We start from the raw sequence: 72089 nt of genomic DNA, 5'->3' as shown, positions 1-72089 counted from the left end.
TGTGCTGATATTTGGGATCACATTTGTTTTTATGTTGCAGAGGGATTTCATGATGAAGGTGGCTCGCCAGCGTTCTCTTGCTTTTCTCCATTTGATTGCTCTGCGGCCAAACGTCGTTCTTAGTTCTTGGGCTGTACTGTTGGGTTTTCGATGGTGGACCCCAGGGTTATGATGTTGCTAAATGTGCGTGAGGTAGATGCATGGTACGTGACTCTATTAAAGGCAACTATGCTGTGGTTCGTGGTGCTTGTGCGTGCAAGATAAGATATATTTGTAAGGCTCATATGTGTTCACGTGGCCCTTGTTCTCCGCCTTTGTTGGCTCTTTGGCAATTTCCTTGGACAGCTGGTTTACAATTTGGGTTAGACTTTTTATCTTCTGTGGTGGGATATGCTTAGTTGTCATTTTGTTATTGTTGTACGTGGTCTTGTGGCTCTTTTGTTTTGTTGGGCTATTCAGTTGTTTGCTTTAGTTATGGTTTCTGTGTTGTTGTTCTGTTTCTTGTAGATGCCGTAGGGTGTTTCTATTGCCAGGGCAAAATAAAAAAAAATAAAATCTTTAGTAACTAAAACTGATCATCATTCATATATAATATAATTAAATAATAAAGTTGTTCCCAGCAGCTTCCACACAATTCTATAGTCAAAACACAGACCAGTTGGTATCACAGTCACTAACACCCACATACCATATGAAGTACCAATATAAATTATTATTATTATTCTTTTCTTTCTTTCTTTATTTCTTTCTCCAACCACTTGGCTGCTACAAGCTTAATTTGTAAGCTTTAACACAAAACAAAACTTCACAACCACAGCCCACCCCATAAAATCCTCACAAAATATTCATATATAAATCATGTCTAATTAAAATAAAATTTTGTTAATGAAATAAATTTTATATCGGGGCCTCACACCATGGTTCTTAACCTCAACCAATAAAATCTCCATTAGTTTCATGCAAGTAGTTATACACTCAACTGTCTCACTCTCTGCACACACCCTTGTACAAGATGAAACACTAGCTTTCATAACCTCTACACACACACTAGTACCAGTAAGTGCACTCTACACTCCCCCTATCCTAAGCAACCCTGCTTGGACCCTGCAAGCTCTCACAGCTCACCAAATACATTTAAAAAGATGTATTACAATGATACTCAAGCTATTACATAAGATAAGAATGAATAACTAGCTCAAAGTATCACTCAAAGTATCAATACAAACACCCTGCCTTCATTCTGCAACAATTAGGGTTTGAGGGGTAAAATAGGAAATTCATGTCCCACAAACTCAGAGATGAAATTGATAAGCTTATATCTTCAATAGAAACATTCTCAGATGATAATCAAGATGAATATAGAATAAATACACAATTACAACTCTGATATAGGCTCAGTTCTGTAGAACCTTCAAGAACTAGGGTTTCATAAGGTCAAAATTTGTATTGACCTTATTTATGTGAAACCTCAACTTTAACAGCCTTGATTCAACTATGGAAACTTTCTCAGATAATAATAATATAACTCATAAAAAGATATAGTGATATTAAGTTTAGATCAACAAGCTAAACTAGTAAAAAAAACTAAAACTCAGGCCTAAGACATCAAAAGCAAATGTAGCTAAAAAATGGTCACAAACATACTTTCTGCAGATGTAAAATAATAAATTACACTTACCTCAACCCTGTCTCAGCACCAGAGCAAGCTCAAACCAAACTCAGACCTCCAAACCAGCTTTTTCACCAACAAAAATCACAACAACAGACCTCCATTTGATCTTCTACTCTCGCGTTTTCTCTGAGTGTATTTCTGATCTCAAATCAAACTTTGATCATTATAAACAATCTTAGAAGTGTGTGTTCATATTCAGCTTTCTTTTCTCACACAATGCAGCTTGCCTTAGGGTCTTTCTAGAAGGCTTTTTAAACCCTAGAAAATGCTAAAACAACATATATATAGTAACCCTTTAATACAAATCCTATCTCATAGATGAAATATATCTGTCACCATTATTCAATCATTGGCCACTAAATAATATGTAATTCCCTCTGTGAATGTACCATAATACCCCTCCCACCTTTACATAATTTGTCTTTTAGCATGCAAGCTAATTAACAGCTTGTGTATGTATATGTATATGTATATGAATATATAACAAGCTTAATCACTAAGGAATGAATAACAACCTGCATATTCTCAAACTAGAACCACAAGACACGTGTCACAAGAATGCTTAGTAATTTGCTTTTACCAAAATGCCCTTGTAGTGATACTTATCAATATACACCGTCTTCTATAGCTGTAACTGTGAACACTTGATCAACCTGAGAATAAAAGTAATTCAATACAATGTACTATCATACACAAGTGTATTATGGTATAATACATGTGTGAAAAGACTTAATTGCCCTTGGAGTACTATGTAGCCAAATATCAACTTTTGTGCTAGGGCTTGTAAACCTAAATGGCCTGTACAATGAGACTTCAACACAATGTACCTTCTTTAGACCATTGAATAGTCTTCTTAACAATGTGGAATGACCAAGTTTCCCCTGAAGATCAATAATATGCATTGCGCATGCCAGAATCACTTAGAACTCAATTTAATGAACATGTGACAAACTTTTTAACATTTAAAAGGGCAAACCTTAATTCAAAGGTGAGACCAACACTTTCATAAAAGACCACCATTTAATATTACACATAGCACAACTATGAAGTTTAGGATAGTAGAGGGCTTTAGAAGGTACATGCATATGGGAGTGGATTTTTTTACTTCAAGTTTTTGGCTGATCTTTCTTTGGAGTCTGTGCTAGCTTCTGGCCCTTACTGTATTGCTCGGAAGCCCCTTTACCTACAAAAATGGCATGCTAATTTGTCACATGACAAGCAGAAGGGTCATTTGGTCCTTCTATGGGTCAATTCCTTTAGCATACCTTTGCAATTTTGGACTGCAAAAGAACTTACTCACATTGCTACTGCTCTTGGAAGACCATTACACATTAACCAGGCAACTGAGGATAGACATAAACTCAAGTTTACTAGGATCTGTATTGAAATTTCTCTTAATTCTCCCATCATCAAGTCTTTTCCTCTTAGAATAGGAGATGGAAGTTTTGTTGAGATTCAGGTGGAGTACCAAGGAGTCCTTAGGTTCTACATCACATGCAATAAAGTTGGATACACAACTTCCATTTGTTATTCTTTCAATAGAAAGGTTAATAGGCAATATATTCAGCCCAAGCTATCTGATGAATGGAGAATGGTCTCTCTAAGGAGGAAAAGAAAGGAAGCTTCTGTTCCACCACTTTCCCACACTACCCCATCTCTGCATCCACGGGACTTACCTCTCTTGCTTTCCACTCCCCCTACTCTACCCTCTCCCTCACCAAGTGTAGACACCCCATTTTCCCCCCATCTTCACTTTAACAATCTTATGAGCCTCAAGAAGGAACAATGTTTCCACCTACCACTAATGGTTATTAGTAGGGCCCACATACGACCTAAAACTGAAAACTATAATATCAAACCATCTGATCAGATACTGAACTTTACCCTTACACTCAAAACATCACAAAACCTCAGGAAACACTTAGATCGACCATATTACACACTTCTTGGCATTCGATCACTAATTCCCTAAAAATGTCAAAATTAGGATTTTACGCTACAATCCCTCAATCCTATTGTTAGAAAGATGAAAGGATTCCACCAAAGCATTTGAAACACCCAAAAACCCTAAGGTGCATCCCTCTTTGGGGCCCCTACCCATCTCTATCACCTAGTTTGACTAAACCCTTAAGAGAGGCCCGATGGTCAAAGTTATAATGATGGTCAAACTCACCCATGGACATCACAATTGTGCTTAGAAGGTCCAAAAACCTTTAAAAAAAAACACTGTAATATTGCCTACCTTTTGGCCCGGGCCCACCTTTGACCAAGTCTCTATGGAAGGAGTAAAATGACCAACTAAAGGGTTTGACTTTTTAAAAGAAGAGCCAAATGGATAAAAGAACATCACCATTGTGTTTAGAAGGTCCCTAAACCTTAGAAACCATTATAGTATTAGCTATGTTTCGGTCCGGAACCCCTTTGACCAAAATTCCACTCCCAGGGGCAAATAAGTCATTTCACCACTGTGAAGAAAATTTCCAAACATCACAAAAGGACAAATTACATGACATCACATGTGTGACATCATCCTCAAGACAAAAATCCCAAAAAATGGCTGAAAATTCAAGAAATGGCAATTCTGCAAATTTTGGAAGTCCGAGGGCAAAAGAAAGAATTCACCCTTGAAAAAGTGAAAAAGGAGGTACATGGGATGTCTGAATTCACACGACCACCAATCATTTTCATAAAATTTAAGGTGAGCCCTCCACCTCCCTCTTCCCTTTTCAAAAATTGATTGCCACCCTTAGATCAATTTTTGTAGTTTCAAAATTTACACTTTGACCCCTCTAAAATTATACTTTAGCCCCTCCCTTTTTATAAAAAGGCCCCTTTTCCACCATTTTACATACACACTAATAATCCATTATGAGAAACTCTCTCTCACTAGAATATATCTCTCTCTACACATATTTTTATACACACACATCCTTTCACACACACAAATCTCTACACTTTCACATACTACTACACACACTTTCTTCTATTCTTCTTCCTTTCTCTACACTTGTAGAGAGGATCCACTCGTCTACCAAAGATTGTAATTCTACCCATGGCTTAAAGAAGGAAGAGAGAATCATCACAAAGGAGGCATACAAAGTAAAAAGAGGTAAAAAAATCATTTCTCAACTTATCTCCTTTCATTTCTTTGTTTATTTGATTTCCTTTCATTATCTTGCTCTACTTTGTTCATGGTTATGTGATTGAAGCTCTCATCCCTATAGGAGTGGTTTCTAAGATGATGGTAAACGGTTTCTGAATATGGCTCTACTGGAAACCAAAATCATAGAGATGTGTATACTTTGTCTCTATGATGGAGGCAAGCAGAAATGTGGCGGTACAGTTTCCGAATGCCACACTTCTACCTACAAAATCTTAGAGATGGGTATTTTTGGAAAATTTTAATTTCTAACCATTTTTATGCATTTTTGTGTCTGTTACATCATATTTGCATTAAACTAGTCGCACACACGAGCACACGCATGTTTTTTTCGACGAAATGACATTCTTGTCAAACCGTCATTAAAATTGACATTTCACACGCAAAGGGTGGTTTACATGAGGTATCTATGACCTTTAAAAATCTAACCAAAGTAATTTCCCTCATATGAAACACCGGTGACGTTTTTGATTTTAGAACCACCACCGTTTCACTTTTAACATTAACCCCATCCTTAAATCATCATCCTGGCCATTTCCGACCATTTCCTTTCAAAAACTGACATTCCAATCACTTTCGACTGTTTCGACCTTCAAAATTGGCTTAGTCTTTATTGGTCCTACCTTTAAATTAGGGTTTTCCCTTTTAAATGTCAAAAAATTTGTCACAAGTTCTCTACATTGAGTTCTAAGTGATTCTAGCTTGAATAGTGTATATAATTGATCTAAAGGGGTAGCTTGGTCATTTCACAGTGTTTTGAAGACTATTTAAATGATCTAAGGAAGGTACATTGTCTTGAAGACTGTCTCTGCAGGCCTCACGGGGTTAAAAACCCTAGTACAGATATTGATATTTTGCTATAGAGTATTTCAGGGGAAATTAGGTCTTTTCACACATGTATTATATCATAATACACTTGTGTATGATGGTACATTGTATTGTATTGGTTATAGTCTCAGTTTGATCAAGTGATCTTAGTCTCAGCTGTAGAAGACAATATATATTGACAAGTGACACTACAAGGGCATTTTGGTTAATACAATGAGAATTCTTGTGACACGTGTCATATGGTCCTAGTATGAGAATATGTAGGTTGTCATTCCTTGCTTAGTGATTAAGGTTGTTATACATTCATATACATATACATATACAAGGCTGTTAATGAGCTTGCATATTATAAGATATTTTCTGTAAAGGTGGCAGGGGTATTATGGTCCATTCACAAGGGAATTACATATTATTCCCTTGCCAATGATTGGATATTAGTGACACATATATTTCCTCTTTGAGAAAGGATTTGTATTCAAGGTGTATTATATATATGCTGTTATAGCATTTTCTAGGGTTTAAGCCTTGAGAGAATCCTAAAGCAAGTTGCATTAAGAGTGAAAAGAGAGCTGAATATGAACACACATTTTTTAGATTAATTGTAATGATTAAAGCTTGATTTAAGCTTAGAAATACACTCAGAGAATTCACAAGAGTAGATGATCAAATGGAAGCCTGTTATTGTGATTCTTACTGGTGCAGAAGCTGGTTGGAAGGTCTAAGTTTGGTTTGACCTTGTTGTGGTGTAGAGACAAGGTTAAGGTAAGTGTAACTTATCATTTTACATCTGCAAAAAGTATGTTTGTGACCATCTTTTAGTTGCATTTGATTTTGATGTCTCAGATATGTGTAATAGCTTATTTTTCTGGTTTAGTTTGTTGATCTGAACTTAATATCACTATATCTTGTTATGAGTTGTATTATTATCATCTGAGGTTGTTGAAGTTGAGGTTTGCACAAAATTAAAGTCAATACATAATTTGAGCTTGTGAAACCCTAGTTTTTGAAGGTTCTGCAGAACTGAGCCTGTACATGAGTTGTGATTGTGTATACATTCCATATTCATCTTGATTATCATCTGAGCATGTTTGTAATGAAGATACAAGGCTGCGAATTTTATCTCTGAGTTTGTGGGACACGAAATTCCTATTTTACCTCTCAAACCCTAGTTTCAGTAGAATGAAGGCATGGTGTTTATATTGATACTTTAAGCTGATTATTCACTCTTATCTTGTGCAATAGCTTGAATATTGTTGTAATATATCTTTTTATATTTATTCGGTGAGCTATAAGTGCTTGCAGGGTCCAAATAGGGTTGCTTAGGATAGGGGGAGTGCAGAGTGCACTTAGTGGTGCTAGTGTTTGTGTAGAGGCTATGAACGCTAGTGTTTTATCTTGTACAACGGACAAAAGGCTTCCCCTTGCCATCTGGTTTTCAAAACAATACTTTCAAAATCATTTAGTATCAGTTCAAAATTTCCTCCTTTTTATCCCAATTTCTAGCCCAATGCCATGCATGATCACCAATGCATTACTTGAATTGTATAATAACTTGATAACAGAATACTGCAATAATGAAAATTTAGTTTTAACACCATACTGAGATATCATGTCATGGCAACTTTTAGAATGTTATAACATGTTTACGAAGAAAATTCTACATAGTATCATATCATACCATCCTTAGCATTTGCATTTATTACATGTTCAATTCTATCAGATAATCTCATTCAACACGTATAGTACACAATCATCATGGGTATGCTCATTAAGTATTAATTCACAAGTATCCACATCTTCACATAAAAAATACAAAACAAATATATACATAGATATCTATACGTCGACCGGTACACCATTCCAGTCGACCGAAATGGTTTTGCAGAAAAAGCTGAGCACTGGGTGATGAGTGCTCAAATGTGATGCATTTTAACACCTAAGTTAGGGTATTTTAGTCAATTCATCTATCTTTATTTTTCCGTTTTAGTACTAATTTATGTTTTTGTCTATTTTTAGGTTAAAAAGGTTTAAACGGGCTAAAAATGGTCCATTACAGCCTTTTTGGAGTCGAACAAAAGTTCCGAGAAGATTCCAGAAAAATCCAGAAAAAGGTAAAAAAATGCAGAATTTCGCCACCAGTGGGTGTGGATCCATCGATAGAAGACATTCTTGGATCGATTGAAGATACGCTAGTAGCGAGTTGTTTTATTCCTGCGCGCCCGAACTCCACCTACCACATAGCTGCGGGATTAGATATTTTAAAGGCTTATTTTCTGACTTGTTCAATACTTTAAGAAGCTTGTATAAAGGGGGAATTGAACCATTTGTAAAGGTCTTCAATTATTATTTTATTTTTACATTGCAATAGTTAGTTTCTCTTTCTGAAAAAGTTAGAGATTAGGATTAGAAGAAAAAAGCAGAGTGGAGACACCAATAATACATTTCAAGATCTACACACACTTTCTCTCTAGAATTCAATAAAGAAAAAAATGAAGAAGATGGAGCCATGTTTGGGAATTGCCTTTGAGGGTTCCAAGATCATACCCACCTCCTCCATGATTGGCTAGACTTCTCATTGGGGCTTGGATGAGCTTCAAATTTGTAATCTAAACCTTTATCTCTTTCATACTTTTTGGGGAATAATATCTTGTGATTAGCGTTTTAACCTTGTGAATTTAATGAATCTTGGATTCTCCTTTGATTTCTGTAGATTAATTCTTTCTATTGATTCTCTATGTGATTACATGTTGTTTTATGTGTGATTATTTGGGAATTGATCTCTACACTAATTTTTCTATATTAATTGCATATCTATGTGTGGTTAATTGAGAATCTAGTGATGGCTATGCATGGTTTTCATTGAATGGATTTATTAATTAATTTGATGGGTTATACTTATATTTAATTGGTTGTTCTACAATTTAATTCATGTTTGTAGTTAGGTAGACAATCTATACCTGATTTGATATTCCATGGCTTATTGTTGCAAACTCCATGATTTTCTAGTTTGATGTGTGCTATAAATTATAGTTGTTACTAATTTGATGAGTCATGCTTAGGATTGATGGGTTGTTTTACACTTAATTTAATTGTTAGTTAGGTAGGTAATTCATACTTGAATTTAATGGTCCATGCTTAATATTGCAATTGGTAGTCACATTTAAATTACAAGAATATTTTCCCCAATTAATTGAAAGTGTGTGGTTTGGTGAACGAACTTGGTGGCGATTCCTATGTCCCAAGACCTCACTCCTCATCTCTTAAATCCTTATCTCAACTTAGTTTTATTTTACTTGCATTTTAATTAATTGAATCTTAGTTTAATCAACAATCAAACCTTCCTTTGCAATCTTTTGATACATTAAAGTCAAAGTTAAATTTCAACACATATAATCTCTTGGAACGATCCCTTCTCACTCATACTACATAGTATAGGTGTTAAGCGGTTTATAAATTTAAAGTATAATGCCCACTTGACACTAATTTCTAAACTCAAAAGTGTTGTACATCATTTTGTGTACATGCTCGGGGTCGCATCACTGGGTGCTGTGCTCGAGAAATGATTCTTAGTTTTAGTTTTTTGGGTCATTTGCAGTCCAAATCAAGAAGCATAATTCAGTAACAATAAAGGGTTTGAGGTTTAGGGCAATCCTACCTCAAGGATGACAAAAACCTTGCTATAACCAAGCCCAAATCACCCATGAAATGATCAAAATCACTAACATCAAAGGAAGATGAGGAACAAGCTTCCTTGTGCAACACCAACTAACTCCTTTCTGTAAAGGCAATAACAGAAAATCTGTGATGAAAAAGTGGCTTCCAAAATCACATCAATGAAAATATCTCTTTCTCTAAATGGCAACCTTAAATTCTTATCACAAGAGCCTCAAAATTGAACCAAAAGAAGATGACTATTGAGGAAGAGAGAAAGGAACGAAATCTGCAGAATTCTGTGTTTAGAGCATCCGCAGCAGGCTCATGGAAGCCCAATTTCCGCAAGCCAAAGGCCAAATGGGCGCACAGGGCCCTAACTAAAACGTGTGGGCCCAATTTTGCTCGCGGGCCGACTCGCGGTATTCAGCGAGCCGGCCCGCGATTGTGGTAATTTTTTTTTTGTTTTTTATGGTCAGAAAACGGCACCGTTTCGCTGCCTCTTTGGGGTCTTCTTGCAACGGCTATATACAGTAGCCAAACAGTGCCTCTGTTTTTTGTCTTTTCTTGCAACGGTAGAGTACAACCTAAAAATAGGTTTTTTAGAGCTATTTTTTTTGGGAAAAAAATAAAATAAAATTCATTAAATAAAAAATATATTGTTTAGGCATTGTTTGTCCAAAAAAAAAAAAAAATTTTGGGCCAAAAATAAATTAAAAAACCTTTTTTTTTTTTTTTTTTTTGTTTTTTCCCTTAAAATTTGGTTTTTTTTTTTAAATGTTTTGTTTTAAATTTTAAATGTGTAGGCCAAATAGTGTATTTAGCTGTTAAGGCACTGTTTCTACAGTACCAAACAGTGCTTGAACAGCTATAATTTTAAAAAAAAGTTTAAAAATTCAAAATTTTTTAACTTTATTCAAAAAAAAAAAAAATTAAATTAAAATTTTTAAAATCTCTATAAATACCCTAACTCCTACCATCACTCATCACATCTCTATTATCTACCATTCAACTTATTTCTTCTTCTATTTTCTCAATCTTAGCTATTATTTTCAAAGTCATTTCGATTCCATGGATCCTCGACATCCATATTATTACAACACCCAATTCAACCCATCAAACGATGAGTTTTTGCCATTTCCTGAAGAGAATATCAATTATTATAGAGGAGATTCTCAATTTTCTTCTCATCAACCATCCCAACCTTCTTATCAACCATCCCAAACTTCTCATCAATATTGTGGTACTAGTGTTCCACAATCAAGTAACTCAAAACTCCCGTCAAAACAACCGGCTATCCGACATAATAATTGGACCAAGGCTGAAGATGAAGCTCTATGTTGGGCGTGGTTGTCTATTACCTTTGATGCGATTACGGGGGCAGACCAAAGTAAGAAGAAGCTATGGGAGCGAATTCTGGAACAATTTAAACAACATATTGGTGTTCCAACTGAGCAAAATGATGAAGGTTTGATGAATTGTTGGTCGGTGATCCAACAAAAAATCAATAAATTTTCCGGCTGCATAACTACCATAGAAATGAATCGTCCTAGCGGCTTCAGCACTGATAATATGGTGAGTTATTTTATTATTTAAATATAACTCGTAAATATTTTAAATAGTCAGTTTTTAATTTTTTGTTAATTTTTCGTGTAGAAGATAGCAACTAAAGACCTGTTTTGTAGTCAAACAGGTGGTGAATTTAAGTTAGAAAGTTGCTAGGAGATTTTGAAGCATAACAATAAATAGAATTCACATTGTGCCGAATAAGTAGGAAAAGGAAAAAAGAAAAAAGAGCCGAAGAAGTGGCGTGAATTTGAGTTTGACAGTAATGAGTCTGTTGGGCACTCATTACCATCTACTCCGTCAAGTCATGCAGCCACGACAGATGGAGCTTCAACTGAAGAATCACCACACATAGGGGAAAATGATTCACCCAGTGTGGAAGAATATCAACTACAAAGACCAGCAGGAAGAAAAGCGGCGAAGCAACATCGAGCAAAAATTAATTCAACGAATGAATTGCAAACTTCATTCGTTTCGAAATTTAATAATATCACCACCTGTTTTGAGAGTCATCAGGAGAAAATGCAGGATGCCCAAGTGGCACGAGAGGTAAGAAAAATGGAGAAAGAGAAAACAAGGCAGTTAGAGATTCTACAGAAACAGAGACTTGAAGGGAAGGAACTCATGTTAACAAATCCAAATTCGGCACCAACAGAAGCGGGAAAAACTTGGATTATTGCATGACAAAATGAGATATTGGCATCTTTGAATTCACGGTCCGCCCCAAAGTTCCCATAGGATTTTGTAATCTTTGGTCTATTAATTTTCTTATTCCAATTTAGGATATTGTACTGTTTAAGTTATTTTTAATTGTGTTGTTTAATTTTTTTTTTTTAATCCATAATGGATAATGTATTGTTTCAAGTTCTAATATCAATCGTAGTTTTTTTTAATAATTTCTAAAAATATTGTTTAATTAAAAAATATTGCCGTTGAGAAAATATAACCGTTACAAATATAGCCATTAAAAATTCAATTTTTAAAAATATAGCCGTTTAGGAGAAGTTAAAAAAAAAAAAATTTTAATTTTTTTTTATTATTATTTTTGGAGAGTGAAAATTCGGAGAGCCTGATGGAGTGTATGTTTTTGGAGAGCGAAAACTGTTGACGTGACTTTTTGAATTGTTGATGTGTCTCTTAAAAAAATTAATATAGCGTTTTTAAAGAGTTAAAATTTGAAGAGTTGGTGCAGATGCTCTTAGTACTCCAAATGTCATGCAAAAGTATGCCACACACATTCCTAACGTGTAGCCAAGTGTGCCCTTAGGTGGCAAGCTCTCAAATGGTCAAAGTGTGACCAAGCAAAATGACTAATACAACCTCCCATCATCTCTAAATTTCTTATATGCCATTACCACGACAAAGACTATACTACTATCTCCCATGAAATGTACAGATGATATATAATATAAATAATCACAGTAGAGAAAATAAACACATAAATGCAAAAAAAGCCCCGAAAATCGAAAAAGTGAGGAACATCACAATTCGGCCGGCACAGAAGCTTTCTATCTGCACTTCCCTGAGCTTTCACTGATTGATCCTCCTAGCGCTTTTACAGATGCGACAGCCTGGATTCCCTCCCCCAATGGTATCTTCTCGCTGAGCCATACCATTTTTTTTAGCTTTCACCACATTTACAACTGAAAGTTTGGCACCACCTCATTTGGAACTCCGTCTCAATCCCACGGTGTAAGTTCACCCTCTAGTTAGTAATGCAGAGTAGACTGCCAACCAGTGATTGCAGAAGTGCGTAGATTGTTGTTGATTCATTGCCGTGTCACTTATGCCAGAGTTGGATGAATCTCATAATTATATGTTTTTTGAATGCTCGTTCACTCGCCCAATATGGACTTCTCTACAGGATCGGTGCTAATTTAACATTCATCCATCATCGTGGAATGATTTGGTGGGCTAGGCTTCACAACACTGGTTGAACCGGAGTTTGATTAATTTAGTCCATAAGCTCATGATTTCCACAGTGGTCAACCGGATTTGGACAGAGCCTTCAAAGGTCAGCGAGGTTCTGAAATAAGGATTATGATGTAAACTACTAAAATGGTGAGACAAAGGTTACTTACTTGATCGGTACGAGACTCCTCTTCAGCATGTAGGATCAAGCTCGACTGGGATCTCCCCGAATCCTTCATTGGACCACCGGCTGAGCCTCTGGACTGAATAATCGAGGGATGATTGCCTGTGTCTATCGCATCCGATCTGATTGAGGGCGAAGACACAATTAGTCTTGGGCTTTCTAGACTACGAGTGTCTTTAATCCTCTATTTGGGCTGGGCTTTGTGGCTTGTAATTGTTTTGTCGGATATGCCCTCTTTTGTGTTGGGCTTATTTGGCCCAACTTTGTATATTCTTATTTTTCTATTCAATCATTTACCTTTCGAGAAAAAAAATAAATTTAAAATCTGAAACTATTTTTCTAAAGGTTTGGCTTCGGGCAACAGTAATTCAGTTCTTTTTTTTTATTTTTTTATTTTTATTTTTTTATGTCCATTTAAGTTCATAAACTTTCCCTTTTCTTCAGCCATACACTCTCTCCCATCATAAATAAGTCATTCAAGTTCCCATGCTACATGGAACACGAGCCATAGTTTTAGAGAGACAGAGAGAGAGAGAGGAGGGAGATAGAGAGAGGGAAAGAGGAAAAAAGGGGGATGGAGAAAAAGTTTTTAGTAGTTTGCACAGTTGTGGGGTTTCTAGGGCTGCTATCTGCTGCTTTGGGTTTTGCTGCAGAAGCCAAAAGGATAAAGGTACTAGTGTTAGTGTATGCATATACATATATCTATACTTGTATATATGCTCAAATACAGAAGCATATCATTAGAGTGGAGTTGGTCTTCTTTTGAAATGGAATGATCTTTTATCTGCATTCCACTAACATCTTGCTCTTTCAGATTCTGCTTTTCATTCCTTTTTGTTGTTGATTAATTTATTTCTAAATTGCTTTTTTTTATTATTGTCATTATTTTTTTCTGAAGTGGAAATATCTGGATATGCTTACAAGTAAAAAAAATAGCTGTCTACTGATCCACTTAGTTTGTGTTTGTTTCCTGAAAAATGTCCAATGAACATTTTCTTTGAAAATAACAGAGAACCATTGGACGCAAGGAGATTTATTTCCACAAATCAACTGAAGATAAAAGATAAAATTTTCCTTGTGTTGGCAGTTTAATGACAATCAAGACAGAAGGGGCATCTGAACGTTAAAACAATGGGTTACAGGGATTTTCACTTGGGTTATAGCATTTTCAGAATATTCAAATACCTTCTTTTGTGATGCAAACAATTAAAATTTTTACATAGCATCCCATTAGGATTAATTTTGAATTTGTAGTGTATACCATTTTAAGAGTTTGTACCACTCAATTGCAGTTACAATCAGGTGTGCTAAAACCATCCCAACTCTTTCCTTTCAGGTTTTTTTTTTCCCTAAATGAAGAAAAAATTTCATAAAAATATGAACAATATAGTACAAGGCAATAAGTAAGGGCATACCCTTACTGCACAAGCAAGAACCCTGAAAGAAGGGCCTTGCCAAAAAGAAAATAGAAACCTATCATACCATGATATCTTGGTGGCATACCCCCAAGATATCCATGACTTCCCACAGTACAGTCTTGGCCACCATACTAGGTTCCCAAAGCCCACTACCATGTAAACTACTATTTCTTTCAGACCATACATAGTACAATGTAGCTGTAAATAGAATTCTGAACATCTTCCCCTTTCCTGTAAACTGAGTGAATATCTGTACCAAGCTATGAATTGTGTCCTTTCTTTGCAGGTTCCATTTGCATATATCATCCAAGCCTCTCCACACTGCCGAAGTGAAATCATAGCGGCAAAAAACATGATCCACACTCTCAACCTGTCTGAAACACAATTGACACCTAGATGCCAAAGGAATACCTCTTCTCTGGAGATTAGAATGAGTAAGAATCCCATTCTGCAGAACTAACACAGCAAGTGTAGACCATCTCCCTCCCTCCATTCCAACACAAGGCTGCCCCTTCCACCACTGGACCTGCTACTCTCGAAGCCTCCCAAGCTGATTTAAAACAAAAGTTTTTAGACTGCCACACCCGCTGATCCTTGTCACCATGGATTCTTAAAGTTTGCAAATACTGAAGGACAACCTGATTAGTGTCATCAAACCTGGCACCATCTCATTGTTTATTTACAATAAAATAACTAAGGAATTGACTTGTCTCTACACAAGCCTTGCAGTATCCTGTGATTAAACCTCTCTGCCAGAAACAAACCATCAAACTTGAAAAACAAATTAAATCTGCTTTAGTTATGTACGATACCAAGAAAACATCAGAAGAAACAGCAGTATGAATAGAATTCGAAAGCCTATATATAAGGCCTTTCACTGCAGCATCCTGAAGTGTGCTTCAATGTACAACGCATCCAAATGATGAATGATGTACTTTTAGATATGCATAAACTGACTAATTGCTGAAGACACTGTGGTGATGTACTAGAATGTAAGAAGAATAATCAAGAGGCATTCAGTAGTACAAACTAAAAACAAAAAGAAACATCTGATTATCACAAAACAAAAACCAGCCAGTAATGCAATGCTGCACAACCACCTAAGCACCACCCACCATAAATAATAAAATGCTTCTGAAATGTGTACCCATTGCATCCAACAAGAAAAGAGGAAATTTCAAATTCTAGGATGTTTCTGACTATGTCGGACTAGTGCCAAGGCCGTCTCCCATGCATGTCCGCGTGTTATGATTCTCTGATACCACCAAGTCACTCCTAGGAAAAGTGTCTGGTACAGGATTTAAATATTGAAGTTAAACTCTCTAATAGTTTAAACTTTTTGAATAGATGGTGGTCAACATGGTATCGGACTATCGGAGTAGTAAGATCACGAGTTCAAACCTTATTGTTGCTCTTATAATTAAAACTGAAACTCGTGCTGGAACAAAAGAATGTGACACATGAGGGGACGTGCTAGAGGATTTAAACATTAAAGTTACACTCTCTTTTAAAGCTTAAGCTTTTAGAATAGATAGCCAACATCGTTCGTGCTTCCTAGCTAAACAGTGATGAAATTTTCTATGATAAGGAATAAGAAAAAGGAGGAAGGACAAATTATCGTGTGGTCAAGCTTTCATCGACACCATTTTGTGGAATCTAAGCAAGAGAGCATATAGAGAGAAATTTGTGAAGAGAGAGAGAGAGAGAGAGAGAGACCTAATACTAAGTTCAACTTCTTATTTGTTAAAGGAAATTAGAGATAAACAACTCGAGACCATAAAACACCCTCAACAATGCATTTTTGCTCTGTACTTAATGTTATGAATTTGTTAGAGCAGGGAAAGGAAAATGTAGGTTAAAGATATAAGAGGTTTAAAGACACATGACTTTGAGAGCTGTAACATTTGAGCACATGCTGTCGAAAAACATCACATTCTACATTATTGGAGTGCAAGGTTGTGCAGGGGATGCAAGGACTATTGCCTACTCACAGCTCAGATTTATGTGTTCTGGGTAGTGGTCAAATAGGTAAAAAACATCTGTGAGAGGAATGTTCACCTCTTCAATTGTTGGGCATGATGCTTCCAAACAGTTTTCTGATTATATCTTGTTATTTTGGGTCCCATCAAATATTTTTTTTTTTACCATCTACTTTCAAATGACCTGTGCTGATTCTGGATGATTACTTGCAATTCGTGTTTTAATCTTACCATTTAGTTTACCTGTTGGGAGCGTGTTACTTTCCAAAGTTTATCTTGTTATCAGAGAAAGGGAAAGGGCTTGACTGTTACTCCAAAATCTCAACTTTAACAGATTGATTGAGTTTATTTTGTGCTTGAATTCATTTTATATTAAGTGGTTGTACAGAAGTTTGGTTAGTTTACAAGGTGACCTTTGTTGAAAATAAATTTGATTTTAGTATTTAGTATTTTCAAGTATTTTTGTACCCATGATGCATGTGTGAATTTAGCATATATGTTAGTGGGTAGTAAATTGTCTTAGTGGGAGTTAGTGTGATGTTGAAGGTTATGTAAAATCAAGAGTCATGAGTTGACTATATGTTGACTATGTTTGACTTTTCTCTCTTCTCTCTCTTCTTTTTTTGACGTTGGAGTCTTTCACTCCTGCGTCTGCCATTTATGTTCGAGTTTTTAGCTGTTGGATTTTCGGCTTTTTGGTAGGGAATCGTGATATGCATCGATCCTATCTTAGTGTCACGACCTCACCACGCCTCAACCTCCATGGACAAATGAAAAGTTGCTCCATAGATAATGATTTGGTTTTTAGGGTTGATCATCAAAGTATCAAGGAACTAGAATTTGCTTTGCGATCATGTCTGGTAGGCTGCTTTGACAGAGATGTGGGGTGTATTTAAGGGATTGAGGTGTGGGCGACAAAAACTTGGAAGGTTTTGAGTGGGGTGAAAGATTCTTCTTTACCCGACGACTTACTCTTTTTCAGGTTTCCATCGGAGATTGAGGCATTGAGGGTTTTGGATGAAGGGAGGAAGAGATGGGGCAACGCCTTATTATCCATCGACATCTGGTACTTCGCGGTTGGATGTTCTGCAGTGAAAGATTGAGAAATACGAAGGGTGATGTTGTTTGGTTTGCCCCTCCATCTATGGTGCAACAAGTTATTCGAAGCAATTGAGAACTTATGTGGTGGATTTCAAGGTGTAGAAGCTGACATTTCAGCGAGTGGAGAGAGAATCCTCCTCTATGTTTCTGCCGGAAAAGTGATGCTGGAGTATGTTTTTGTTGAGGACCAACGAGTGGCTCTCAGGGTCAATTTGATGGAAATCACACCTCGCATTCTTCTGAAGTCCTACTATGGCACTGGGGAGAGTCCACACTCTCGGCTGCTACAATGATCACTGAAGGAAGCTGTCGGAATGCACAGACCCATCAAGGCCTTAAAGGATAGAGGCGACTGTCTACCCACGCGCCAGAAGCGCGTCGAGGAGGTAGATTCAAGAGTCGTGTCAATCACGCCTTTAATCAGCACCTATCGTCCTCTCGTAATGACGGCGATAACGGTTACCAACCACGTGGCAGAGATCCTGGCATTAAAGGAGATATTTATGCAATGGCTTATGTTGGGCCTAAGCGTGGATTTGAAGCGGGCTCTTGGCCTAATAAGACAAATGGGCTGTTAGTTCATCACGGCCCACATGAGATGAAGAGGGCTGTTCAGTGGGGGCCTAGCAACCAATTGTCTGTTTCTTTCCAGAACAAGCCCAACCCACACATTTTGCCCATGGTTGCTAAGTTACGAAATGGGCTACAAGTGAGCAATCTGAACAGAAAGGTTTTGCGAGGGCCCAATAACATGATTTCAGTTTCTTTTATTAACTCCAAGCCCAGCCCAGCCCACCCCATCTATCTCTACAGAAGTTAGCAATTTGCAGAGTCGTCGTATTAACGACACCTTTGTAACTTTTTGGAACTTGCCAGAGAAGAAGAGATGGATGAATATCTCGGCTGCCGCGGCTGGTGTAGGACCTGTTAAGAAGGGATCTCGTCACTCTCAGTGTTGCGTAGGTATCTCAACTACATCCTTTTATGAAACTACACAGCCGAAGGGAAGAATCTTTAGATCTTCGTCTCGGGATCATTACAGAAATCGTCATGGAATTAGATGGTCTAGAAAAGAAAAGCAGAAGTGGACTGCTACTAACGTTCCAGGTATGCACTCAGTTTCACATCCTCGGAGCCCTTTTAATGTTCCATCCTCTTCTTCTACCCCTTCTTGCGAGGTGTTGAGGAGTGACGTAGTTGTGACGGAATTGGAGAAGAGGTGTGGGTTGTCTGTTACGGATACTGGAACTGAATTTATGCATGGGTTGAATACGAAAGGAAAGGAAGTTTGTGAGTCTGTTGTATCTAGGCAGATGGATCTTGATGGCTGTGCAGTCAAGGAATTGTCTGAAGGGGTTACGGTTTGTGTGGGGAGAGACTTACATTTTCAGTTGACCAATAATGAGTCTGTAGCCCTGTTTAAAGAGCTTCGATTAAGTGTAGCATTGAAAGGCCTTAATTGCTTGCCTCTTGCAGGGGCTGAGGAGAATGAGTCTGGTAGATTCGTTGGGTTACGTAATTTTGCTACAGAATCAGATTCTATTTATGAGAATGACAGAGTTTTTGAAGACGAGAAGGTTGATGATTTGGGATCTATTCAACGGTTTTGCTCTAATGAGCTTACGCCTTGGTTGGAGAATGATTCTGAAATTTTAGTGGAGGATCCACTGGCTATGGTGTGACCTAATGAAGAGGTTGATGATATGGGGAAAGATTGGGTAGTTGACAATATTGGAGTCATTAGTGAGCTGTTGGGAGTCTCATCAGAGGGTAATGACGATCAGACATTATCAATCTTAAAGCAATTGTGGAAGGAAGAGAGGTTGTAGTGACTAATGAAGTTATGAACACGAGGCCCCTATCGTCCTGGAAAGGGGCACAGGAGATCAAGAATCTCATCTCTGAAGTCAATTACGAAGGGAAGAGAGGAGCGGTGAAAGAAAGGGGAAGGACCAGGAGTAGGAGTTTAAGGAAGGGAGGAGGGGAGATAATTTTATCTGGTTTTTAAAATAGCTATGAATCATTACATGGAATGTTCATGGTCTCAATGATCCGAACAAAAGGAGGGTGGTGAAGGTAGCTTTAAGGAAGTGGGGTGGTTAGGAGTTTGTGGGGAGGAAGGTTTGTGGAATGGGAGGCCTTGAATGCTATAGGTACTTCGAGTGGGATCTTAGTCATGTGGGACAGCAGATGGTTATCTAGAATGGACGTGTGGATGGGGAGATTTTCTGTGTCTTGTGTGTTTAAGATGGAAGAGGACAATTTCAGATAGGTTTTTACTGAAGTCTATGGACCGGTTGTTGACGATGAGCGACCTATTTTTTGGGAGGAGCTTAGCCATGCCCAAGGATGTGTGGTCTCTCCCTTGGTGCTTGGGAGGGGATTTCAATTCTGTAAGGTCCTCGTCAGAGAGGTCTATAGGGGGAAGAAGGTCCTTAGATACGGATCAAGTTTTTGATTTTATTGATGAGCATTTTCTTGTTGACTTATTAATGGAAGGTGCAGCCTATACTTGGTCAAATGATAGGGATCCAATCACTCTTTCAAGACTGGATAGATTTTTAATTTCTGGGGAGTGGGAAGAGAAATTCCCAGATGTTGTTCAGGCGGTGTTAGCAAGGGTCACTTCCAATCATGTTCCTTTCGTGTTGGATTGTGGGGGTTTGTGTTCTCGAAGATCCCCGTTTAGATTTGAGAATACGTGGCTGCGAGCGGAGGATTTCCAAGGGAAAGTTAGATCTTGGTAGGAGGGAGTAATTGTTTTAGGTACGCCCAGTTTCATGATAACAAAGAAGTTAAGAGCTCTCAAATTTGCTCTTAAGCAATGGAACAAGGATGTTTTTGGGAATCTGGAATGGAGGAAGAACAAAGTCCTTGTTGACTTTTCCGAGATAGATCATCTTGAGGAGGCGGGAGGGGATGTGGAGTCTCTACGTTCCAGGAGAGCTTCCTATCAGGTTGTTCTTGCTGAGATTGCTAACATGGAGGAGATTTCGTGGCGACAAAAATCCCGGGCTCTTTGGTTAAAAGAAGGAGATCGGAACACAAAATTCTTCCACAGTTTAGCTAATGCTCACAGAAGGAGTAGTCATATAGGTACAATTCGGGTGGAAGGTGTGGAGTTGTGGAGGGAGGAAGAGGTGCGTACCGGGATTGCTTCTTTTTATCAAAAGCTTTATACCAAGCCATTAGTTTGGAGCTCCAAACTTGATGTTCTCCATTTTGAGGCTATTTCTGAGTTGGATAGAGATAGGCTTGAGAGTCCTTTTACTGAGGACGAAGTTCTAAAGGCTTTATCAAGTTGTAATGGGGACAAAGCTTCGGGGCCTGACGGTTTTACTATGCAATTTCTGATGGAAAGTTGGGCGGTATTAAGAAATGAGGTAATGGTTACTTTTCAGGAGTTTCATTCTACTGGCGTCTTTGAGAAGTCGTTTAATGCTTCATTTATTGCCCTTATCCTTAAAAAGGGAGGCGCTTATGACATAAAGGATTTCCGTCTAATTAGTTTAGTGGGCTGTATTTACAAACTTATTGCTAAGGTGCTTGCTCTAAGGATGAGGGAAGTTATGGATGCGATTATCTTGGACTCACAGAACGCTTTTGTTGGAGGACGGCAAATTCTTGATTCAGTTCCTATTGCAGGCGAATGTGTGGACTCCAGATTGAGAAGTGGTGTTCCTGGAGTTTTATGCAAACTTGATATTGAGAAAGCGTACGATTATGTGAATTGGAATTTCCTTCTTTATTTGTTACAAAGAATCGGGTTTGGAAATAAATGGAGGAAGTGGATTGAGACTTGTCTTTCGTCTGTCAAGTTTTCAATTCTCGTGAATGGTTCTCCCGCTGGTTTCTTTGGTTGCACTCGGGGTAGAAGACAAGGTGATCCTTTGTCGTCTTTCCTTTTTCTTGTAGTTATGGAGGGTTTAAGCAGACTTATGTGCAGGGCAGAGGACCTTGGTTTTATTAAGGGCTTCAGGTGGGTAGAGATCTAGTCCATCAGATGGAGATCTCTTATTTACTTTTTGCAGACGATACCCTGGTTTTTTGTGATGTTGACGTGTCTCAACTCCGATATCTGAGGTGCATCCTGGCTTATTTTCAGGCGGTTTCCGGGCTAAAGGTTAATGTGGCTAAGAGTGTGCTTGTCCCGGTAGGGAATGTTCAGGATATTTCCTTTTTAGCTGTAGTTCTTGGATGCAGGGTGAGTTCTTTTCTTATTCCTTATTTGGGTTTGCCCCTAGGGGTCTCTTCAAGAATAGTGGGGGGAGTTGGGATTCAGTGATTGACAGGTATGCGAAGAGATTAGCAGGATTGAAGAAGCAATACTTGTCCAAGGGGGGTAAAGTTACTCTTATTAAGAGTACATTATCGAGCCCCCCCACTTATTTTCTATCTATGTTCCAAATCCCTTGCTCCGTTGCGGATAGGATTGAAAAAATTCAAAGGGACTTCCTATGGGGAGGAAGGGGTGACGAGTTCAAGTATCACCTTGTCAGATGAAAGCAAGTTTGCAAGCCTATGAAATTGGGTGGTCTTGGCATAAGACGATTAGTTCCTTTCAATCAAACCTCCTGGGTAAATGGTTTTGGAGATATGGGAGGGAAAGACATCGTCCTTGGCGCAGGTTAGTCTCTTGTCGGTTTGGGGAAGAGGTTGGCGGCTGGTCTACATGTCCTGTTTCTCTTGTGGGAGGAGTAGGGATGTGGAAGTTCATTCGGAAGGGATGGGATGCCTTCTCTGCTCATATTAGATTCAAAATCCGTGACGGATGTCGCGTTCATTTTTGGGAAGATCTTTGGTGTGGTGATCAGCCATTATCTCGTACATTTCTTAGATTATTCAGTATTGCAGTTGATAAACACGCCTACGTAGTTGACTGTTATCGGCTTGATAGCAGTGGGATTACATGGAATGGGCACTTTCGGCGTTCTTTTCAGGATTGGGAGTTGGATGAGGTACGTGTTTTTCTGAATCTTTTGTATCGGCAGGAGGGTGTTGGTAGAGGTCATGATGATTTGATATGGGTTCCATCTTCCCACGATCGTTTTGAAGTAAGATTCTTGTTCTTATGTCTGTCTAATTTTGACAACCGTGGCTTCCTGTGGAAGACTATTTGGTGATCCATGGCTCCAACTACGGTGGCTTTCTTTGTCTGGACCGCTATTTGGGGTAAGATTCTGACAATTAATAACTTGAGGAAAAGGGGCAATTTTGTATTGTTAATTGGTGTTGTCTATGCAAGAAAGATGGGGAGTCTGTTGATCACTTCTTTATGCATTGCCCTGTGGCGAACGATTGTTGGAATCTTATTCTTGGGTTGTTTGGCATGTGTTGGGTAATGCCACAATCTACTAAGGAATTGATTCATGTTTGGAGAGGATGTCGTGTGAGAAGGGATGTACACGATTTCTGGCGAATTGTTTCACATTGTGTATGGTGGTGCATTTGGAAGGAGAGAAATAGTAGAATGTTTGAAGGAAAAGAGTCGTCTACGGCAAGTGTTGAAACTTTACATTCTAACACGGAAAGTGGGAAAATTGAAGTATATTTCATCACTTTCCAATACAAAGCAGCTTGACCTTTATAAGCTGAATACAATCAGATCAGAATTCAGTAAATTAAGGAATATATAACCAAGTCCCGAAGATTAGGAAATAAAATAAGTCAACCTAAAATTTAATACACGAGACAGTTAATACTTTCCAAATTTATCGAACAATTACATAAATCACGTAATTCTCCAACACATTCTTTGTTCTCTATTCAATTAGGTGAAGAGGAGTTCTTGCTCCTCTTCTGATGATTTAATTATTTTCTTGGACTCTTTGGGGCCTTAGCCCCGGTTCCACTTCTGTACCAGGGACACGTTCTCCTTTTGAACGCCTTTTTATGTTATTATTACTTATCAAAAAAAAAAAAAAAAAAAAAATCAAGAGTCATGAGAGTTGAGCTTAGTAAATACTATGTTAGTGAGAGAAATGAGAGTTGCGGCAATTTATATGTAATTCATAGATATATGTTCTCAAGGCCTATATAACCATGTACCCTAGCAATTTTATTAGTAGAAAAAGTTGGGATCTAGTGAAATAAAAGTATTTTCCTCCATTTTATTCTCTTCCAAATATTATAGTGTTGTGTGTGTATCTAGGCCACTATTTTCGACAAAGTGGTATCAGAGTCAGGTTTCATGTTCAGAACCTAGACGATCCTGAAGGCGTGACAAAGTTGATCCTAGAAGGTTCAACATTTTGAGAAAAACATATTTCTCATTGATGATGATGAAGAGGGGAAAATGTATTTTCTTAGTGGGAAGATGATGTTCTCTAATTACAAGAGAATGAGAATCATCACGACTTGATACCTCAAAGCGTGTGATTTGTGGGATGTTGTTGGAGAAGAGCCAAAGAATGACATGTCCGACGAGTTTCGTGTGAAAAAAGAAGATAAGGCATTGGTAGTGTTGCGAAAGGCAATACATCAAGAAATTTGGGAGTATTTTGGAGAGTCCAAAACTCCAAGTTGTGTTTGGAAGATGCTCGAGGCCATCACTTCCAATCATAGAGGTGAATCACTACCTATAGAGTATTGGGTAGAATGCTTTGAGGATGATGAGTTTACGAAGGATGATTATGAAAGTTTTGAGGACAAATTTGTGGAGAATGAAGAGGCGTTTAATACAAATCAAGTTGAAGAATTTGAAGAACAACTTGAAATGGTGAATGAGGAAGAGGTAAAGAAAAGTATTGAAGAAAGGATTAAAAAAGTGGAGGAGAATGAAGTTAAAAGAGAAGGTAAAGGAGAAGAAAGTGCTAAAGACAATGCACAAGTTGATGAATTTGGAGCATTAACATCATTAGGTATGGTTACAAATTCCACCTTGAAAGAAGTTAGATTTGACTTATTTGATAAAATTCTGATTTCTTCATATTCATATCAATTGGAAAATGAAATCAAATATTATGATAATTGTGTTGTTGTGGAGAATGATGAACTTCTCTTGAAGAAAGTTGCTCCAAAGAAGTATGAGATTGAAGCTCAAGATGATAAGAAATTCTCAAATTATTTTTTAAAAATTAGTTTGGAGAATTTTGTAATTGACACAGGTCAGGTGAATATGGAATTATTTTTTTACTCTAAAGAAGAAGCATATGTGAAGTTGAAGAGCCATAAAAAATTTAAGAAGAAAAAAGATAGTTGATGCGTTTGTATAAAGAGGATGATATATGATTATGTGAAGACATCAAACAAGCATTTGAATATTTTTTGCAAGCCATATACATTAATGAAAATGGCCAAGAAGATTGTTGCAGTTGAAGGAGGTGAAATTCAAGACAAAGTAACAAACTTTTGATCGAGCCCCAAGATCAATAAGAAGTTTACTTTCAAGTTACAAAATCAAGTTGAAAGGGGGTGTTGAAAATAAACTTGATTTTAGTATTTAATATTTTCAAGTATTTTTGTATCGATGGTGCATGTGTGAATTTAGCATATATGTTAGTGGGTAGTAAATTGTCTTAGTGGGAGTTAGTATGATGTTGAAGGTTATGTAAAATCAAGAGTCATGAGAGCTGAGCCTAGTAAATACTATGTTAGTGGTAGTTATGCCTATTGAAGATTATGTTAGTGGGAGAAATGAGAGTAATGGGCATTTATATGTAATTCATAGATATATGTTCTCAAGGCCTATATAATCATGTACCCTAGCAATTTTATTGGTATAAAAAGTTGGGATCTAGTGAAATAAAAGTATTTTCCTCCATTTTATTCTCTTCCAAATATTGTAGTGTTGTGTGTGTATCTAGGCCACTATTTCCAACAAAGTGGTATCAGAGTAAAAGCCAACAACCTTGACCTTCTCAATGATATTTGACTTGTTGGCATTAATTTTGATTCATGTTGCCGAACACATTGCATTAAGGCATCATTCCACTCACATTTGATGGAACGGTGCCACATTCGTTTGAAGTTTCTGCTGCTGTTGTTCATCTGATCACTTGCCTTATCATTATTTACAGAGAGCACATGAAAGATTCTTTATACAGGGCAAGGATTTTACAGAATCTGTTCAAATGGTGTTGAACACTGTAAAAACTACCGCTGCCTTGTCCTCCCTTTGGTTTACCTTATGAGCCTTTCACACCATCTTGTGCTTGATAGCAGCTATTCTTCAATTTCTTCTCATGCATCCAATACAACTGCCAAAACGAGGACAATATCTGATGTTCGGTTTATTGTTTTCTCTGGCCTTGTTTTATAACATCCATAATGATGACAGAGTTTGGTACTCTGTTTCTCTCTCACCTTTGTTTTCATCTTGTGATTGAAGTAAAGTAGATTTGAAGAACGTTGTATGGTATATTTACCACTGATATGTTTGTTAGAAATATTTTTGTATCTCGGTTAATCTTAGGCAAAAGTGCAAAAAATTTCCTTAAACTATCAAGAAATTGAAAAATAACCTCCTGGACTATCTCGGGTTGCAAATCAAACCATCAACTGTACAAAAGGTTGCAAATAATCCCCTCCTGATCACCGGACCACATTTTTCGGCATCCAGAGGTTCAAAATTACCAAAATACCCCCACGTATTAATTTATATAAACTAACCAATAGTTCAAGGTTTTTTTTTTTTTTTTGCAATTTTGCCTAATAATAATAAGGGTAAACTGCAATGACCTCCCCTCCTGAGGTTTGCCCTAATTGCAAGTAAGCCCGAGGTTTGTCATTTTTTGCAAAGACACCCCAATGTCAGATTCTGATTTGAATTTACTTACATACCCTCATTATTGTTTTATTAAAAATGGGCAAAATATCTATGAATAGAAAATGACCCTTTTGCCCAACAATAATTACCTAAATTTTTTTTTTTTCCCCACTATTCCCTCTACTCTCCATCGCCACCAACAATCGCCACCTACCATATACACCCCGCCACCCTCCAGCAGCCATAAAATCATATTATATATGTATATGTATATATTTGTATAGTAGAATTTAAGTGAAGGGGGTTCGAGTGTTTCAAGTGAAGTGGGTTTGATTCGTATTCCTTCTTTTGTAACGGGTTCCAAACCCCGATTTGATCACATTACAGCTTGCTTGGGTGAGAGATTTCCACCTACCATATACACACCACCACCCTCTAGTAGCCATAAAATCATATTATATATGTATATGTATATATTTGCATAGTAGAATTTAAGTGAAGGGGCTTGAGTGTTTCAAGTGAAGGGGGTTCGATTCGTATTCCTTCTTTTGTAACGGGTTCCAAACCCCGATTTGATCACATTACAGCTTGCTTGGGTGAGAGATTGAGCAAGGAGTTAATAAGCTAAACCAGATCGCTATTCTAAATCTCGTCGTTGAGATGTTAGTTGCCTCCTTAAGCAGTTGTATATATATACAGAGAATTAACCCTAAAAATCCAGAGAACTATAGAATATGGCTTGGCAACGACGGCGGTGAGGTTTGGGGTGAATGTCAAGATTGATCTCGCTGTGGTGGCGACGATGTGATGATGCTGGTCTGGCGGCGACGGCGTGATGATGTTGGTTTGGGGTTAACGTCGAGATTGATCTGGACGATAGCGACGAGATTTGGGAAATCGTGCTTGTTGATCACAAAGTTGCGATTGGATTTGCGTTATGCATGAAGGCATTAGAGGGACGATTAGGGCTTTGATTTGGTCCTTTTCGGTACACACAGGTCAGCTCTTCCATATCAAGCTCTCTCAGTTTTTCTCAGTCTTCTATGGTTTCAAGTTCTGTTCGGTCGTTGGATTTCATGGTCGCTTGAAGCTTTTCTGGTTTGGATCGTTTAAGCTCTGTATGCATCTTCGGTTGGGTCGCTGAAGCACTCTGATCATCAATGGAGCTCACTCTCTGTCGGTATGTATATATATATATATATATACACTCGGGCTATGGATACCAAGGTATGTATATATATATATATATACTCGGGTCATGGATACCAATCTTCAAGCTCGCCAGAGTTGTTGGGTCTTCAATAGCGTGGCTTCAATTGGGTTTTCAATGGTGTGCATCAGTTTGACCTTTAATGGAGCTCACTGTGGTTCGTCTCTGAAGCTCATTAGTTTTGGGTCTTCAATGGAGCTTCTCAGTTTTGGGTCTTCAATGGAGTTGCTTGGAACACGCCGGATTCAATGGGCGTTGCCGCTTAGAGCTTGCCGGTTTTAATGGACGCTCCTGTTTTGTTTCTGTCTTCACACAAAATGGCAACAATTGGGAGCAAAATGGAGATTAGGTCTTCAATGGTCTGAAATTTAAATCAAAATAAGATGTAGACACCAGTTGAACCATGTAGCAAAAAATTGAGATTATACAAAACAGAAATTAGGTCTTCAATGGTGAGTCACGATCTGGGACCTTCACCTTCAAATGAACCTTCAATAGCTGTCTCTCTCCTCTCTCTTTCACGGCTATAACTGTGTCTATATATATATATATAAGGGTAGTTTGGTCCACTAGTGCATTGTTATTTTATTATTTAATAATACCATGGGCATTTTGGTCACTTCAAGCCAATTTTTTAGCAAAAAGTATTGCTTTTTGTAAATACTTTTTGTACGGAGGGGAGGTCTTTGTAAAATGGGGGCAAACTTTAGGGGTGTCTTTGTAAAAAAATGGCAAATCTCAGGTTTACTTGCAATTAGGCCAAACCTTAAGGAGGTTGTTATAGTTTACCCTAATAATAAACAACATCAATATTAATAATATTATTATTATTAATATTATAATAATAATGGTAATAGTAGTAGTAGTAGTAGTACTATTATTATTATTATTATTATTATTATTATAATAATAGTAGTAGTGGTAGTAATAATAATAATATAAACAATTTTTTCTAAGCTAATAAATTTTTGGGTAATTTGCACTTACACCCCCTCAAGTTTGCAATAAGGACAGGTAGATACAAATTAAGGAGAGACTGATCCAATTGTCCCCTCAAGTTTGCAAACTTGAATAATAACACCCCAACCATAATAAGAGTATCTAATTGTCCTTTAATTTTTGAATTGACCTATTTAAAATTTTAAAGTACAATATTAACCTTTATAGGTTCTTTTATTTGACCAAAATGACCCTTAGCAAAAAAAAATAAAAAAAATAAAAAAAATAAAATTCAAACTCCATCACTGTGGCCGTCAATGACATATACATACAGACAAGGGCGGACCCATGAATTTTTAATTGGTGGGGCCAAACTAGAATTGTAAAATTAAAATTTTAAAATAACATAAAATCATTATAAGAATGTTTTTTTTTTTTTTTTGGGGAAGTTTTGTGTCTATTATTAAAATGTGTCTATAAATAATATGCAATAAAATTGAAGAGAAAAGTTGTTGATTGAATCATTGTTGTTGTCAAGTGAATGGATTTTTTTTTTTTTTTCTAATTCATAACAAATAATATTTATGTGTGTGTGTGAATATATGTGTGTGTAAATATAGTATGCTGTTATAAGGATTACCATAATAATTAATAATTTTTTTTTAACTAAATTTGATCTTTTATAGCAAGAGGTTTATTGAAATTTGAAGGGGTTACAAGTAATTTCATTAGTAAACTATATTTAATATAGGAAACCATATCAATTTTTTTTTTAAAAAAAAAAAAAAATTAGAGAGATCAACTTTAATTTTTATATAGAAAATAACTATTAGTATCTATGATTTAGTACAATAAATAGTGTTACAAAAAATTTAAGGGGCCAACTTTAATTTTTATGTAAAACATTACCATAAATAATTTTAATTTAATACTACAATAAGGTTTTGCAAAAAAATTGCGAGGGCCATGGTGGAGTTTTTTTTTTTTTTTTTCAAGGGTCATTTTGGTCAAATCAAAGGACTTGTAAAAGGTTAATATTGTACTTTCATGATTTGAATGGGTCAATTTAGAAGTCAAAAGGGTAATTACGTACTCTTTTCATGGTTGGGGTGTTGTTATTCAAGTTTGCAAACTTGATGGGGCAATTAGATCACACTTTCCCTAAATTGTATCTACCTGCCTTTATTGCAAACCTGAGTGGGTGTGAGTGCAAATTACCCTAAATTATTTTTTGATAATTTATGAGCTTGCAAAAGTTGTTTATAGGTATATGGATCCATCAAGTAACTAATCAAGCAATTTATTTTTGTTATTATTTTAAATTATTATTATTATTAATACTATTACCACCACCACTAGTATTATTATTATTATTATTGTGATTAGTTATTATTATTCTTATTGTTAATTCGCAGAGGTTCTAAAAGTGATTCCTGTATTTTGCAACTAAGCAATTTATTTTTGGTATTTTAATAATTACTACTACTACTACTACTACTACTACTTATTATTATTATTATTATTTGAAATATTTTTTGATAATTTATGAGCTTGCGAAAATTGTTTGTAGGCATATGGATCCATCGAGCAACTAATCAAGCAATTTATTTTTGTTATTTTTTAAATTATTATTATTATTACCACTACTACAAATATTATTAGTTATTATTAATATTAATAATAATATTATTATTATTATGATTGATATTGTTTATTATTAGGCAAAATTGCAAAATAAATCCCTGAACTATTAGTTAGTTGCAAGATGGCCCCTGAAGGGTATTATGGGTATTGTACATTTATGATATTTTGTAACTTTAATATAAATTAATAAGTAGGGGTATTTTGGTAATTTTGACCCTTTGGATGCCGAAAAATGTGGTCCGGTGATCGGGAGGGGCTTATTTGCAACCTTTTGTATAGTTGAGGGTTTGATTTGCAACCCGAGATAGTTTAGGGGGTTATTTTTCACTTTCTTGATAGTTCTGGTTTTTTTTTTTTTTTTGCACTTTTACCTGATCTTCTTAATGATGAATTGATTGTGGCATATTTACCAACCCATCAACTAGCGGAAAGGACATTAATTATTAATTAATATTTGCCTTGTCTATCGATCCTTATGCAACCCAGAAGGTTTTCTTATGCACTTGTTTATGTTTGTGTGTGAATGCGTGCATGCACTTCTGTGTGCTTGTTCGGCGTCATTCTCTTTATGCTTTTATATGTTTGTGTTTTCCCAAGTTAGTTGAGTAAAATATACTTTTTTGTACTCTCAGCTACTACAATTTTGGATGCTTGTGAATTATCTTGCTATGAGGTTATGGGACTCCTACATCAAATGAAGAGTGAGTCTCATAGGAATCATGATGGAAGACATACCCCATGTGCCATGCACAATTGGCACCCGTGTCAGTTATAGATATGCAAGAGATAGATTTTGAATTATTTATACTTTTAGGGAATGATAGATATTAGTTTCTTCATCCTTTTCTATTTGGTATCTATATTTTTAGTTATTTAGTAATTTTCTCTTGCTTAGAGTTTTCCTGAGGTCTACCCATAGAAGGCCTCTTATACAATTGGAGAATGATAATGATTTTTATAGGAGAATTAATCAAATTACAGCGTTTTCTCTTCTCTTCTTTATTTCTGCCTTCCCTATGTCAATTTCTATCACGACTTCCCGCATCAGAGCTTCCCGCATCAGATTCTGTTAATATTGATCTCTATTTTTTATTAGCCAACAGATATCTTTTCTCTTTATAGTGAAAGCAATGTTGAATACTTCAAGCTGTCACTAATTTTATTTTTTTCGGGTATTATTTTGCAGAGTTCTCAGGTTAAATTTACCTCTCCTTCTGTATGTGTATACCCTAGGAGTCCAGCTTTGGCTCTTGGATTAACTGCGGCATTGGCTCTTGTTATTGCTCAAATTGTCGTCAATGTTGCAAGTGGGTGTGTTTGTTGCAGGAAAGGCCCTCATCCATCAAACTCTAATTGGACACTAGTGCTGGTCTGCTTTGTTGTCTCCTGGTAATTTTCAATGACGAGTTGGTAATAAATAAATCTTATATTTCAACTTCATATAATTTCTTGAATAAGTAGAATGAATACATGAACAGACCACCATCAATGTTTACATTCTGAAGTTCTGAACCATGCTTCAGTTGCAACCTGGTTCTCAATAGGTGGAATGATATCACCAGCCACAAATGGTTGGTAAATGGCATTCCAGATTTTAATCTGATCTAATTTCTATACATAAATGTACTATGTATCTTTTAATTTCTCTTTCTTTAACCTTCTGTATAATCTCTCAAGGTCTCCAGCTTGATATTATAATTTGTCATGTGCAACAAAACATCTTGTCCAATCTCTTATTATCTTCAGGTATCATGGTATCCCAGTCTCAATGTGATAATATATATATATATATATCTATATATATATATATAAAATAAAATAAAAAATCTCAAAAAACTATAAGCACAGTTGTTAGTATTCATCTTTCTGATTTCTTTTTTATTTTTCCTTATTTGTACTTTATTAAAATGGTACATTTTGTATATGAAAAAAAATCAAGGTTCAATCAAAGGATATGAAATCATAATGTTTCTGCTACCTTTTGGTGCAGAAGACATTTCTTATGTTGAACCTCACTTTTGTAGCAGGAGCAATAATACTCCATTCAGTACCTTCTAAGAATTACTAGAGACTACTGATTTATAAATCTTGGATTGTCCTCTTTGTTGCTTTTGTACTAATTTACTTTTTTACTTTAATTCTTAACCATCTTTTTCTGAAGTCCCTTTGGAGTGCCATGGATTTTTAAAACGGAAGTGAAGAGATAAATAAAACAAGTAGAACACACATATATTACGTGGTTCAGCCACTAGAGCCTACATCCACGACACAAAGAGCCCAAAGGGCTACATCACTTTTATAATACTCTCTCAATTCATATATAATACAATGGTGGAGACTCCTTTATATAGGAGAAGAAAATATGAGAATGGAAAGAATTAGGAAATAGGAAGCAAGGAAGATTTTTCTCCATTAATTCCTCTAGCATAGTTGTTAAAGGCTCAAGGCGCACAAAAGCGCAAATGCCTCCTGGAGCCTGAGGCGCAAGGCGAGGCGCGCGCCCGACTGAAGCAGGGCGCACGTTGAAAAAAAAAAAAAACAAAACCCACCTAATAAAGTATTAAAGATGCAATAGTATATATAAAGATGCAAAATCAACTAAATGAATTACTTAAGTTCAATATTCAACATAAAGATGTCAAAGCCAACTAAATCAAGTACTTAAGTTCAACAGTGAATAATCAAACATATTAACATAAAGATACAAAAGTCAACTAGGAGAGAATTATGAAATAAAACTAAAACAAACATAGACATCATTTCTTCCTAAGAAGACAATACCAACGAATCTAAATATCATCATCGTCATCAATAAGCATAACATCATTTTGATCGTCACTTAATGATTCATAATTCTCAGGATCTTCTTCCATCTCATCTGAATCTGCCTCATCCTCATCCTCATCCTCATCCACAAGTCGAACTGAAGAACTTCCTGCTCCCTTTGTTGGTAACCGTGAACTAAAACTAGATTTTGATCTAGTAGACCGTTGCGGCCTGCTAGCCTCTCTAATACCAGCAAAATTAGCAACATCACCCCATGTCAAGGAATCATCTTCATAGACTAGATCATGTCCTGCATTAGAATCATCCATCCTCCCCGTCAACCACTCGTTGCTCTCATCAATGTTATCGAGTAAAATGGGATCAAGAGTGTCACGCATATTATATCGACGCCTCAATGCTCTATTATATTTGATGAACACTAAATCATTCAAAGTTGTTTGAGCGAGCCTATTTCTTTTTTTGTTATGAAGCTGCAATAAATTCAACTTTAACTAGTAAGTATAAAAAATTAAAATTTTAACTTTCAACAATTAAATTACAAGCCTAGTTAGTAGATAGTATATACTTACATGCTCAAACACGCTCCAATTTCGTTCACAACCAAAAGAACTGCAAGTAAGGCTTAAAACCTTTATAGCAAACTTTTGGAGAAGTTTTGTTGACTTGCCATAAGCTTCCCACCAATTAGCTATTAAAAAAAATTAATAATGATGTTTAGCAACTTTAGCTTCATCTTTCTATTGACTCTATTGTCAAACTAATTTTAACACTTAGCTATACTAGCTTAATATACTTTACCACTTTACCTGGTCCTCGTGTATTTCTCTGTCTAATAGCAAAGGGATTACCAAAGAGGCCCTCAGCTTTAGAATATAAGGACAGCTCCTCAGTAATTTTGTCTTGGTCTTTGATATCCGGGATTAACCTTGCAATGCATGCATACAAACCCTTTGCAATCTCTTCATCTTCTTCAATTTTCGGATTTGAATAAAAGTATTCTGGGTTCAAATAATAACCTGCTGCATGCAAAGGGCGATGAAGTTGAACATTCCACCTCTTATCAAATATTTCAAAAATATCCTTGTAGTTGTCTTCTACTTCCCCAAATGATTTTGCAATGGCTTCTTTAGCCCTATCCATAGCCGCATAAATGTATCCCATGGGAGGCTTTTTCTCGCCATCAACTAATCTCAAAACTGGAATAAGAGGACCGGAAACCTTAAGGCTAAAGACAATGTTGTTCCAAAAGGAAGGCTAAAGACAATGTTGTTCCAAAACATAAGAAGCAACTCTTTTACCGGCTTCCTCTTTCGCCCATTTACTACGATTCCATTCTTCTGAAGTAAACATCTTTCTTAAGTTATTCTTTTGCTTGTGAATACTTGATAATGTGATGAAACATGTAGCAAATCGAGTCTTAGCGGGCCTAAGCAACTCCTTTTTATGAGTAAAGTTCCTCATAATGTTCAACAACTTTGGACGCATATAGATATAACTATTCAACTCCACTGCCCTCTGTATTGTTCTAGAGATGGACGGTATTTTCCCAATGTCTTCCAACATCAAGTCTAAGCAATGGGCAGCACATGGTGTCCAATACAAATGTGGGTGTTCTTTCTCTAACATCCTCCCTATTTTGAAACCAAACGGAAAAAAGAAAAAATGATATAAAGAGAATGAGTAAATCAAAAAAGATTTAAATTATATATTTGCAAAGAATTTACATACTCTAAAAGTTACAAACATTGAACATTCTTACCGGCAGACTTATTGCTTGATTCACTATCTGTGACGACTTGGACGACATTTGCTACTCCAATGCGGTTCACAAATTTATTAAGTAAGTCAAACATCTTTGCACCATCCTTTGAAAAAGAAGAAGTATCTATCGATTCAATAAACATGGTTCCCCTTGGACTATTTACTAGGAAATTAGGCAATGTTCTCCCTCTCTTGTCTATCCACCCATCTACCATTAATGAGCATCCAAATTTTGACCACTCCTCTCTATGGTCATTCATCAAAGCATTGGTATTATCCAATTTCTTCCTAAGCAAAGGAACTCTCACCTCACGATAACTAGATGGTTTCATGCCAGGACTATATTGTCCAATTGCTTCAACAACCTCGGCAAAGCTATCATACTTAATAGCATTGAATGCAATTCCTGCATCATACATCTACCTTGCAAAAGCAGCACACGCTCTTCCTCTCAACTCTTTCTTGCATGCATCATTAATGGCTGTCTGTTTTCCCCCCTCTCTTTTTTGTACCACAGTTTCCGATTTGGGAGTGAAATATAAATCAATCGGTCCCTTTTGCTTTTGCATCTTTGAGGACTTGACACTAGCACTACCTGCACTAGCTACCCTTTTTCCCCGATTGCTAACTTCCATGACATCATCCTCATCCTCTCCATCAATGAAATTAATCTCATCACTACGTAACAAATTCATTTGTTCTTTTTCTTCCTTTTTCTTACTCATGTACTCTTTGATTTCTTCTCTAACACTAGATGGGCATCTTGTGCATGCACTCACATTTCTATATCCTCCAGCTAAGTGTTGCTTAGCCCGATAAATACCTCGTTTTGTAACTTTTGCATAGAAGTTACAAGTGACGGCATTTATATCTTTCGGATTCTCCAAATGTGAGTAATTCCATGCCGGATCCTTTCTTGAACCTTCACTAGGCATCTTTTAAAGTTCAAACTACAATCAAGTTCAATAGAAATTATGTAAGCTGCAAATCAATCTAATTTTCTATAACTATAAGCACCATGATTCATTCTATAACTATAACAACTAAACATACTTTCAATAATAGAACCTAATTATATTATATGAAAATAATATAACAGTAAACAGTTGCTATCTACAATTTGCGATTGTCTTTTATAATTTAGACTTTAGAGTACACTTCACTAATTATTTCATTTTAACATGTTAGAATGATTCAATGGAACAAATACAGGTATACAATTTGGCTGCAATTGTGATTAAGCAAAGTAACTGCAGAATGTGTTGGCTCAAATTGGGAAATAGATCCGTCACAGACTCACAGTCACTCTCTACGTGGAGATAGCTGATAGATCAGTTTGGAGCTAAATTTTATGGATTTAGTATTTCAGTGTTAAGTAACTTAAGTTTGATGTTAATAAATTTGACTTCAATTTGGTGTTAGTTGTTAACTGGACAACTTCTTCTCTCTATCAGTCTATCTCTCTGTATTTGGTATTTTGGTGTTATGTAAATTCTGTATATATTAGAAGCTTTGTATTCCTCTGCAAATTTTACAAGAAAATCAATTAAATACCTTCTGATTTCAATAATTTTTTTTTTTTTTTTGGGTGACCAAGAAAAAGAATTACATTCTATCTGTCACATACAGGCTACAACAATCCAAAAAAAAAATAAAAAATAAAATAGCAAGTTTAGCAACTGTTATTTTAAGATTAAAATAGCAACATAATAAATTTGTCACAGTCCACAGTCTCCACTCTCCTCTCCCCGGCCCCTTCATCAATTCCATCCATATATAACAATTTCTTTTCATAAAAAAAAAAAAAAAAAAAAAAAAAAAAAAAAAAAAAAAAACATGTGATCTTAATTGGTCATCAATTCCCAAATAAAAGAAAACTTAATATATGAATTAATCTATAAAAATGAGGAGAGCATCAAAAAGTAAAAAGTTTCTTTGAATAGAGTCCAGACTCAAGAAAAAAAATAAAATAAAAAAATAGAGAAAAAAAAAGAAGAAGAATAAAAAAAAAACTGCCAAAACTCGACTCGACAGTCGGCCGAGAGAAGAAAAGAAGAAGAAAAGAAAAAAAAAAAAAAAAAAAAAAAACTGAGACAGATCACAGATCTGAGAAGAGAAGGAGAGAAGAAGAAGAGAAGGAGGAGGAGAGAAGAAGAAGAGAAGAAGAAGAGAGAGAAGGAGAAGTTGGAGAACGTACTGGCAGAGTCGCCGAAGGCGCAGATCCGACACAGATCCGAGAGGAGTGAGGACCGAGACTGAGAGTAACTGTTGTCCAAGTCGTCGCCTCTGTGACCTCTGTCTCCGACTCTTCTTTGTTTTGGTGTTTGTTCTCCTTTTTTTTTTGTTTTTTTAATGTGGTAACAATGTAACTTAACAAAAGTAATATAATAGAAACAATAAAATAATATAACAAATCAATAAAGTCAATAAACAAACAAAAGTTACAAAAGAAAACAGTTAAAATATTACAACTTCCATCAGGCGCGCCTTTAGATCGCCTTTAGCCTTGCACCTGTAGAGAAAAAGCGCTCGCCTTCTGCAACCCATGCGCCTTAAGGTACTAGAGGCGCTGAGATGGCGCCTGGAGGAGCCTTGCGCCTCAGGCGCGCGCCTCCGGCGCCTTTGACAACTATGTCCTCTAGTAACACCAAATCTTCAATAATAGGAAACAACATCAATTACTGATTCCTCCATTAAATCTTTAGTACTCCCCCTTAAGTTGGAGCATGAATGCCCAACTTGCCATTGAGTTGACGAGTAGCAGCAAGTGCGAATGATGAACAGAAATGGGAGAAGGCGAAGAACAATGCTACCAAACGCACTGGCAACCTAAACAAGTCAAACAAAAATTACTGGAGACACGGCAAAGGTGACAATGTTACCAAACACACTGGGCAGCCCAAACAAGTCGAACAAAAATTGTCGGAGACACAACAAAGGCGAAGACAATACTACCAAACAAACCAGCAGCCCAAACAAGTCAATTCAAATTGCCGGAGACACGGCAAAGGTGAAGAACAGTGCTACCAAACACACCGGCAGTCCAAGCAAGTCACAAATAGCATTGAGAAACCTTTAGCAACATTTCAGATGCTAAGGGAATACCCCAAAATAGGGATCCGAACCTAAGAAGAGAAATTAGGCTTTGATACCATGTTAAATTTGGATGTGGAAATAAGAAATGCAAATAGGAAAAGGGAAGAGAGAAACATGGAGAACACAGGCATATACATGGTTCGGCACTAAGACCTACATCCATGGACAAAGAGCCACTAAGGGCTACATTTCTGTTATTCAGATATGTTTTGCTTGAGTACAAAGAGTTTGTATATAGGCATGGTAAAGATAAGAAAATATAGAATGTGTACAATAATCAAAGGAGGCACCGTGATTGGTGGAGGATTTTACTCCACCGCTATATAGAAATATTTATAGTTGGAAGGAAATAGACTGGATCACCATGATTGATCGAGGATTTTGCTCCACAATTATATAGAAATATTTATATATTTCAACACTCCCCCTCAAGTTGAGCATGAATATCATGAATGCCCAACTTGCTAAAGAAACGCCTCGAAAGATGATGAGAAGGTGTCCGGAACAAAGCCAGGAAATTGACCAGATCTTATTGGGGAAAATGATCAGATCTTGCCGAGAAAAATATACTGGAACTTGCCAGGGAAAATGGTCGGAACTAAGCAGGGAAAAGGTGGGAACGACGTCGGGAAAAGCCCGAAACAATGCCGGGAAATGGTCGGAACAACTCCGGGAAAAGCCGGAACTAAGTCGCGAAATGGTCGGAACAATGCTGGGAAATGACCAGAACTAAGCCGAGAAATGGGCCAGAACAACATCGGGGAATTCCGAGGTGCTGAACCATCCGAAAAAGGGACCAGAAGTATGCTGGAAAAACCAACCGGAACTCGCCGAGAACTGGCTGGAACTACGCTGGGAAAGGAATGTGATGACATGGAGTATATGCTCTATGATAAAGCAGAAATATAATATAGAAGAAAGAGAAGAGAAGTATGTAAATGGTTTGAATGAGATTTATAATATGTAAATGTTTGAATGATATCAATCACTCATTCACACCTCTAGTATTTATGGATAAAATAAGAGCACATGCTCATATTACAAGAAAAGAAACTAAATCAAATCTAAATCAAATCTATGCTAATATGGTAAGTCATTCCATAAATCATGGCTATCATATATGCTAACATTCCCCCTCAAGTTGGTGTGTGGATATCTGAAACGCCCAACTTGGACCACGCATCTTCAAACATGGTTTTGCTAGCACCCTTCTTCAGAATCAACAAGTTGTAGAGTGCAAATCTAACTAGATTAAAAATGTCGATCAACAAACCAAAAATGTCTCCTCAGACCGTAAACAAACAACAATATGTATCCTCAAACTGTAAACAACCAACAATGTCTCCTCAGACCTGTTAGAAGTTATATATACATATGTTGGGTCATTATGTAATTACATTTAGTTGATAGGACCCTTGTGTTACTATGCAAGACTTGTACCCTTTATATATAAGCCTACATAGGCTTATTAGGTTAGAGTGTTGAATATATAGAATATATATTTTGCGCTCTCTCTCTCGATTTTGAACTTGGTATCAAAGCAAAATGATCATGGGTGTGAGAGTCAGTAGGTGGGTTGTTCTTGTATAAGATTTGAATCGCAATCAGAATCACGATTGTGGTTTTGGTGTCTGTGCCGGCAGCTTCTCATTTGTTGTCGTCGGCAATTCCTTGTTCACCGTAGTCGGATTTGCAGCTTCGTTTGTCGTTATCAGATTTGAAGCTTGTTCATCATCGTCTTTGCTTTCTTTGTTGTCGCCGGCAGCTCCTCTTTGGTTGTCAGCGAGCTCGCCGACATTTGCCGTCTCGATTTGCAGAGGTGAGGTTGGTTTTTTGGCCGGAAGTTGCAGCCGCTACTTGTGATTGGGTTGCCGTTGCCTTTGCCGCGTTGTACACCGGTGTTTGTGAAGGTGTAAAGAAGAAGACCTGTGTTTGGCTACACGGTTATGCTATTCCAACCCTGGTTTACTAAACCTGGGATAGCCCAGATCCGGACCGTTTGCCCAGGATTCGACCTGTTTGTCAAGATCCGACCCGTTTGGCCAGCTCCTACACGTTTACCCGGATCCGACCCGTTTACTCGGATTCGACCCGTTCCCAGGTTCGGCCAGAATACAAATTCTGCATTTTTTTTTTTTCTTTGTTTTCCTAGATTCAATATGGCGTCCAGTTCAGGTTTGCTTTCTCCCACATTAAGTCTTCATTCTCCCATGACTTTAGTTAAACTCAATGGGAAGAACTACATACTGTCGGCTAAATCTGTTGCAATTTTTCTCAAAGGCAGAGTTCTTGGCAATCATTTGACTAAAGATAAACCCAAGGAAATTGATGCTTCTTTTGATGCATGGGAAAAGGAAGATGCTCAGATCATCTCTCTGCTATCAAACAATATTAAACCCCAAATCAGTTCAACTTTACTTTACTTGGATACTGCCAAGGAGATATGGAACAAATTGCAGCAATTGTATTTTGGGACAGGTAATATCACTCGTGTTTATGAGCTCTGTAAGCAGTACTTCCATCTTGAACAAGGTAATCATAGTATAGAGGAGTATTATTCCACCGTTATGGAAGTCTGTGAGGAGCTGAATATGTATTAGCCCATTACTGTTGATGTTCGAAGTATGCAACAATAGCGTGAGGACTTTAATGTTGTCCGTTTTTTCACCGGTCTGTCATCAACATATGAGCCTTTTCGTGCACAGATTATGGGCAGTCCCACACTTCTATCTCTTGCTGAGGTGTTCTCTCGACTTCAACGCGCTACACTTGCAAGTGACACCTCAAATTTGAATTCTGAGCAGAGTGGTGAGCGTTCAACATTGGTAGTTTCAAAGGGTGAACATAATGCTTACCGTGGAGGTCATGGGGGACGCTCCACACGTGGTGGTCATGATTCACAGGGAGGACGTGGCCGTGGCAGGGAATCACGAAAATGTATTCATTGTGGCCTTTCTAATCATACTGTGAACTTTTGTTGGGACCTTCATGGCAAACCATCTGGTTATGCCAATCAAGTTTCCTCCTCTCCGAATGATGTTGCTTCTCGATCTCAAAACGTATCTGAATCAGAAACAGTCCCTGTTCCACGGGATGAGTATAATCAGTTTTTGTCTTATAAGCAAGCATCTAATTCATCTTCCACGGCTACCTTTACCCAATCAGGTAATGCACACACGTGTCTATTGTCTTCCACTCACAGTCCTTGGATCATAGACACTGGAGCATCCGATCATATGATTGGATGTTCTTTTCGTCTATCTGATTTTAATTCTGTACCTCCTTCTCAAAGTGTTACTCTTACTAATGGTTCATCCACTCGGGTTTCAGGTTTAGGGACAACTCAATTTAGTAATTCCTTGTCTCTCTCATTTGTTTTATATGTTCCGCAGTTTCCCTTTAATTTAATGTCTATCAGTAAGCTTACTAAATCTCTCCAGTGCTCTATCACATTTGATCCTACTTCTTGTGTGTTTCAGGATCTCAAGACGAAGGAGAAGATTGGTACGGGGCATGAAGCTTGTGGCTTATATTATTTTGATTTGGAACCTTATCCTATGGCTCTTCAGTCTTCTCTGTCTCCATTCCAGTGGCATTGTCGTCTTGGTCACCCATCACTTCAAGTTTTGAAGCGTCAAGTTCCTAGTCTTAGTCATTTGAAATTCTTGTCATGTGAAGTTTGTCAACTTAGTAAGCACCATCGCGTGTCTTTCAAGTCTAGGGTTAATAATCGTGTCTCTAGTCCTTTACATTTGGTTCATTCAGATGTATGGGGTCCAATAAAGCATTCTTCAATCAATAAATTTCATTATTTTGTGACATTTGTGGATGATTATTTTCACTTGACTTGGTTGTTTATATTGAAAGATCGTTCTGAGTTATTTTTAATTTTTCAAAAATTTCGAAAAGAAATCAAAACTCAGTTTGGATGCCCAATTCGTATTCTACGTTATGATAATGCTAAGGAATATTCCTCAAACCCCTTTGATACATATCTTAGTGATAAAGGAATTATTCATCAAAATTCATGTGTTTATACTCCTCAACAAAATGGAGTTGCAGAACATAAGAACCGACACCTCTTAGAAGTAACCCGTGCTCTTTTGTTTCATATGCGTATGCCTAAACGGTTTTGGGGTGATGCTGTTCTTACTGCCTGTCATCTTATTAACCATATGCCGTCATCCGTATTAGATGGCAAATCTCCATATTTTATCTTATTTCTTGATTCTCCCTTGTTTTCTCTTCCTCCTAGAGTTTTTGGATGTGTATGTTTTGTCCACAATCTTGGTCCTGGTTTTGATAAACTAGACCCATGTGCCACAAAATGTGTCTTTCTTGGCTACTCTCGTTCTCATAAAGGTTATCCCTGCGATAGTCCTGTTTCTTAACAGGACTTTATTAGCGCGGATGTAACCTTTTGTGAGTCTATCCCATATTTTTCAGATAATGATTCACTTCTTGATATCACTCCTAAGTTGCCTCTTCCTGCGGTTCCTCTTCCCTCACTTTCTCTTCAACCCAGATCTCCTTCACCTGCCCCGTTACAGGTGTACAAAAGAAGACCAAAGCCATCTGCTGTCGCGCCTCCTCCATCATCTTCAGTCTTTGGATCCGACAAATTCCACTATGTCTGATTCCTTGCCGATTGCACTTCGTAAAGCTCCTCGTTCGTGTGTTACTAAACATCCCATTGCTCATTATGTCTCTTATAATTCCTTGTCGCCATCATTCTCATGTTTTTCCTCTAAGTTGTCTACTACATTTGTTCCTAAGACTGTGCAGGATGCTTTGTCTGATTCGGGCTGAAGGAAAGCAATGCAAGATGAAATGGATGCTTTGCATAAGAATGGCACATGGACTCTTGTTCCATTACCTCCAGGTGCCAAACCTGTTGGTTGTCGCTGGGTATATACTCTGAAGTATCTTCCAGATGGGTCCGTTGAGCGTTTAAAAGCACGTCTTGTTGCCAAAGGTTATACTCAAACTTATGGTATTGACTATGATGAGACGTTTGCCCCTGTTGCTAAGATTTCTTCTTTTCGTGTTTTGATTTCTCTTGCTGCTAATAGACATTGGCCTCTGTTTCAGTTAGACGTTAAAAATGACTTTTTGCATGGTGACTTAGCAGAAGAGGTTTATATGGAGCAACCACTTGGGTTTGTTGCTCAGGGGGAGTATATTCACATTGTTTGTCGCCTTAAAAAGGTCTTGTATGGATTGAAACAATCTCCACGGGCTTGGTTTGGAAAATTCTCTGAGGCAGCATTAAAGCTTGGTCTTCACAGGTGTCAGATTGACCATTCGGTATTTCACAAGCGCACTAAAGCTGGCTTCATAATTCTTGTGGTGTATGTAGATGATATTGTGATCACAGGTGATGATTCTGAAGGCATTGCTAAGTTGAAGTTGTTTCTGCAATATCGATTCCACACTAAAGACTTGGGTAAACTTAGGTATTTTTTGGGTATTGAAGTTGTTAGATCCAAGACGGGTATAAGTTTATCCCAATGAAAGTATGTGTTGGACTTATTAGAAGAAGCAAGTATGTTAGGTGGTCGTTCGATTGATACTCCTATGGATTCAAATACAAAACTTGTGGCTGATGCAAGTGATCTATTTAATGACCCGGGCAGATTTCGTCGCCTTGTTGGGAAATTAATTTATCTCACTATCACTCGACCTGATATTTCATATGCTGTTAGTGTTGTAAGTCAGTTCATGGGAGCTCCTAGAATGCCACATTGGATTGTTGTTCTTCGGATTCTCCGATATCTCAAGTAAGCTCCAGGTTTTGGGTTACTATATAAACCAAATGGTCATCTTAGGGTGGAAGGTTTTACAGAAGCCGACTGGGCTGGTTCTCCTTCAGATAGGAGATCTACTACAGATTACTGCACATTTGTAGGAGGAAATCTTGTTACATGGCAAAGTAAAAAGCAAACGGTGGTAGCTCGATCTAGTGCTGAAGCCGAGTATAGGGCAATGGCCCATACCACTAGTGAGTTGACATGGATACAACATTTTCTAAAATAACTTGGGTTGACAGTTGAAGCTCCTACTCCATTGTTCTGTGATAATCAAGTAGCAGTTCACATTGCATCAAATCCTGTGTTTCATGAGAGGACTAAACATATTGAAGTTGATTGTCACTTCATTCGAGAAAAAATATTACGTGGGAGCATCTCTACTTCATTTGTGAAGTCTGAAGATCAATTAGCTGATATGTTTACCAAAGTATTGGGTCATAATTAGTTAAGAACTATCTGTTCCAAGCTGGGATTATTTGATATATATTCTCCAGCTTGAGGGGGAGTGTTAGAAGTTATATATATATATATATATGTTGGGTCATTATGTAATTACATTTAGTTGATAGGACCCTTGTGTTATTATGCAAGACTTGTACCCTTTATATATAAGCCTACACAGGCTTATTAGGTTAGAGTGTTGAATATACAGAATATATGTTTTGCTCTCTCTCTCTCTCTCTCTCTCTCGATTTTGAACAAGACCATTCCTCTTCACATGTTTAAAACATGTAAATGGAAGAATCAATAATTTCTCCTTAGACCATTCCCCTTTATACATATGTTTAAACAATGTAGAAGAAATAATCAACTATGTCTCCTCAGACCAACAACTATGTCTCCTCGGACCGTTTCTGAATCGGTGGGTGCCGAACTCGCAATGCCCCTCATTGCAGTCGGACCACCCTGGCTCAGATACCAACTAGAAATACAATATAGAAGAAAGAGAAGAGAAATATGTAAAAGGTTTGAATGAGATTTATAATATGTAAATGCTTGAATGATATTAATCACTCATTCACAACTCTAGTATTTATAGATAAAATAAAAGCACATGCTCATATTACAAGAAAAGAAACTAAATCAAATCACAACATATTGTAAAGCATATTCTATAATATAATCAAATTTATGCTAATATGGTAAGTCATTCCATAAATCGTGGCTATCATATATGCTAACAGATAATAATATACCAATACTCCCCCTCAAATTCTAGATGAGATTACAAAACATCTATGCTCTGATACCACGTTGTAAAGCATAAAACGGAAGTGAAGCGATAAATAAAACAAGTAGAACGCCACAACATCAATTACTGATTTTTCCACTGATTCCTCCATTAAATCTTCAATACAACCTGAAACAGCGAATGACTGAGCAAATCACGAATCTTAGATGTATGGTAATCAACTCCACAATGGGTATATTTTATCCAAGCAAATCATGGAGATCATTTTTTCAGGAGCAACTATGAAAGAATAATGCATTAGGCATCACTATTATTCACTCCGAGCACACTTGCTGGGATTACTTTTTTTTTTTTTTTTTTTTTTTTGTCATTTTACTCGATAACACTTGCGGAATTTGACTTTGTCTAGCAATTCCTAGAACTGCATGTGCAGTTTATGTGTTTTTTGTCTTCTTTCGAGGAAAATAGTCAAGTTGATATAGTGCTTTGGAATGAAAGTTTTGGGAAATATTTTTCTATAAAACCCATGCGTTCATACTATTCATATCGTAAATGGTTCCTTTCATGAGAAACATGAATCATCACTTCAACAGTGATGCCTAAGCATATTGTTCGGTGAACTGTTTCATGACCACATAGAATTGAGACTCCCTTTAGACCAAAAAAGTTGTTCTCTAAATGTTTAACAGAAACCTGTAGTATGCGGATGGCTTTCGTTTGATTTGGTGGAAAAGTGATGGGTATCAAGATGGGACCCAAGCGCACTACACACAATCCTAACCTATTGCACCGCATAGGCACAATACTGGATTCTAGGAATTGGGTTAATTTAATGTTTTAGGATTATTTTTATTTCTTTTTAGATATAAAAATACTAAGGGTCATTTCCCAATGCGTTCTCCATTAATCGGGAGTGCTGGGAGGTTTAGACTAGATGTAGACCTAACCTTTGGTGTCAGTTACGCAAAGTAGAATTCACATATATATTTCAAGTTTGGCAGTCATCAATTTACTAATGCACTAAGCAATGGCCCTTCCTATACATTTGAGAATATTTTATTTGATCTCTTGCTCTCTCACTATAAACCCTCCTCTCCCTTTCTCTATTGTGCTCCTCTCAATTTCTTTTTCCTTCTCTCTCTCTTCTCTGGGTTACATCATGGTAAGGCCCGCTTACGTGCATGGTTCTCGTATGATTGGGAGTGGAAAGATCAGTTGCAAATCCTTGCATACATGCTATACAGGGGTTCCCCACGGGGGGATTGTATGTTTGTGCACCCCACCGCTCTTTTCTCTTGCGCCTTCTCTCTCTATATTAAGAATAGTTTTTGGAATTGGCCAAAATATAAGTTATCCTCTCATATTGGATCAGAGGTAAAAGCTTTGATTGACAAGTGTATGCATATGGTTTCAAGTTTGAGGGAAACTGTCCAAGTAAAGTTGAAGGTTAAGTCTTCAGTATTGAGGCTGTAATCTGGTCGAGATTAGCCAAGCTTTGGAGTGTTTGGTCTTGGTTTGCCAACTCCATAGAATGATGTATTTGAGCTGGACTCTTATTTGGTTGAGTGGCTTGAGACTATCTTAGCCATGATAGAGCTTGAGCTTTGCTCGATTCGATCTTGTGAACATAGTATAATTGGCAAACAATCTATACATTCTGCATACATATACATACCTAATCGTTTCACTCGCAGAAGAGATATCCATCTAATCCTACATGGTTTTGTTCTTCACCATCAATACTCAATTTCCATACTTTCAAGTGGTCCACCAACACTCTAGATTCGACCAATGAGGTGAATGTGAGAGAAACGAGAGTCTGGTAAGATCAGATGATTGAATATGAGAGAGAGAGAGAGAGAGATCTTTCTCAACAATAAAGTCTTAGTCACCACGGAGTATGATCGCATCGTTGATAGTGATAGATGCTTTAACGATTGATCTTCGCTGGTGGTGGGTGGGTGTTGAGCATAGCTAGGGCGAGCTTGGCTTGTTTATTAGACAAGCTTGGAAATATTGTTCAAGCTCGGTACATTTACTAAACAAACGAACATGAATCGAGCTGTTGTCAAGTTGAACCTTAGCTGTTTGCTTGGTTCTTTTACAGCCCATACTTAGGGCTGTAAATGAATGGAGCTGTTTTCAAAGAATTCGGACAAAGTTCAACAAGGGTTCAGTTTCTGTTCATTTGCTTAGTAAACAAACCAAGCTCAAATAGCCTCTGGCTCAACTTGTATGTTTGTGAACATAAGACTTGTTAATATGCTCATATATATTTTGTATGAGATGAAGGGTCAGCCCGCTTACACTAGGCCCATTGAACATTTAATTTTTTCCGTTTAGATATAAAACTCAGCCTACCAAACCTGTAGCCTAGTGGCATCTCGTCTACCTCCCAAAGGCGAATGTGAGGATTCGAGTCCCCGTAAGGACAAATAGGTGCATGAGTTTTCTTGCCAATGAAAAAAATAAAACTCAACCCAACCCAATCCTTCGTATAAACATTCATCCCTTTTTAAAGCAAAACCCTATCTATCTAACCCCATCCCATATAGTATATATCATGGTAACCCTCATGTCCTCCGCTCTTTGCAATTAAATAAGGAGCCTTAGCCGCCACACATGCAAAACACCCTCACCGACGAACCATCTGTTGCCGTGATGCAACCAATCTCTCTCTCTCTTCCTCCCCCCCCCCCCCCCCCCCCCCCCCCGGGCGCGTATTCTTTCACTTGATCTTACCGCTCATTTCTCTGATATTCCATGGAGTATTTTGTGGATCATGAGTTTAGATTTTGAAGATCGAAACCGCATACGTTTTGACATAGATTTCCTGGATTACTGAATTGATTATGTATATGCAGAATGTATAAATTTACTGTTTATTATTCTCTATAAATGAGCTGGAATTGAGAGGCGCTTGAGCTTTTCAAACAACTCCGAGCTGAGCTCTATAATGGCTAAGTAAGGCTCGCCACTTAAGCCGAGCTCAAACACGTCTATGGATATGGCAAGCCGAGCCCAAAAACTTCAAAGTTCAGCTCAATTACAGCCCTATCTATACCTACTCCACCCCTTCTAGCACCCTTAATTAATATGGAGACACTGTGTACTGATTTTTCCTTGAATGGTCATCCAAAAGTGAGTACCAACTTGTCTTCTATATTATTGGTTTTAAGTTGCATGATTGAAATCAATTAAATACTTCTGCCTGGTTTCCTCAGACAATGGGCTGGGTTGATCACCAATAGGCTCTAGCCTAAATGGTATAAACTCTCCCTACCCAAAAGGGGGAGGTTGAGTGTTCGAGCCCCGGTGGGGGCAAAATATGGGTGTGTGTTTGCTTTACCATTCAAATAAATAATTAAGGACTGTGTTGATCTCGTGAGCCTTCTTGCAAAGAGAGTACATTTTCTGTGCCTCCATTTTGTTATGAACTTGTATGCTAAATTCTTTTCGTAAACTGGTTAACACTATACTACATGGCAGTAACATCACAAATTGAACCACTAGCCATGTCAAGTTTTAACCCCCAACCTAGGCTCTAAATTATGGTGTGCATTTTGGGCACTGATAAAGCTACAACCTTGTTTTGTTGACATTATAGTAAGTAATTACGTTTTTTTCTAGAACTTGTTTCCATTTCATCTTTTTATTTTACTTGGTAAGCAACAACTTGGTGTATAATTTCAGATTAGCTTTTTGAAAGTGATATTTTTGTTTTGTATTAATCATTTGTGCAATAACTCCATATGCAGGTTCACCTTTGTTATATCGTTCCTTCTTTTGCTGACGGGTGCAGTACTTAATGATCAACGAGGTGAAGAGAACATTTACTTTGGCTACTACTCCTGCTATGTTGTAAAGCCTGGTGTCTTTGCCGGGGCTGCAGTCTTGTCCCTTGCAAGTGTTGTTACCGGTATTATCTATTATCTTTCATTGACTAAATCAAAGATCAGAAATGATCCCTGGGGTGGACTTGCTGCTCCTAGTCAGAGCAGCATCGCGATGGCACAACCCCAGTTCCCTTCACAAAATACTCAAGATCCTGTTTTTGTGCATGAAGATACATATATCAGGAGACAGTTCACTTGATCATTTTTTATGGTGTATGACAACATGCCCTGACCATCAACAGAAGGAATCTCCTTGATTCAAAGTTTTCTTTGGGGTTTGGCGGGGGAGGTCTAATGGACTACCAACAGTCACCTTTTTCGTTTTTCCTTTAATAGATTTCAAGATAAAAATGCTCCTTTAGATTATGTATTTCTTAAAGAACAGAATGTATTTCTGTTGTATATTATACAGATGGTTTTAGATGCAAGAAGACCATCATTGTTATTGTTTATGCATGGCATAGATTATGATTGGTTGGCCAAACTGAACTGAACTTATCAGGTTCGTGAATTGGGTTTGTTTAATTGAAATTGAAATATCTTCAGTAGGCTGTGTTTGTTAAATTTATCAGTATATTAACCACCTTGACTATGCTCGTGAATGGTTGTTTGTTCTTAAATTTTGCGGGAGTTAACGACCTGACATGACGATTCCGGGCGCGCTCCATCAGCTCCTCCAAGAACACCAATCTCAGCCCGTTCTCGGGGCTCGACTGTCGTGGCTACGATGACTCCATTTCGTGACCTTCTAGAAGTAACGCGTCCAGAAGGGCAAGTGAATTTCAGGAGCAGGTGTGAGTAGGTCAAGAGATTTACCATAATCTCTTTGCATGTAGCAATTTGATAGGGACAATACTTACCTACTCGATGGTGAGTAGGTGAGTTGGAAGTACATGCTAAGTCTCTAAAATAGAAAATAATAAAAATTAAAAATTTTGAATACTTACCGAGTCAACTCAAATGAATGCAAATCAAATCCTAATTTAAATCTCCCTCTCTTTCTCTCTCTCAAATTATTCCGTTGAAACCCTAATATGTTAATAGTAGATGTTTTGACTTTTATCTTTCATGATTTAATATGTAATCCTTATATATACTTATTAATTATTTTGATTTAAAGTACACCAAATTACATAAAATCTGATTTGACAGATAATTTGTTGATTACAGGATAGATTGTTATTGCTTATTTGTGATCTTTTTTTTCTTTTAGCGGAAAACATATATCTATGTATCATTACACCTATAGTTATTCTTTCTATTCATCATCCAGAGCTTTGTTTGTATCTTGTAATATTTTTTTATTTAAGAATTTTAGTTTAAAATGTTTTTTTTTTTTTTGACAATATCCCCTTCTCATTTACTCCCCTGGACAAAAAGGGTAACGTGAGAGAGGTGGAGAGTTAGATTTGAATCATATTAGGTTTAATCGAGATTACCTCTCAAATCTTTTAATTTTTATTATTTTATATTGTAAGGACACGTATTCCACTAATTTTGTATATTAAGTTTAATCGAGATAACCTCTCAAATCATTTTATTTTTATTATTTTATATTATAAAGACACGTATTCCACTAATTTTGTACTACATCAAGGTAAGCATATACTTCCTACTCACCTATTAGTAGGCAAGTATTGTCCATTTGATAGCATCATTGTGTGGAATGCATACATATATAGAAAGAGAAATCAGTGAGGAGAAAGAGATGAAGAAAAGGATAGCAGTTGTTCTTTGCAGAAGTGGGAACAAAATAGAGAGATATCCCTTATATTTTTAATCTATAGTTTGAAAATTGGAATTGATTTCACATCATCTTTTTAACGAGTATTATTTTTTAGTGCCCCAGGGCGGAGCTAGGATCCCATGGTTGGGGGCCGAACTGTAAGCCAAAAGTATTACACTATTAATTAGATACATGTCAAAATCTAGTCAATTTGTTTACCCATTTTTTTTTTTTTGCTTATATCCAGTCAAATATGACATAGGTATCAAAAAAAAAAAAAAAATTTAATTATTTTTATTTTATTTTAGAAAACACATTTTATTTTAGAAAACACAATGAAAAAAAAAATGAGAATATAAACTAATTATGGCTTGAAATATTGCAAACCATAAATTAAATAAACTAATGATTATGATTTCATCAATTAAAATGAATACATTGATTAAAGAAAATAGACTAATATAAACTACTTAAGGTTTTGAAATTGCAACAAACCCATTAATCAAATATATTAATCGAATCTATAATGATTCAAAATTACGATAAATCTATTCATTAGAGAGACACTATTGATTCAAACCAATCAGGATACTTAAAATCAAAACCCTAATTTTTTTATTTTTTATTTTTCAATACTCTTATATACTAAGTGGGGGGGAAATATCTTGCTGTCCAATCAGAATTAGCCACCTCATCAAGAGAAATTTTACATAATAACTCTCTTGGGCCGCTCAATTACGAAGGCCCAAAGAAGTAGGCCCGAAGCAAGGGAAGATGCCATCTCTCAGCCCACCAAGTAAATCCGCCAGCCTAATTGTCCATCTTCGGCCCAAGTCATGATCCACGATGAAGAAAGCCCATTTGTGTAATTCACTAACCACCAGAGTTGTGATTATAGTAGAATTCCTATATGAAAGAATTGTAAAAGGAAACCATCAACTATAAAAGGATCATGGGGGGCAAGCAATGCGAGTCCAACCCTAATTCTTCCACGAGTCTGTATAAATAAAAGCTTAGACCTCCAATAAATATATACAATTGATCTTATTCCTTTATGTTTGTTGTTTTCATTGAGTGTGTAGCAATCATTCTTTGACTTTTAAAAGTTAGCGAATTTTTGCACCTAAACTCTGGCATTGTTTGTGGGAAACATATAGAGATATACTCCCACAATGCAAGTAGTTACTGATCCTATGTACGACTTTGCTTCGGGATGGCAACAGGAGAAGCCGCAGTCAATTAGCAGATGGAACTCATGCAGAAAATGCGTGGGGAGTTCATACAACAGTTCCAGGCACTCCGTCAAGCAAACGAAGCCAGCACGGCTCAAATTGCACAGCTTCAGCAACGGAACGACGCTCTCCAAGCAACCGTAGAGTAGATCGCGACATAGCCACCACAGCTTTAGGCCAAATTACCTAACAAAGGTTAGGGAGACCTCCCCAACCCTACCGCACCTCGGGTGGTAGAGGGTTGAGCCAATGAAGATCAAAGAGAAGGGAGGATGAGAACCGAGGCTGGAGCATCGGAGAATCACCCCCATCAACAGACGCATGACGAGCAGGCCGAGTCAAGCTGCAAACTCATGGTGTGTTCCAACGGTGTCCTAGCCCACTTCAATGAAGGAAAGATGCTAAGGATACAAACTCCAGGAGAGATGGGTAAAGCGTATAAGTCTTCACTGGTAAAGACTTCTTCACCGACGAGATCTATTATGTCGAGAGGCCAAGAAATTTTATCATGCCGGTCTTCACATAGTTCGACGGAACCAGGGTCTTTCCCAGCACCTAGACCATTATTCCCAAAAGATGGCCATGGACAACCATAACGATCCACTCATGTGTAAAGCATTCCCCACCAGTCTGACCAAGGCGGCATTGGAGTGGTTTAAGAACAGGCTGCATAAGTCGATCCCGGACTACGAGACTTTCTGCACTGTCTTCTTAGCCTAGTATTGCGGTAATAAGAGGCAGAAGAAGACAATTTTTAGCCTGTTCAGGGGAGAAAAGTTGCGGGATTTTCTAACTAGATATAACATAGAAGCCTCGGAGATCCCAAACTGCCACCCTACGACGGCCATGAAGGCATTTAAAATTGCCATGATCTAAGGCACTAAATTCCACACTTCTTTAATCAAGTACTCCCCTCAGGACATGCCTACTTTGAATGCCAGGGCACAGGTATATGGATGACTCGAGGAAAATGTGGCCAATCGAGTTTAACATGCTACTCTTATCTCGGTAGAAAATAATCTGAATGAAAGAGCCTTGGGTTCCAAGAACCCGAGGAATCATCATGCTTCAGCTATAGCTTCGGTGCTACCGACCTCGAAAAAAGGCAAAAGAACGAAGAAAGGGTAACCCCCCTTAAAACTACATTAGCCCAGCTTTTCCAAGAAAACAAGGTAAGGTTCTAGCCCCACCACCGATTCGAAAACCCCTGGAACAGAGGGATAAGAATAAGCACTGCGCTTTCCATAGAGATTACGGACATACCACTAATGACTGCAGAACCCTCACAAGGAAGGTGGAGTCCATGATATTAAGAGGTGAATTGTCAGAGTATCTCATACCGAAGGAATAGCCAAGACAGAAGGAGGTAAACGTTAACCTCAGAAGAATAGAAGGCAATCCCGTAAAGGTGATCCACGTAATTCACGGAAACCCAGAAGAGGACTAAGAATCAGAGGAGGTATATCGGTCCAGGCTGAGGGCAGTATATAAATTGAAGAAGCTAGTTATTATGAACACCATCGTGTCTGGTAATATCATAATCGGATTTGGGGACGAGGACTTATCCAGGGTCCAACTCCCCCATGAAGATCCTTTGGTAGTCAGCCTCTTGGTAGCCAACTATTTAATCAAGAAAGTACTGGTGGACCCCAACAGCAGTGCCAACATCATAACCAAGGCTGCCTTCAAGAAACTAGAGATAACCCTACATCGATCAAATCCACCTCTAGCCCGCTATTGGGGTTTGATGGCACTAAGGTAGATCCTATCAGAGTGATAGACTTATTAGTCACTGTTGCAAAAAAAACGTTGAAAGAAAATTTTGTCCTTACTAAAATTCACCCGTCCTACAATCTTACCATGGGAAGATGCTAGATTCACCACATGAATGGGTGCCATCTACTTTTCATCAGGTTATGAGGTGCTTATCTTTGGACAGCAAGGAGGTCATCGACCTACTGGGGGAATAGGTCGCGACTAAGGAGTGTACGCTATAACCTTGAAAAGAACACATAGAGGTTAAAAGCCAAACACAACTCCAAAAGCACCACCAAATAGCAATCACAGAATTCTCTGCCCAAATATTTGATGGCAGAAAAAGAAGAAAGCAAGCTTGCCAAAAAACTGCTTGAGACCATAGAGATTTGTTGGTCCCAATTTGTGTTTTAGGGTTTGCCTGTTTAAATGTCAAAACCAAGTGTTTTCAAGTCTGTCAAGGTCTTATACCATCTCCATTGCTGTGCATTGTGGCTTATATCATCTCTCAGGGGTAGTATAGTCTTTTACCATCTTGTGGTACAGTTTCACATTGAGAAAAGATGGTACATTGCAATTATACAATTGTGAGTTACCATTTTTCTGGTTTAATTAAGGTGCAACATTTGAATTTTGGCGACAGGATTATTTAGGGTAGTCATTTCATTGTTGTATTACACCTTTTTACATTTGCCCAACATACTACATTGCATTGGACAACTATAAATTAAGCTACATTATGATTTATACAGCCACAACATCATTTTCTGGTGTAATATTCATTTGATTGTCACAAGGGCATTTTGGTCCTTCTACCTATTGTTCAAGTGTGGTACACGAGCTATGTGGTCCTACTGAGGGAAACAAAATGCTCAAATGGATTACTTAGTGATGAAGGCTAATATACACATTGTGCAAGGCTGTAAAGTTGTTGCACTACAAGGCAAACTGTGTAAACTGTAAAAGAGGCAGTTTGGTCCTTTCTCAATGAACATTCTCTAGCAAATGATTGTAGAATTGTACCAAGGGTATTTTCCTCATTATGTTAGGATTACATGATCATTGTAGCCTATATATATGTTGTTATATCTCTGTGCTTCATTGAGCAAAACTGTGAGCATCTTGAGTGAGCATCTTGTAAGCATAATGAGCACCTTTGTGTTGCAACAATATTCACTCTAGCCATCTTTTGCCATGGATTTTATACATGTTATTGATGTCTGAATACATCAAGAAATCCATGCCTTGTGAGTGTCTATTTGGAAATGAAGATCCAAGTAGCTGTTGAAGGGTTTTTGGTGCTGTTTTGCTGGTTTGAGGCTTGAATTTGGCTTGAGGCATTCTCAATGTTTCCTAAAGGTGTAGGCAAGATTATTTTACCATTTGACAACTGCAAAAACTGTTTTATAGATTATACTCTTGCTGTAGTTGTATTTCATATCTCAAACCACAGAAAAGGCCTTATTGCTGGTTTATATTGTTGTCATAAGCTTATATGTTATATATATTGTTGTGAGTTGCACTTTTATCATTTGAGCATCCTTATATTGTTGATTTGGGGCTGTGAAAGTTGAGATTCATCCTGATAAATGGTCTGAGTTTCATTTGACCTTGTGAACCTCAAGAGTTAGGGTTTGAAGTTGTTGTGAAGACTAAAATTGTAGTATCATGCTATACTAGTTAATCTATTCATTATAGCATGTGTATACAATTGATATATGATTATTGAAGCCCTAAGAAGGTTTGTGCTATTGCTGATTTACCATTTTACCCTCGAGACTTGTTGAGTTGTAGAATAGAGTTTATTGAAGCTGTTTGAGGTTTTGAGTTGCACAACCACTCTTATTTTTTATGTATGCTTGAATATTGTTGATATTCATCCTTAATATTATATTTGGTGAGCTATGAGAGCTTATAGGGTCCAAGCAGGGTTGTTTAGGACAGGTGGAGTGCTTATGAGCATTGTGTTGAGCTAGTGTGTGTGTAAAGGTTGTGAAAACTAGGGTTTCAACTTGTATATGAGTGTGTGCAGAGTGTGAGATAGCTGAATGTATAACTACTTGCATACAACTAATGGAGCTTTATTAGTTGTGGCCAAGAATCAAAGTTTTTCCATATTGAGAGGGTTTTCCATATAAATGTTGTGTGTTCTTGGTTAATTGATTTAAAACTTTGAACCTACTTTATTGTATCTATTATATTTGACCAAGCTAAAGCAAAGAAGTTTTTAAAAGGACCAATTCACCACCCATCTCCTTGGTTCCTCAATTAGTATCAGAGCTTTGGTCTGCTTGTTAAAGGTTTTAACTAACCTGCATAAGATCTAGTGAAATGAAAGAAGGTCAAGTTAAAAACAAAGTACCTAGTTTTGATAGATTAAATTATGATTCATGGAAAAGTAGGATAGAAGCCTTTCTCATGTCTCAGTCCTATGATGTATGGCATGTAACCATCTATGGCTTTGTAGTTCTCAATCCAACTAACCCCTCTGCAGAAGATAAAGCTGCTCTAGCAACTGATGGAAGAGCTAGGTATGATCTATTATGTTCTCTCAAGCAATAAGAGTTCACAAGGATTAAGAATTGTAAAACAATAAAGGAAATGTGGGACTCTCTCAAAGCTGCACATGAAGTAAACAATATAATCAAGGAAAACAAGATACATCTATTGAAGGTTCAATATAAAAGTTGTAAGATGGAAGAAAGGGAAGGTATCTCAGAGTATCTATCCAGGATCAATAAAATTGTCAACAATATGAAAGCTCTTGGTGAAGATATGAAGGATTCTGAAATCTGCAAGAAGATCTATAATGCTTCCAATTTTTACCATTTTCTAGAATTTTCTGATTTTACAAGGGCATTTTTGTCTTTTCAGGTTTTGCGTCCCGGACACAATGGGCTGTGCCGGGTGTGTCTGCAATACCCCTAATTTCAAAAAGGATAGTCCTGGTATTTTCTTTATTGTTTAAATATTTTCTTTATTGTTTAATTTTCATTTTTATTGTTTAAGTGTATATATGTTTATTTAATTGATTTAGTTGTAGTTAATTTATTTAATTGTTTTACTTTTTACTTTAATTGTATTTAATTACTTAATTGTTATTTAATTATTTTGTTGTAATTAGTTGTTTTAATTAGTTGTTGCTTTAATGGTATGAACTTATTTAATTAAATTTAATTAGCTTTTACGTGACTGTAGGATTAGATGCATACGTTAGGTTTATAGTTCACAGCCGTCATTGAATTTAACCTAGATTTCTTTATGGGCTAAGTAAAGCCAGTTAGGGTTTAAGAGAGCCTAGGGTTAGTGTAGCCTATAAATACTCACCTAGGATGTCTACCTAGGGTTTTAGAGATATACTACGACATAGTAAGGCTGAGAGAAGTTTTGGAGACGGCTGGGAAAGAACAGAGAGCAAATAGAGGATTTGCCGGAAATTGAGACGAACGTCGGTGTAAGGCAAGTTCTATCCTTACTCTCTCCCTTAGGCTTCGTGTTATTTACATTCTTAAATAGTTCTAGGATTAATTGAATCAATTATGAGTATTCTTTGTTCATGCATAAACTGAAGCATACCAGTATGTGTTGCATGCTTGAAAACCTGTTAAAACGTGATATTGGCTTGCATAATTCTCTGATTAAAGCTATGAATGTAATGTAATATGAACTTAAACATGGACTAGGAACCTACTGGGGTTGAGTTACGACTTCGGGGAAACATAGCATAGGGCAGAGAAGTTACAGAGGGCGTCTGAAGAAGAGGGAAGACGAAGAGACGAGGCAAGAGAGGGAGAGAGCCGGCTCTCCCTTGGAGAGAACCGGCTCCTTTTGATTTAGAGGCGGCTCCCAAGTGTGGGAGCCGGCTCCAAGACCTAAAGGAGGCGGCTCCACTTTTGGGAGACGTCTCCTTGATGCATTTTTTATTTTTTTTTCCGTTTTCAATCAGTTTTAGTTGCAGTGGTTGGTTCTCTGTGGTATCAGTTGGGTTTAGAGCTGTGTGTGAGATGTATGGATGATGCTTAGAGACAATTCTAAGACTTTAAGAGGCATGTTAATAATCTAATTATGGTTGTCACTTGAACAGTATACGTTTTAAACAAATTAATACACTGTGGTTGTTTGAAATAATTAAACTGGTTTAATCCTCGGTGATCTGAAATCTTCTGAGACAAATAATATAATTAAAACATGCTTCACCATATATCATGATCATATATCTGAGTTATGCTTGTTTAGGATGTGTTGGTGTTGAGGGTTATGAAGATTTAAACTTAGTACTATACCGGATTTTATGGAACAATCTAAACTGAGTAGGTTTATGTATACACTGTGACTATGTTTCTTAATGCTTACATTATAACTGTTAGTATCAGTGATGGATATAAAGCTGAGCATGTTTAGGTATATAGTTTGACTGTGCTTAATTGATGCTTATATTATAGTTGCTAGTATCAGTAACAGATATAAAACTGAACATGTTTATATATATAGTTGACTATGTTTATTGATGCTTGCACTATGCCTGTTAGTGTCAACTGCTGGATGATTGTATAGTATACACCGGTATGGGACGGTGGTATACTAGGGACGGTTTGGTTTAAAAACACCAAATCCTACCTACTTTGGATTAAGAATTGGATTAACTAAAAAGTTAAGTCCTACTGATTGTAGTGTCATGGCAGCGACTAGTTGAGAGGCAATACTAGGATATAGGATGGATTTTAAATATATTATTATGGTACCTCGATATGAGCTTGAGTTTCAGGATCGATGGTTAGGAAGTGTATATGCATTGGGATGCATAGCTGGATACGATGGTTGGAGGTGTACCCTGTTTAGGCTTAGGTACACATTCCCACTTCGTGTGCGTTTAGCATGTTACCTCTATTCAGGTTAAGACCAGCTTGTAGTTCAGTGAGAGTCCTTTAGTGTGACTATATATATATTTACGAACTATTAGCTATTGTTGAATTGTTTAGGGTGTACATGCGTATCGGGTCTCTGTTTGGATTGTAGTAGTATAGAACTTGCGCGTGGGCCTGACCCACTTCTATTTTTCAGGTACATGACAGTTCCAGACTTAGATGTGTTCATGCTGAGCAGAGGTTTTTACTCACTCTACCGACGATGTAGAATTTCTCTCCATAGCTTATATCAGGATGTTCTTTCAGTTGTTTTAATTCAGTTTGGATTTTTATTAGGGGTCCACTAGAGATGGATTCCTGAGTTGTTAAACTTATGGAGTTTTGGATTGTCAGATTTTCAGTATTCAATTTTTTTAAAGGATTTATATTTAGTTTTTTTCAGCTTAAATTTTATTTCTTAATTCAATTTGTATTCTATGTTCATTAAAGTATTAATTGTTGATATTCCCTCGAGTTTGGGCCTGGGCCTGATCAACCCGTGTCTCGGATCCGAGGGGTATCACATGGCCAGTCCACTTGCATTAATTACAAGCCCCATGAACCTCATTTATAGCAATAGCATCATGCCAAATGATTTAAACATGGAGCTAAGTGCAATGAGGCCTGATGTGCCCTAGCTGATGGCAGTGGTGACATACAATCTCACGAATGGACCCCGCATTCAAAGGAGCTGGGGTCGTGGGACGAATATGCTGTGATGGTCCCTGTGAGCAAGTAACGCCTCTGACTCTAGCCGTCTTTGCTTGCACCCCAGAGGATGAAGACTCATCCTCACAATGCTCCCCGGACTGCTTAACCTGTTCTGTATCCTGAGCCTCTGCCCCAACAAGTATAACCTTTTAAACTCTATCTTCATAAGTCCTTGAGTCATGGAGTGGGGACCGTGCTCTAACATCAAGCTGCAAGCCATCTCGAAGTCCCCTAAGATACTCCAAAGTCTCAAAGGCAGTTGGTGTCGATACTTGTACTGGAATCTGCAACCCCAAAATCTGCTAGCATACTAACTCCTGTAGGGATTCAACAATCCCCAATGCCACCCCCGTGCACGATCTGCTCTTCTATCGTAGAAGCCCGTGGTGGGTTGGCATCCACACCTCCAGCTTGAGCCCTGGATCTTCTTGGACCCTTAATGCGCTCGTTGTCAGCATCCTACTCCTCAACAGTGTGACGTGAAAACTCACTACGAGTCATGACCATGATGTTAAAAGCGTGAAAAAAGAAACGAGGTCAATAATAACACGAGTTATCAAGACTGAAAGCAACTCACCCCATGAATGCATAGAACAAGTAGCATGTCAATGTATGCATAAAAAGGGACATAAGGCATGACGGTATGACGCATACAGTCACAATAAGGCAATAAAACATATACAACATGCTAAGGAAATTAAAGAATGCTAAATCATATTAAGCACATAAGCATATAGGCACCTAAATCATGTTAAGTCATACAACGAAACATTAAACACCTGTGCATTTAAGCATACAGGCATATATGTCAAACAAAAGATGTTTTAAAATACTTAAGCAAGTGAGCTCATAAGCATACAAGTGCTAAATAAATGTAAAGCATACTATCATATGTAACATACAAATCATGCTATAATGATTAACGAATACTTCTAAACACATAGTTACCAAAGCACGTAAACATGTCATTACATCATACATGTTATCAAGAAGCACATAAACACATAGTAAATCAACATATGCGAAAGAAAACATAAGGTATGAAGACATGTTACATACAATCATGTCAATGCAAATAAGCATATACAACATGCTAAAACAACTAAGCATATATGACATGCTAAGGCAGTTAACGAAATTTTCTAAACGAATTGCCACATAAGCACGTAAACATGTTATCATACCAAACATGTTATCAAGAAGCAAGTAAGCATATCAAAGTATAGCAACAAAAGCATGATATGCACCCAAAACCCGTCGTCCAAAGTTTTTGAACCCGGACGGTCTGATTCTACCTGTGACGACCCTGGTTTTATAAACCCGGTGCGTCCTGTGATAACCTGTGAGATGACCCGAAACGGATCCGAAATGCGGAAGCGGAAAAAAAAAAAAAAAAAAAAAAAAAAAAAAAAAAAAAAAAAAAAAAACAAAGTCTCTGGAATATATATAGCTTCCCTAAGATGCCAAAGTAACTTTCCATGAAGTCACAGAACCAAAAAGAAAACAAATGCGGAAGCGAAAGAGTGAAAATAGACCAAGTATGCCCCCAAGGGCAAAATGGTCTTTTCACGCGAAAACAAAGTCTCGAGAAATGTACATCATCCCTAAGACACAAACATGGCTTCATCCGTGAAGCCACAGAACTTAAAAGTAAACAAAGTGCGGAAGCGATGTTTTAAAAATAGACAAGTGTAGCTCTAGGAGCAAAATGGTAATTTTTAAAAAGTTATGGGTGCTACCGAGCATACCATTGGATAAACGGTGAAAAATTAACGAAGTTAGACTCAAGAATCACTTGATTCGGAGTCCGGATGAAAGAGAATAATCAAAATGATAATCGAACGTCGTTGTGGCTGAGGGGGCAGCCAAGGCCAACCCCCATGCGCGCGCGGCCAATGCCAAGTGCTCAGTGCTAACAACAAACCCTTTTAGCATAAATTTCAGAACAGTGTATAAAAAGGGGCCCTGTAACGACCTTTTTTGGAAAAACACGAATAATAAACCCCTTTTAAAATTACGTTTTCTAGCTAACCATATCGAAAGAAAATTTTATTTTTGACGCGAAATCTCCAAAATGCCCTTATGATCAGTTTTGGCAAAAAAAACTAAAAATTTGAATTTGCTTCAAGTGTTCAAATAACCAAATATGAAGTTGTGTGCTAAAACGATTGTGCACACAAACGTAATAAGTGTTTTGAAGCGTGCGGGAATGATCCGTGACCCCGAAATATGCCTAATGCAAAATCCGACCTTTTAAACCTCAAAAATGCAAGAAAATAGGCCTTAAATGGAAATCTTGAAGCATACAACATCCAAATCATGCAACCGTCATATTTTGTGCAAAGTGAGCATTCTCGCAAACATAATATACATAGTTAAATGCGCTACAATGGTCCATGACCTCAAAATACTCCCAAAGCAAAGTATGATATATCCAAACCTCTAAAGCATAAAAAAATACATTTTAAAGCAATATTTGAAGTTAATCACCATATATGCATTCAAAAAACCATTTGACCCTTGATCACACGTCACATATATTAAAAAAGCACTAAAAAGTGTGCTAAAGCACACTTTACACAACCCGAATTGAAAATGACATGATAAAACCTCGCATTTTCCTAATTTTTCATATTTAAGCAAATAATCAAATAGCATAAAAGTGAAACATAAGGTATTTGGCCCTTGGCCTCATTACATACAAGTTAAATAGGTCTCAAAAGATGTACTTAAGTACTTAATACATGTCCCAAATAGAAATTACGAGTTTTAACATACGTAACCGAAATAAAGCGAAATCATGCTAACAAGTGCATGTAAGAAAGTGTGCCAAACTCAACAAGCTACAAGGCAAGTTCAAGGATGTTGTGCATCCCTAAAACATGGTTCTTTACTTGAAAAATGTCCCAAACAACGAGGGTGAGTAAACAAATTACTCGTAGGAAATGAAGATGCATATAACCTAAAGTTTTACGACTCTTTACAAGTTGATATAAATCAATCCATGTGGGTCATGCCACCTAACGTCTGTGTTCAAATTGAGACTATAGGATCATCCTAAGTTACATTAGAACATTTTCATCATAAACCACCCTAGTTAAGCAATTTATACGACATTGGAATACCCAATACAACGCATCAAAATATAAATTTACAAAGTAATCAACTTAAAATTTAAAATGCGAAATCAACCATACAGATACTTGGACGTCACGCCGGAATAGAACCGGACACATAAGGCCACTTTTGAGTTACTAGCCCATGGATACCTTCCCCTAAGTGCGCACTATAAAGTAGAGGGCTCTTAAATCCCCCATACTAGAGCCGAGCCCTAGCCATAGTCTATCTTACGACATCCCCAAGTTTCCAAAATCAATAAATTGTGCAACAACGTATATACACGTATATCAAATGCACTTAACCAAGTACCATACACAATCAAGTTTTGGAAGCACACAAGACATGCTCTAAGTCCTCAACTTCCATGGCATGCAATATTATAAGCATGGAACAACATCAAAGACATAATTAAACCATAGAACAATTAAATAGAAATTAATTAAACAAGATTAAGTAATTTCTCTAAAATACAAAATAGCTTCAAATGACATGGAATTAATATATATCAAGAAACATACAATGATTATCACATATATCAAATCAAAAGTCTAATTAAGTCGCAAAAATAATTAATTAAATGTTAAGTAATTTATTTAATTAAAATCTCTATATTTCAAACTCATCCAAAAATTCCAAAATTAATATATGTTGAACAACAAGTGATGGGCTAATTTAATATCATATTTTTAGTTTAATCTACTATGAAATTAAATCATCATTTATTTAAATCTAAACCCATTTCTAGATCTAAAGTATAAACATTTATACAAGTTATATAAACCTCAAAAACATGTAAAACACTAAGATTATAAACATGAAACACCCCCTACCTCACTTTGAGATGAAAATCTCAAATCACACCAAAATTAAACTACTCCGAATGCGATGAAACTTCGGGGTTATGACGGGAACAACGAGTAGAGCAAGAAATCCTCTTGTGACAACACCCAAATCCAAGCTTGAACCAACACCCAAAAACTCAAAGTTCTCAAAATCGAAATCCAGATAGATAGAAATCACCGCGTCGTCAAGGCCATCAAAAAAGTCTTCATCGGTGAGAGGAGAATCGTAAAGGAAAAAGATGAAAAGAGGAGAGAGAGAGAGAGAGGCAGCCCCCAAGGTCCTCTAATGGCGGCTGAACAGGGTTAGAGGAGAAGAAATGAAAAAGTGATTCTCTATCTCGTCCACCTACTTAAAATAGGTCAGAAAGGAGTCCAGAACAGTCCGAACGGGTTTTGCCCGGATCCAAAAAGTGAAAATTGTCAAGATGTACTCAAATGAAGAAAGTTTGTAAATGAAAAAGTTTTTAAATGGAATTCTAAGATCAATGAAAGAAATGGAGTCAAAAATCGAGTCCCGAGCGAGGAGATATGCCCCGGACAAGTTTGACAACTAACAGGATAAGAAATTCCAAAATAAATGAAATAAAAATCCAAAAAATTATCTGGAAGTTCCAAAGTCAATAAAAAATGAAAAGGAACCCCTCACAAAGATTTGAACTCAAAACACGAAACTTTTTCAAAAACTTTCCATAATTACACAAAGACCACTCCACTAGATAACTCAAAAAGTGAATTTTCCAAAAAACCCAAAATGAAATGTCATTCAAAAGATACATTTATAAATACCCTAAATACAAAATATCATCAAAAGATAATTATGAAAAATACCCAAAGTAAAGAAAATAATTTATAAAAATCTTTGCATTTACACCCCTATGAGTAAAAGTAAACATCTAGTATGCTTTACTACAAAGTAAAAATGTGTATCACATGTAAATCAAGTATAATGGATGAATGCAAAGCCGGGATCAAATCCGAGCACAACCCAATAGGTTACGCAAAAGAAAACGAAGCCAGGAAAAAGACAAAAAAGAAAAATGTAAAAAAAAAATGAAAGTGTGAAATTGACACGCTCCTCTCAATGACACTGTCAACCAAAAGAAAGAGTCTCGGAAACTATTACCGAGTACTCGAAACAACACAATGTGACGAAAACCCAAACTCGGAAAGGAAAAATCAATGGAAAAAAAATATCCGTAAAATTTGAGAAAATGGAAAGGAATGAAAATGACCGAGTCATTACAGTAGCGGCGGTATATGTAGTGTGTGTGTGTGTATATACATAGACAGAGAAAAAGAGAGAAAGAGATTGAGGTATGATGATGATGGTACGGCGGCGGTTGCAGCAGCTAAGGTGTGATGATGATGCGGTGGCGACGGCGAGGGAGGCTAAGGTGTGGTAGCGGTAGTATATGTAGTGTGTGTGTGTGTATGTATGTATATATATATATATATATATATATATATATATATATATACATACATACAGAGAAGAGGGGCGAGAGGCTGAGGTATGATGATGATGATACGGCGGCGGTTGCGGTGGTTGAGGTGTGATGATGATGCGGCGGAGGCGGCGGGGGAGGCTGAGGTGTGGTGGCGGTGTCGGCAGTATATGTAATGTGTGTATATATAGATATTTACATATAGAGAGAAAGAGAGAGAGGCTTGTTCGGGTTTGGGTTTGGGTTAGGTTTGATCTAAGGGTATTTAAGTCAATTAAAATGTCAATTTTATATCAAAGTGTAATAAATTCAATTCATCATTGTCAGAGTCTCTTTGTCCATTTTTTCATACTTGAAAGGGTGTCATTGTCCAAAAATAGGGTAACTTGTATATGTGTGTCCTTTTGGCAAACCTTAGGGGGTGTTACTGTACTTTACCCTTTATTTTTTTAATTTTATTCTTATTTTTGTTAATGATGATAATATCCTAACCTCCTAAAACATCCAATAAATAACCACCACACACATACAAACCCTCAAAATAAGTATATTAGATCTAGGTCGATAGTTGATATTTTGTAGGTTGATAATACCTATAAAAAGGTGAATTCAAATAGTCCTACTATAATAACTTTTGGAAATGATTTAATAAGTTAAGCAATTAAAAATAAAAATTACTTGATTTAATTTTATTTTGTCAAATATCTCAAAAAAACAATGGTTGGTGTTTTCAATATATGATATAGTTTGCCATAATTACATGGTTCTCCCCTCAAGTTTGGGAATTACATGGACCTCCCCTAAAAATGAAACTATCCTACACGGACCTCCCTACCTAATGACAGACCATCAAATGGACTAACGAACCTATTTAATTTACTAAAACCACCGCCGCCACACCTCTACCGGCGAACCACCACCATCGCTGTGTGTATATAGTAGAATAGGAAGAGAGGGGTAGAGATAGAAAGAAGGAGGGCAGCGAGCAGAATGTTCGGCTACCGTAGTGACTACTTCGCCAATGAACAGAGACATCAGTGACGGCAATAGACCAGGTGATGACCATGGAGAACGGCGACAAGGCTGTGACTCTCTCTCCTCTCTCAAACCCTAATATTCTAGTTGCCTTATTCTTTATCCAAACCCTACCAATTCAAGACAGAACAATGAAAGATCGTTCGATTTTTAAAAGCTGATTGGTTCAACTTTGACGTGGCACAACCACATCATCACGTCTTTGTGTTTTTTTGGGTTTCTCACAATTTTGGTTATATATGGGTCGAATTTGCACTCTGTTTCTTTCTTTCTGACTCTCTTTCCTTCTATCTTCATGGGTTCTTTTTCTCTCTCCAATTCTGCATCTATTTCATCCTCTTTTCCTAATTCTAGTTCTGAAATTATAAAATATATAAAACTAAAAACTTTGCTCTTGGGTAATCAATTGATATATACCCAATTTGGTTACATATATGAAGAAATCTAAATACAAACAGAAAAAAGAACTAAGCTAGAATTCAGAAGCTTATCTCATATTAAAATTCAGTCAGAACTCACAAATATATATGAAAATTGAAGAGAAATGAAGAACCAATGAACCATTCAAGCCATGTCCACCTTAATTCCAATCTTCTACCTTCGTATCATCAGGCATTGATAGTAAGCATCATCTCCCAAATGATAAGGAGTTATCCAAATCCCATCATCAACCCAAGACATGACCTAAATTGGTAGGAGGTAGAAAGAGGAGAGAGAAAACAAAGAGGAGAAAACATTCATTGGTAGGGATAAGGGTATTATGGGTATTTATTTTAATTAAGTGGATGACATTTGCAGAATCCATCGTTGACTAGCGTTAACCGTAACGAAAGGGAGGTCCGTGTAAATTTCCAAAATAGAAAGGAGATCCGTGTAATTATGGCAAACCATTGGGGAGGTCTGTGCAAATTACCCCCAAAAAAAACTTTACATTAGAAGGGTGTGAGAGATAATAAGACTTGTGGCCCAATTATATAGGACCTAAACTGAGGGTTCAAATATATATTGAGTAAAGTGCAAAAAAAACCCCTAAACTATGTTTGAATTTGCAAATAACCCCCCTGAACTATTTTTTGTTCATAATACCCATTGAACTATCACATTTTGTTGCAAAATTCACCAATGCCTAAACTATATTTCATTAAATGATCATAATGCCCTTTCTTATTGAATTATACTTAATCTTTTTTTTTTTTTTTTGAAATAAATTATGAAAAAAATTCATACTAATTTGATGACATATTCTTCATTTAATTTGCATAAATTTACCTTTAATTTTTGACATCAATTGTTTAAATAAAAATCTTAAGTAGAAAATTTTAAAACAATTTAATTAATTTCTAAATTTTTCATGTATATATTACATTAAAAAGAAAGTATTTTTTATTTAAGTGATTTATTAAATTTTCATCAATATAATATATGAAAAAGAAGGTATTTTTCTATAGTAATTTTTTTAAAAAAACTGGGTATAATAAATTATTATAAATAATAAAATTTTAATAATAAGTTAATCATTTTAGAAAATGGTAGTTTCAAATCTTTTTATTTTTTCATTTTTATGATAAATTGATAATAATAATAAAATAAAGATAAATAGTATAATTAATATTTAGTTAAGAAAAAATATAATGAAAATAATTTAATAAGAAATGACAAATTTAATGAGAAAGGGTAAAATAGACTTTTATGATGAATTTGTCCTTAATTGTAACAAATTAATAGTTCAGTGAGTAATTTTTAGTTTAGTGGGGTTAGTTGCAAATGAGCAATAGTCGGAGGTTTTTTTTTTTTTTTTTTACTCACACACACACACACACATATATATATATTCGTATGAGCCCATTTGAACATGAGAGCAAAAATCTTTATCACATTGTTTCAGTGAAGGCTGAATTCAGCCAACGGTTCTCACCCAGGGTATTTTGTCAAACCAATTTCCAACGGCTCTAATATCGAGACCGACCAGCCTCTGCAATATTCTGTAAGCAACGGGCACACCAAGCTTAAAGGAAACCCTAATTTTTGCAATACATTGTCTAATCAGTGTGATACTACACCATCGCTCTCTCTGATCAATACTCGCTAAAAATCAACGAAGCCACCATCGATTTCTCATCGTGTTCTCTCTCTTTATCTCACTGTTTTCTCTCTCTAAAACTCTATTTCTTTAATCTGGTTTTCTGTTTTGCAGGGTTTTTTTTTTTTCTTTTCCCTTTTGATTTTGTAGGTATCTTTTTTTTTTTTTTTTTTTGGTGCTAACGTTATGGATGCAGGATCTGGGAGGATCTCTTCATCAAGCAAGACACAGTCTCGATGCCCTCTTCAAGAACAGTTTCTGCAAAGGAGAAATGCTCGACAAAACGTATGTAAAGCAGACATATTCTCTCATATAGTCATAAGCACTCGATTCATATTTGGCATGACTTTTGCTTTATGATCTAAATGTAAATGGGTTTTTCAGCTGCATCAAATTTGGGGTTTTGTTTCGCAATTTTATGTGTAAATGTAGGGTTTATTTCTGACATGATTTTGAAATTAGGGTTGATCGGCTCTTGATATCATGTCCAGATTAGGGTAAATGTTTGGAACAAGGATTCATATTTGGCATGAGTTTTGCTTATGATCTAAATTTAGATGGGTTTTTCACCTGCATCAAATTTTGGAGTTTGTTTCTCAATTTTATATGTAAAATTAGGGCTTATTTCTGACATGATTTTGAAATTAGGGTTTATTTCTGACATGAATTTGAAATTAGGCTTTATCTGCTCTTGATTTCATATCCAAAATAGGGAACAAGGATTCATATTTGGCATGTATTTTGCTTTAGGACCTAAATTTAGATGGGGTTTTCACCTGCGTCAAATTTTGGGTTTGGTTTCTCAATATTATAGGTAAATTTAGGGTTAATTTTGGACATGATTTTGAAATTAGGGTTTATCTGCTCTTGATTTCATATCCGAATTAGGGTAAATATTTAGAACAAGGATTCTTGCTTGGTTGTAGAACTAGGGTTTTTTTTTTTTTTTTTTTCATAATTATATTTCTGTAGCTAGGGTTCTGTTTTAATACAAGCTCTAATTATATTTGTAGGCCTCACTGGTTCTTATTGTGAGTTTCTTCCTTTTCATTGTTGCAATTCTCTTCATGCTTAATTTGCTTGGAAATAGGGTTTTCTTCATAATTGGATTTATGAAGCAATGGTTTTTTTATAATACATTTCCTGAAATTCATATGTTTATGTGGAACTTATTGTAATTTTATTGTTTGCGTCAACAGTTGGATAGATTCATACCCAATCGGTCTGCAATAGATTTCGACTACGCGCATTACATGCTGACTAAGGGGAGGAAAGGCAAAGAGAACCCGGCTGTGAGCTCTCCATCCAGTGAAGCATACCAGAAGCAACTGGCAGAAACCTTCAACATGAACCGGACCCGTATACTGGCTTTTAAGAACAAGCCCCCCATTCCTGTTGAGGCAATTCCCTACAATTTCTCCTCATCTGTTCACCAATCCAAACCAACAAAGCCCCGTCGGTACATTCCCCAGGTGGATACATATTCTAATCTTTTATTGATATGTAATGCCTTTTGAAATTCATGGTATTAAAGAATTAGTTGAATTTGGATTTGGAATGGGCACTGGAAAGTGAACAAGATGCTCCCAATATTGAGTGAACTTGAAAATTATCAAAATCAATTATAAGGATATTGGGACATTACCAATTACACAAATTTATTACCTGTTTAGTTAGAAATGTTGTTGGTTGGATAGTGTGTGGATTGTTGAATTTGAAGTGACTAGGGTGAACTTAGAAGTTTGGTTTGATAGCTTGGACCCCTGCCTTAAATTTGAATCTCCTTGTGTCTTTTGTTTTTGCAATTAGGATTTATTGAATGGATGTTCTTAGGCATAATTCTTATAATTGATTTTGAATGGTGTTGATGTGGTTTTGCAGACTTCTGAGAGGACATTAGATGCTCCAGATCTGGTTGATGATTACTACTTGAATTTATTAGATTGGGGTAGCAGCAATGTTCTTGCCATTGCTCTTGGAAACACGGTATATCTATGGGATGCTTCTGATGGTTCTACCTCAGAACTTGTCACCCTTGATGATGAAAATGGACCTGTGACAAGCGTAAAATGGGCTTCTGATGGCCGACACATAGCTGTTGGCTTAAACAATTCTGAAGTATATCTTTGGGATTCTACAGCCAATCGACAGGTTTATACTCTTTTGAGTCTTTTTACATATTTTATTGTTACCTATTCTTTTTAGCTCTTTTTATAAATTCTGTTTTGCTAATACTGTGTTTAACTATGGTGTAACTTCTGCAGTTGAGAACTTTGAGAGGTGGTCATCAATCACGAATTGGGTCCCTGGATTGGAACAATCATATTTTGACAACAGGAGGAATGGATGGTCAAATCATCAACAATGATGTAAGAGTCAGATCACATATAGTTGAAACCTATAGGGGACACCATCAAGAAGTTTGTGGGTTAAAATGGTCAGCCTCAGGCCAGCAATTAGCAAGTGGGGGAAATGACAATCTCCTCCATATATGGGACAGATCAGTGGCTTCTTCTAATTCCCCAACGCAGTGGCTTCACAGGCTCGAAGACCACACAGCTGCCGTGAAAGCACTTGCTTGGTGCCCATTCCAGGGTAACTTGCTGGCCTCTGGTGGAGGAGGAGGTGACGGGTGTATAAAATTTTGGAACACCCACACTGGAGCATGCTTGAATTCGGTTGACACAGGCTCTCAGGTTTGCTCTCTGTTGTGGAACAAGAATGAGCGTGAGCTACTTAGTTCTCATGGTTTTACTCAGAATCAGCTCACTCTTTGGAAATACCCATCAATGGTGAAAGTAGCAGAGCTTACTGGTCATACATCCAGAGTTCTTTTCATGGCTCAAGTAATAACTTAATCTGAAATTTTTATTTTTCAGAAAGTTTGTTGTTAACAGTTAGCATTTTTTTTCTTCTTTTGTTGTATATCAGATTCTGATTTCTCTTGTTTAATAATTCAGAGCCCAGATGGATGTACGGTTGCTTCTGCAGCAGGGGATGAAACACTGAGATTTTGGAATGTTTTTGGGACTCCTGAAGTGGCAAAACCTGCACCAAAGGCAAACCCGGAGCCATTTGCTCACTTTAACCGGATTCGTTGAGTGTCATTGGAAAAGAATTGGTTGAGGAGACATACACAAGATCATTATATATTAAAGTCACTGAGGCAAACAACCAGCTCACTTAAACCGAATTCGTTGAAGATCATTAATGTTTGGTGTGATGATGGCAAACATAATCTCGTATTATTCTCAAACTAAACTAGTTGCAGGTAAACCATATATCTTCTAAACTTGTGCAATTCAGTATAAAAGAGATACTAAGTTATTGTTGACTAACACGTCTTTTCTAATTTTCTTTCTGATAGATGGTGAATACAGCGGCTTGTTTGCAACTGGTTTTCATTAAACATCTAAACACGACCTCTTTGTATTTTTGAATTTTGAGCTCAAGATAAGAGAAGAAGCACCATGAATACATCAGCTTGCTTCCAACTGGTTTTCATTTGTATATCTGTTTTTTGAGCTCAAGATTAGAGAAACCATGGAAAGGGTAGAAAAAAGGGAGAAACAGATTTCTGTTGTACACACCCAATTGTACTTGGTGGAAGCTTTCAGATTATCTTTGCAGGTGGACGTAGTCACCCCTTTGTATTTCTGTTTTTTGTGATCAAGATAAAGAAAAGCGAAGCACCATGGAAAGGGTAGAGAAAAGGGTGATACAGATTTCTGATGTACGCGCCAAATTGTACTTAATGGAAGCTTTGATATTATCTTTGCCCGTGGACGTAGTCACTCATTGTGTCGAACCATGTAAAACACATTATGTGAGGAAAAACATTTATAGAATAAGACTAAGGAAAAACCATGTAATCATTTCTGTAACCAAATCAAAAGTGTCTTTTATGATTCTTTCTATCCCTGTTTTTTTTTTTTTTTTTTTTCTCTTAAAAGTATCATTAATGATACCATTATTTTTGAAAGTTGTTACTACGCTACACCTGAGTGCAATCTTTTTGACATTGACACTGTTGAAACACATTTCTGTGAGGAAAAAGAGACTTCAATGGTGGAACAGGAGAAGTAGTTAAAAGAAGCATAAATTATTTAGTGCAATTACCCAATCCTTCTAAACAACTTTTGGTGTTACGACATTTACCGAATTTTTTTTATTTACAGGTTAAAAAAAAAATCATTTGGTGTTGGGATAATGCAAAGGTGAAGAAATAAATGGTTGCAATGTGTTTTGTGATAGAGATCGAGAGAGAGACGTTTAACTTGGGGACTTGTTTCCTGTTTCAATTCAAACTCACTCTCAATATGTCAATTTTATTCAAACCTACTCAACATGGTTTATCTTGCTAATCTTTTGTGGGTGTGTTTTTCTTTTTACTAGTAATAATAAAAAAAGGCCCAAGGCCTGGAGCCCAATAGAGGGTTTAGACCTGAACTAAGCCTGTGGCGGGCCAACTCGTCTTGACCATTCAAGAGGGTTGGGGGTTGGGCTTAAAGTTTAGAAGCACGAGCATAGTACAGACCCACCTTGAGCCCTACTTTGGGGTAGCCGCCCTCTTAATTTAGACATGGCAACGAGGTCGCCGGCCTGGCTAAACTAAAAACATGTTCTTAGAGACACTGCATAGTATAGACCCCCATGCTCTTATTCTGTAAGTCTTGTTAAAACGTATTCATACTCTTTCTATATATAAAAATATATAAATTATTTGT

At 36.9% G+C, this 72089-nt stretch overlaps 2 protein-coding genes across 2 annotated transcripts; both read left to right on the top strand.

The window, feature by feature from the left end:
- Positions 1-13418: 13418 nt before the first annotated feature.
- On the top strand, positions 13419-49057 carry LOC132268204 (protein VASCULATURE COMPLEXITY AND CONNECTIVITY-like). Its single transcript, XM_059768999.1, has 3 exons — positions 13419-13642; positions 31157-31359; positions 48375-49057. The coding sequence occupies exons 1-3, from the start codon at positions 13547-13549 to the stop codon at positions 48709-48711; spliced, it is 636 nt and encodes a 211-aa protein (XP_059624982.1). The 5' UTR covers positions 13419-13546; the 3' UTR covers positions 48712-49057.
- An 18075-nt stretch (positions 49058-67132) lies between these two features.
- LOC132268203 (cell division cycle 20.2, cofactor of APC complex-like) lies at positions 67133-71279 on the top strand. The gene is made up of 6 exons (XM_059768998.1): positions 67133-67647; positions 68562-68834; positions 69244-69513; positions 69627-70208; positions 70323-70633; positions 70730-71279. The coding sequence occupies exons 1-5, from the start codon at positions 67549-67551 to the stop codon at positions 70461-70463; spliced, it is 1365 nt and encodes a 454-aa protein (XP_059624981.1). The 5' UTR covers positions 67133-67548; the 3' UTR covers positions 70464-70633; positions 70730-71279.
- Positions 71280-72089: the final 810 nt, after the last annotated feature.

Source organism: Cornus florida, unplaced genomic scaffold, assembly GCF_030987335.1.
Source record: "Cornus florida cultivar Cherokee Brave unplaced genomic scaffold, ASM3098733v1 CherokeeBrave_3.0.0_Hap2_Chr08, whole genome shotgun sequence".
In the NCBI taxonomy this organism is placed as follows: domain Eukaryota; kingdom Viridiplantae; phylum Streptophyta; class Magnoliopsida; order Cornales; family Cornaceae; genus Cornus; species Cornus florida.
The sequence above is the reverse complement of the archived record's forward strand: the minus strand, read 5'-3'. Positions and strand labels throughout refer to the sequence as shown.

Coding starts and splice junctions, on each gene's coding strand:
- LOC132268204 (XM_059768999.1), top strand. CDS start 13,547: ATGGAGAAAAAGTTTTTAGTAGTTTGCACAGTTGTGGGGTTTCTAGGG. Junction 13,643..31,156: donor CAGAAGCCAAAAGGATAAAG/GTACTAGTGTTA, acceptor ATTATTTTGCAG/AGTTCTCAGGTTAAATTTAC. Junction 31,360..48,374: donor GTCTGCTTTGTTGTCTCCTG/GTAATTTTCAAT, acceptor CTCCATATGCAG/GTTCACCTTTGTTATATCGT.
- LOC132268203 (XM_059768998.1), top strand. CDS start 67,549: ATGGATGCAGGATCTGGGAGGATCTCTTCATCAAGCAAGACACAGTCT. Junction 67,648..68,561: donor GGAGAAATGCTCGACAAAAC/GTATGTAAAGCA, acceptor TTGCGTCAACAG/TTGGATAGATTCATACCCAA. Junction 69,514..69,626: donor ATTCTACAGCCAATCGACAG/GTTTATACTCTT, acceptor TAACTTCTGCAG/TTGAGAACTTTGAGAGGTGG.